General features: G+C 34.5%; 4 protein-coding genes across 9 annotated transcripts; 1 reads left to right on the plus strand and 3 right to left on the minus strand.

Moving 5' to 3' along the window:
- Positions 1 to 4,130: 4,130 nt before the first annotated feature.
- LOC140819687 (MA3 DOMAIN-CONTAINING TRANSLATION REGULATORY FACTOR 1-like) lies at positions 4,131 to 7,742 on the minus strand. The gene is made up of 2 exons (XM_073179863.1): positions 6,195 to 7,742; positions 4,131 to 6,088 (listed from the first exon to the last, which is right to left on the minus strand). The coding sequence occupies exons 1-2, from the start codon at positions 6,327 to 6,329 to the stop codon at positions 4,280 to 4,282; spliced, it is 1,944 nt and encodes a 647-aa protein (XP_073035964.1). The 5' UTR covers positions 6,330 to 7,742; the 3' UTR covers positions 4,131 to 4,279.
- Positions 7,743 to 23,473: 15,731 nt separating this feature from the next.
- Positions 23,474 to 28,858, minus strand: LOC140819306 (MA3 DOMAIN-CONTAINING TRANSLATION REGULATORY FACTOR 1-like). 3 transcript variants are annotated; one of them, XM_073179320.1, is made up of 3 exons: positions 28,391 to 28,858; positions 25,557 to 25,642; positions 23,474 to 25,450 (listed from the first exon to the last, which is right to left on the minus strand). In XM_073179320.1, exons 1-3 carry the CDS (start codon positions 28,605 to 28,607, stop codon positions 23,642 to 23,644), a joined length of 2,112 nt encoding a protein of 703 aa, XP_073035421.1. In that variant the 5' UTR covers positions 28,608 to 28,858; the 3' UTR covers positions 23,474 to 23,641. The 3 variants fall into 3 exon arrangements, with proteins under 3 accessions (XP_073035421.1, XP_073035420.1, XP_073035422.1); XM_073179319.1 differs by having other exon boundaries at positions 25,557 to 25,651; XM_073179321.1 differs by having other exon boundaries at positions 25,557 to 28,137; positions 28,391 to 28,530.
- A 1,674-nt stretch (positions 28,859 to 30,532) lies between these two features.
- Positions 30,533 to 36,990, minus strand: LOC140819393 (probable Ufm1-specific protease). Of its 4 annotated transcripts, none has more exons than XM_073179473.1 (13): positions 36,720 to 36,990; positions 35,841 to 36,212; positions 34,869 to 35,140; positions 34,689 to 34,776; positions 34,365 to 34,537; positions 33,651 to 33,741; positions 32,934 to 33,059; positions 32,803 to 32,850; positions 32,622 to 32,698; positions 31,950 to 32,038; positions 31,281 to 31,392; positions 31,076 to 31,178; positions 30,533 to 30,989 (listed from the first exon to the last, which is right to left on the minus strand). In XM_073179473.1, exons 1-13 carry the CDS (start codon positions 36,913 to 36,915, stop codon positions 30,760 to 30,762), a joined length of 1,977 nt encoding a protein of 658 aa, XP_073035574.1. In that variant the 5' UTR covers positions 36,916 to 36,990; the 3' UTR covers positions 30,533 to 30,759. The 4 variants fall into 4 exon arrangements, with proteins under 4 accessions (XP_073035574.1, XP_073035573.1, XP_073035575.1 ...); XM_073179472.1 differs by having other exon boundaries at positions 34,365 to 34,540; positions 36,720 to 36,989; XM_073179474.1 differs by lacking the exon at positions 31,950 to 32,038 and having other exon boundaries at positions 31,281 to 31,388; positions 34,365 to 34,540.
- An 11,656-nt stretch (positions 36,991 to 48,646) lies between these two features.
- On the plus strand, positions 48,647 to 50,971 carry LOC140819519 (probable pectate lyase 5). The gene is made up of 4 exons (XM_073179644.1): positions 48,647 to 48,840; positions 48,976 to 49,716; positions 49,840 to 49,978; positions 50,408 to 50,971. The coding sequence occupies exons 1-4, from the start codon at positions 48,707 to 48,709 to the stop codon at positions 50,627 to 50,629; spliced, it is 1,236 nt and encodes a 411-aa protein (XP_073035745.1). The 5' UTR covers positions 48,647 to 48,706; the 3' UTR covers positions 50,630 to 50,971.
- The last annotated feature ends 21,118 nt before the right edge of the window (positions 50,972 to 72,089 follow it).

The raw sequence follows: 72,089 nt of genomic DNA on the forward strand, positions 1-72,089 counted from the left end.
GGCTGATGTATGGATGGTGTGAAATCGGGCACCGATTAAAAAGTAAAAATGTATATTTCTTTGTTGAAGGAATTAGGAGAAAATGAAATACAGCCGCTTACATCAGAGAATAAGGTTGATTAACCATAAGAGTAAGTCTCTTGTGAGACGGTCTCACGAATCATTATCTGTAAGACGGGTTAACTTTACCTATATTCACAATAAAAAGTAATACTCTTAACATAAAAAATAATATTTTTTCACGGATAACTCAAATAAGATATCCGTCTCACAAAACACGACCCGTAAAACCATCTCACAGATGTTTTTGCCTAATAATAGAGTGAGGATAGATAGAAATATGGCCTCGTCCGGCTTATTGAAGATTCTTTTAAGAAAAAAACTATTACTCCTCGAATCAGTGGTGTTAGACACTGACTATTGGAACAGGATGAAATGGATATTCATCGGCCATCATGGTTTCTTTCTTCTCAGGGAACTTCAGCACAACCTTGTTGATTCTATCTTGAATAATATCCTTAAATGCTCAACATGAATTTGTAGCATGGTTGTAGGAATTATGGTATCTGCAAAAAATGTGACGAAATTCTCCATTGTCGGAGAAAATAAAAAGTTTCCTATTTCTTGAAGACATCGAACGTGAACTGACTGTGATTTTGGCTTTGAGTTATCGACGAACCGACTTTAACAGTGTCAGCAGTCATGTGCTTCAACAATGGACATAAAAAAGAACCAGATTTACCAACTTCTACTAATGTCACATCCTAATTATAATAGGAACCAACACTAGTCTTTCTCCTTCTTGGTTCTTCTTTCAATGATTCCTCGTACTCGGCCATTCTAAAAAGGGAGAAATTAGCATTGATTTACAGTCGTGAACGGGTCTATTAACTCCACTGACTTTGGGGCTCTCCCCCGCCATGAATCTGATTCTTATCGCACGAACTCAATCTTCTCCAACTCCAAGTCATTTCGGGGCAAGCGAATCATTTATAACGAAGAGGTAGAAACCACTGAACTTGGTTCTGTGGATCTTCTTCCTCGACTCAAAATCCAGTCTCTATGTGCCAACTAAACACATTCAGGTTCCGTAGAAACACCTTACACTTATTTTTAAATTTCTTAAATCTCTCAATGAACAAATAAGTGGTTTTCCCCGAGCCTTTTTTTTTTTTTTTGGGTCAATTCACCTTAGGTAATTCTGGACTAAACAAATCTATATACCTATAAAAGTGTGGATGATGGGCAAAGTTTTTTGATTGTGATTTTACTACATTGCCCAAAAACTATGCATTGTTTGTATTAATTGCATGGGCATTGGTGGAAAAAATATATAAAATTTAGGGACAAATTTGGGATAATGGATTTGTAATGTATTGATTATGTATTTAATTGAGGTATTTATTTTTTTGAACTCATTAAACACATGAGGATCATAGTGTTTTTATTTTTTTAATAGAAAATTGTAAAATAAGAAATTTTGAAAATAATATTACATAAAAATTGAATCGATATTCGATAATAAAAAATATATTAGAAAAATAATATTTTCTTCATACATAATTCTTACAAAAAATATTAAAAAGAATATGTATTTAACTATTATACTTATAAAAGTACAAAAAGAATAACAAAATTTTCCTTGTAAATTTTCTACTATTCTCATAAATTGTGTATTGTGAGATTAATTGCATGAAAATTACACAATCATTAAATACATAAGGATTAAAATAGAGTTTTTTTTTTTAATAAAAAATTGCAACATAAGAATCTTTGAAAATAATGTTACATAAAAATTGAATAAATATTTTATAATAAAAATACATTAGAGAAATAATATTTTCTTGATACATAATTCTTAGAAAAAATATTAAAACAATAGCTTTTTTTAATTTTAAAAAATCATTAAAAATATTAAAAGAATATATATTTAACTATTATACTTATAAAAGTGTAAAAATAATAACAAAGTTTTTCATTGTAAATTTTCTACCATCCCCTTAAATTGTGTGTTGTTAGATTAATTGCATGGAAATTTTCTACATAATTTATGGGAAATTTATGCATTAAAAATGAATATATGTTTGATAATAAAAATATATTTTTTTTTATCTATAAACCTACGTAAGTGTAGATAATTGACAATTTTTTCAATTGTCAAAAGATAAAAATGACATCCTCATCAATACAAATCCAAAAATTCAATAAAGATATATTTGTAAATTTCTAATTGTTGTAAGTGTAAAAGGAAAATATCAATTTTTTTTATTTATTCCACCTAATATATAATTAATTAGTAGCCTAATTATTCCACATCATATATAATTAATAGTCTAACAATTGCTAATGAATTATCACTACAATATACATTGATTGTAATAATTTATATCACTTCAAGAATAAAATGTAATTCCTAAATTAACTTTCTCAAATAATTCATCTTTATACTAAGTTTAAATATTTTATCCTTTTAATTTTCTTTCTACATGTTATTTTATTATTTTAATGCAATTTTGTAATTATATTTTAGTGTAGTTTCTAATTAAGTAATAAATTATAGTATCACATGAAGATATAAGAAAAAAATAATTATATATGCAATAGTACAATAACATGATAAGTATATAATAATATAATAATATGAAATTTAATACTAATATATATTATTATTTTTTAACTAAGAATTGAAAGTAAAGAATTTAATAAATTATTTAGTAGAATTTATATCAATAATTATGAATTTTAATATACTAATAATATCATAAAATACGAATCTGATAGAAAAATTAAAATAGTTAGTTATAATAAGAAGTTTAAATATTTTAGTCGCATTTATAAATATATATACTTATATATATATATATATATATATATATATATATATGACAAAGTCTTTTAGTGAAATCCTTTTTACAGAGGAAGGAGTGACGTGTGAGTGTTTTACATCCATAAAATTCCCGTGTCTTTACTATTCACAAGTTTTTACATTTCAAACTAGGCAAAAACTTGTATGAAACGGTCTCACGGGTCGTATTTGTGAGACGAATCCCTTATTTGGATCATCCATGAAAAAGTATTACTTTTTATGCTAAGAATATTACTTTTTATTTGAATATGGGTAGGGTTGACCCGTCTCACGGATTAAGATCCGTGAGACGGTCTCACATGAGACTAAATCTTCAAACTATATCTTGTTGTTTAGATTGTCAACTGGTTGAAAATATCATTAGAAATATTGAACCGTCTTTCACACTTTTCACGTGGTTAATATTTATAACCGTTTGAGAAAATCTTTCAACCGTGTAAAAATGATTGAAAACAAATTTTAAAAGCAAATTTTGAGTATTATAGGTTATATTTTATTATCAATTATTATTATTTCATTAGTTTTGATAATATTTTGACGAGTTAGTCATAAATATTTTAAATTGACAATTATTTGTCCTTAGTGTGATTCACTTATATAAATTATGATTTATGCATTTATAAAATCCATAATCTGGTTGATTTTTAGGTTATTATACCTTATACGTGGTTCTTAGATATATATATTTTCAAAATTTGTTTCAGTTCAATTCATTCTATATATTATGCTAATTATAATTTATTATATAACATAAAATTAACGACTTGAATTTCAATTTGAGAAACAATTTTGAAAGTAAAGTATATAAGTTCTTAATTAATTTATTCGTCTAATATGACAAAAGACTAAATCAATATAAATAAAAAAATGAATCAAATTATTTTTAAAAAATATCAAATTTTAATTTTTATTAAATAATTAATATTTACGTGCATCGCACGTGCTTCTTGCTAGTAGATACAAAAAATAGTGAAAGTTGGTCAATAGTCCGAATTCATGCGGAAGTTCGTGTTATTTATTCATTTATTTTTGTGGCGATACATCACAATCGCTACCTTTCGATAAACACTAGATAAATCATCAGTCTTAAATGTGCTATCAATTGATATTATATGATTCATGTTTCCAAAAATATATTTCATAACAACTTGTTTCTTTTTTTTTTTTTTCTGAAAAAGAAAAAGAAAAAAAGTATTTACACTAAATTTATTTCAAAATTACATTCAAGAAATGCCATTTGTATGTACTAAATCGTTCATAAATTTGTTTATTATATACCCTTCCTAAAATACCATGTAAAATATAAAATATATGCATCTAAACCATCGTACCAAACAACCAAAACCTATTTTATGCAACACAAGACAACCTCTATACATCATATGACAAGAAACCACAAATACATGTTTCTGATCAAGAAAATGCAACTGCGTCTCCTTCTGCAGCCGCAAACGAAGGCGTGAGCCAACCTCTTTCTGCTGCATACTTTACATAAAAACCAAACTTATCCTTGGCGTTTGGAACATCAAGAGCCAGATCTTCAATCCCATCTCTCATCCTGCTGAAACCTTTCGTCATCTGAGTGATCGTAATCAACCCTTCGTCAGAGCAAACTTGCAGCAAATCCAGAAACCTGTCATTTTGCTTCTCCATCGCCATAACCAGAGCTTTCTTCACCACCTCATGATTGAAAAAAGGCATGCTCAAATCACGGATGCATTGGCAGGCCTCATTTAGCACACCCCCGCTCTCGTATTCCTCGAGAAGTTTTTGAATCTTGTCTTTTGCATCCTCCACAGCCCAGCCTGTACCACCGCCCCAGCACCTCAAGATCCTCTCCCCAGCGTGACGTGCTGCTATGAGTGATCGAGCTGAACACACAGTTTCACTGCCACTACAATTTGGTGGCAGCCTGCTGGCTATCTCTTCCAAGTTTAGTGGGGTGAGGACATCATCTATGACAGCTCTTGCTAGGAAAAAGGCAAGTTCATTTGAAGCGTCTAAAATGTCAATTGCTGTGTCTTCTGCAGATTCCAGTAGCATAATAAAACCATTGATTATGTCTTCTGTTGAAAAGATCTCTATATGAAGCACTGAAAGCAAAACAGAGGCCATTTCTTTCTCTCTGTTTCTCCTGTCCAGTGCTAGAGTCACGAGCTTCTTAAGAAAAATAGGTTTATGCTTTGGCATTCTTAGATCTTCCAGGCTTCGAATCAGTTCAGGGATATCATCTGAGAGGAAGTATTCATGAACTATAGCGATAATTTCTTCCTTGTAGCGCCTCAATTTTTCGTCATTTTTGTTTGTTTTTTTCTCATCCTCAGTCAAAGATTTTAAGTAAGCTGTGTCAAGCCATCCATCAGACATTGCTTGGGAAATAAAGGGGTAGAAGAAATTCTTGGCAGAAGGAATATCAAGGGCAAGATCATCAAGGCTCTCAAATACTCGAGTAAAACCCTTTACCATTTGGTTTGAACTTATTAAACCATCATTTGCAGCTTCCTTTAGCAACTTCAGGATGAGTGGTTCTATTGTTGGTATCTCCATGGCAAAAACCAATGCTCTTTTCACAACTTCGTGATGGAGAAATGGAACACCCAACTGTCTAATACATCGAGAGGCTTCTGAAGCATCTCCACTCTCCACATATGTTCTTAGAAGTTCAGTGATTTTTTTCTCTACCTCAACAACAGTAATATGTGTACTTCCCCCCCACCGTCTTTCTACAAGTTCTGCATAGTGGGGTGCTGAGAGATAGCTTTTCTCAGCAGTTTGCAGCACCTCAACTCCCATGGAGGTTTCTGAAAGCATTTTTCTGGACTTGGTTATGAAAACAAGAGGTAGAATATCATCAACCAAGGCTCGAGCAATAAATAAAGCAAGAATTTCAACAGTATCCAATACATCTATTGCCAAATCATCTGCAGATTCAAGCAGCATGAAGAATCCCTGCCTAATCTGGGCTGCATTTATAACATCAGCATACAGAGCTGACAACAAAACCGAAGCCATCTCCTTCTCTTTGGTATGCCTGTCCATGGCCATGGAAACGAGGTGCTTAATAAAGTAGGGATGGTACTGACTTGATCCTAGTTCTGTGAGATCGGAAGCAGCAACTTCTACATCACCGGTGTTAAAGTAATCATCTATTATCGAGATTACAGCCTTTTTGTATTCATCCAAAGTATGAGAGGCATTTGATCCAACTAACTCACAAGGTTCCTACTCAAGAAAAGAACAAAATCTTCTGTGAAAACAACTCACTGTAGATAGAAAAAGGAGAATGTTGCAGTTCAAAATAGTAAAAGAAATAAAATTATGATAGTACAGGGCCACTGTCGTAGTTTGAATCCTTTTGATCAATACAAGTTTCACCAACAGTATCAAGCAGATTGCTCCAAGTGCCTTTGCCTCCTGTGCCATCTATTATCATAGTTAGCTCATTACAATACGATGAATGCATAGAAATCGAAGAAGTTGCAAAAAAATAAAATCATGACCTCAAGCTAAAAGAGTAATATTTTTTAAATCCGTGTCTCCAACTTCAAATGACACAGTTATCACCACATAAACTGTAACTTATATGAAAATACCAAATAATAAGATGGGTCGCCATTCTTCTTATTAGCCCCACTACGGATTCCAGCTATTTATTCCATACACTGCCACTCTAAAAATTGGGAACCAAAAAGTTTAGGAGATAAGATTGAACCAGTAATTCAATGACATAATCCTAGGTATAAACACTAATTATTCTGACAGTAAATGGTAAAAAAAGAGTTAAAAAAGTTTGCACACAGAATGCCAACTAGGGCTTTGAACAACCAAAGCCGGTTCATGAGCTTTTTGAACTAAGTTGATTAATATTCAATTACTTAAAATTATAGAAGTTGTGGCAAGCTAGAACATGTTAGAATATTTCTTTTGACCTGATTGGAGCTCACATTACTTTGTTTGATAGCTCGCGAGCCGCTTGTGAGCTTTAATATTTTAATTCATATATAATAACATAATAAAAATTACATGACTTCAATAACTTGAGCCTGAGATTGAGCCTCTGTCTAATAAATCTAGAAAATCAAGTTTAAACTAAATGAATGGGGCTCAAATTTGAACTTTAAGTCGAGTAAACCCGAATAGTTTAATTTTTAAGCTCTGGGCCAGGTAAAATTTCGAGCTCGAGCTTGGATGTGAAAAATTAATAGTTTTCGGATCGATTCATTTCATTCTCGCTCCTTATAACATGAACTTATAGTTGATCCACTGTCCACTAAAAAGCATGTTAAATTATCCTCCATCTGCAGGCATTTCAAGATGCTGGCCGAAGATTTACCCGAAGGGTAAATAGTCCTAGTGGCATTCCATATTGAGCTGATCATAAAAGGTCTATTCATTCAATAACTGAAAATTCAATCCAACAAGGGCATAAACAGATTCATGTTTCCTTTTTGCATGTATGAGAAGCAAGTAGCATGACGCACAGACAACTGTTTTTTCCACAGAAAAATAAAATCCATGATATTCAATAGGAAAAACCCAATTCAACAGAAGATTCCAATAATATGCGAGTTTCTGTATCAAACCAACTAGAGTATGTAGAACTTCAATGGGCATAGTCCAATTCAGCCCAAGATTTCAACAAATTTATTAAGCTGAAAAAATGATAACTATGTTATATTACATGCACACAATAAAAAATAAAATTATTCAAGACAACACTTGCCAAAAGAACATCAAGAAATCTTCCAGTGAACCATCTACTGCAAAAACTACTGACTAAAAATATAATCGTAAATGAAAAATGTCACATGCAAAAGTTCGGGAACTCGTCAATCAGACAAAGTAGCATACCACAAACAACAGCTATTCCAAGTCAAAGACATCTCAAGAATGGGGGTGGGCGTGTTGGATCCTGTTTTCTACACGCCCAAACGCAGCGGAAGATTTAAAATTTTTATTTTATTTTGAAAAACAAAATAATATTGCTTTAGGCGCTCGTATGATTTATCTCAAAACATTCATAGGGCGTTAGAATCGTTATACCTTTGGTGAATAAATCACTGGACACCAACCGATCCGGTATAATAGATCTGGCTCTTGATGAATCCCTACGAACTTTCTTCAAGAAATCCTCCTATCAAGTCCACGACTAGATTGCTTGATCCTCTTCTAATTTGCACTAGAAAAGTAGAAGAGATTTTACGTAGGAGAGAAATAATTGAGAGACGGCTCAAACCCTTTTCTTGAAAAGTTGGCAAAAGAATTTTGGAGAATTTTATTGTGATTGTCGAGAATCACAAATAAGAATTGTGGTTGGTGGCTAGGGTTTTTTTTTTTGTTTGAATTTGTTATTTATAATTAAATTAAACCCTAATTACATAATTAACATTAATGGGCTTGATTTAATTAATTGAACTAGTCCAACTAGTTTAATTAATTTAATCAAAGCCTATTAAAACTTTAATTATTTATTATGTTGGACTTGTACTCCTACAAGCCCATTAAACATAATACCCACCATATTTAATTTATTAATTAATCAACTCAACTTTTGAGCTTAATAAATTAAATACATTATGAATTCAACATTTGAATTTATTATTTAAATTATAAATTCAACTACTTGAATTTACATCACCTCCAAAATTTAATATTTAATAAACCCAACATTTGAGTTTAATAAATTAAATTCTCAAATTTTATAAATTCAACTCCTTGAATTTATTCTCTCAAAATTTAATTATCATAAATTCAACTCCTTGAATTTACTATATAATATAAATTCAACTTTTGAATTTATTCTCTCAACGGGAACAAACAATCCAGTACTTGTGTGACCCTCAATGGTTCAGGGATACAGCTAGCCGTGGGTTCACAACTCCTTGTGATTCAGAATAACATTTATTCTTATTCGGGCTTACCCTAGTTAGCCCCATTCTATTCATCATCACCTTGATCAAGAATGTCAGAACTCATTTCTGATTGCACCCATCGGATCATGGTAAGAGCGTCTAGTAGCATCGCCCCATGATCCCCTAGGTATCACTGATAGTGCCTAAAAGAACCAGTCGATTATGATTAACGTACAGTACGGTCCCTTCATCTCATATATCCCGATCGAATCTGCAACCATTGGTTCATCGAGGGTTGCATATTAATTCGATAACTATGTGTTACATATAATAGTGGCATCGCGTGTACTATTGGAGAACTCCTTCTCCAACGTACATCTCATACTCTGGCCAGAGATTCCATGCACTATTATTACATCAGATCACATAGGATATCCACACCCGTAGGTGAGCGGTGAATCCCCGACTACAATGCACTGGCTCCTATATGTGTCGCGACTGTACCCAACCTCGCCACCTGATGACTCTCCTGGAGCCGGTAAACGAGTCAAAGCACAGCCCTAGCATATAGAGCCTCAGAGTTGTCTCGGGTCATAAGGACTAATGGTGTACAATCATAACCACGGACTTATCCTCTCGATGAATGATAACCACTTGGAAAGTCCGAGGGAGGGTTGTTCGGTATAATCATCATATGACTACCCATCTGTATGTTTGGACATCTCTATGCCCTTACCAAGAAACGCAGTACACAACATCACAGACGCTAGTCTCGAGCTCAAGCGACCTTTATCCCTGTTTTAGGCGGCTGAATCGACTAGGAACGAATTTAGAATATGCAGTGTTTACAAATGAGTTTCAATATCGAATTACGATTCATTTGTATTAAAGCATAATCAAGGACTTTATCTATGCTGCTTGCATGGGTATACAGATAAAGTATAACGAACCATGAAATAATGAATTATATTAAAATAAAGATTGTTCTTTACAACCGAGTCAATAAAATCCCTAGTCAACAGTTGACTTGCAGGGCATCTACTCTAACAATCTCCCACTTGCCCTAAAGCCAACTACCCATAAACTTTAATCCCATTGCTTCGCGATGCTTCTCAAACAATGGTCCTGGTAAGGGCTTCGTAAGTGGATCAGCAACGTTATCTGCAGAGGGGACTCTTTCAACTGATATGTCTCCTCTTCCCACAATCTCCCGTATGATGTGGAACTTCCTCAGTACATGTTTGGATCGCTGATGAGACCTTGGTTCCTTTGCTTGCGCAATGGCACCAGTGTTGTCGCAGTACAACGGGACTGGATCAACTCCATTAGGAATAACGCCCAACTCTTAGACAAAATTCCTCATCCAAACTGCCTCTTTGGATGCATCAGATGCAACAATGTATTCAGCTTCAGTGGTGGAATCCGCAACGGTGTCTTGCTTGGAACATTTCCAAGAGACAGCCGCACCATTTAGCATGAATACAAAACCAAAGGTCGATTTCGAATCATCTACGTCACATTGGAAGCTAGATTCAGTGTAGCCTTCCAATTTTAATTCTCCACCCCCATAGACCATGAACAAATTCTTAGTCCTTCTCAAGTACTTAAGAATATCTTTCACGGCTTTCCAACGCATTGGACCAGGGTTTGCCTGATATCTGCTAGTAACACTCAAAGCGTAAGCAACATTAGGACGTGTCGATATCATACCATACATGATACTACCAATAGTTGACGCATATGGAATACGTGTCATCATCTCTATCTCCTCATCAATTTTGGGACACATAGCTTTAGATAGAGTAACACCATGACACATTGGTAAGTATCCTCTCTTGGACTCTTCCATAGAGAATCGTTTCACAAATGGTATCGATATAAGTGACTTGGGTGAGTCCTAGCATCCTCTTTGATCTATCTCTATAGATTTGTATTCTCAATACGTAGGATGCTTCACCCATGTCTTTCATGGGGAATTTACTGGCTAACCATACTTTAGTTGATTGCAGTAATCCTACATCATTCCCAATGAGCAGGATATCATCAACATAAAGTACTAGGAATGTCACTGCACTCCCACTAACTTTCTTGTACACACATGGTTCCTCGGGATTCTTAGCAAAACCAAACTCTTTGATAGTGCTGTCAAATCTGAGGTTCCAACTCCTTGATGCCTGCTTGAGACCATATATTGATCTCTGAAGTTTGCATACCTTATGCTCACTTCCTACTGATGTGTATCCCTCAGGTTGAGACATATAAATTTCTTCTTTGATGTCTCCATTGAGGAATGCAGTCTTTACATCCATTTGCCATATCTCATAGTCATACCATGCTGCTATGGCTAGTAGTATTCTAATGGACTTAAACATAGCTACTGGTGAAAAAGTTTCCTCATAGTCAATTCCTTGCTTTTGAGTATAACCTTTTGCAACCAGTCTTGCTTTGAAGGTCACTACCTTCCCATCCGCCCCAAGCTTTCTTTTGTAGATCCATTTGCATCCTATGGGAACGATTCCCTCAGGTGGATCCACTAATGTCCAGACTTGGTTTGAATACATAGAGTCCATTTCTGACTGCATGGCTTCAAGCCATTTAGTTGAATCAGTATCAGATATTGCTTCTTTGAAATTCATTGGATCGCATCCAACACAAGGCTCATCATGGCCTTGTTCATGAAGAAGTGTATATCTGGCAGGTGGTCTAATAACTCTATCAGACTTTCTAGGAGCTTGTACTTCAACTACTGGTTCTAGGGGATTAGGTTCAACTTCTAAAGTTGAGGGAGTATCTTGAATTTCTTCAAGTTCTATCATCTTGCCTTTTCTATCTAATAGAAACTCCCTTTCCAAAAAGGTGGCATTTCTTGAAACAAACACTTTTGCTTCATTAGGATGATAAAAATAATATCCAATAGAATTCTTTGGATATCCTACAAAGTAGCACAAAGTGGATCTACTATCCAATTTGTCTCCCACTGTCTGCTTCACATAAGCAGGACATCCCCATATTCTCAAGTAAGAATACTTGGGAGGTTTCCCCATCCATATCTCATATGGTGTTTTATCCACTGCTTTAGTATGGACATTATTCAACAACATTGCCGCAGTTTCAAGCGCAAAACCCCAAAACATTGTAGGCAATTCAGTGAATCCCATCATAGATCGAACCATGTCCATCAATGTTCGATTACGACGTTCAGAAACACCATTCAATTGTGGTGTTGCTGGTGGAGTCCACTGTGAGAGAATCCCATTCTCTTTTAGATAACCCAAAAATTCAGCACTCAAGTATTCTCCACCTCGATCAGATCGAAGTGCCTTAATACTTCTTTCTAGCTGATTTTCTACTTCAGATCTGAACTCTTTGAACCTTTCAAATGCTTCAGATTTATGTTTCATCAAATAAACATACCCATACCTCGAATGGTCATCAGTAAAGGTAATGAAGTAGGAATGCCCAAATTTTGTGCTAACACTTAGCGGGCCACAAACGTCTGTATGGATCAAATCCAATAGACCATGTGCACGTTCTACTTTTCCATTGAATGGAGTCTTAGTCATTTTTCCTTTTAGACAGGACTCACAAGTAGGTAGAGAATTTATGTCTGACAAGTCAAACATGCCTTCTCCCACTAGCTTGTGCATCCTTCTTTGAGAAATATGACCTAGTCTAGCGTGCCACATTTGTGCGGGATTTGGATTTTATATTTTTCTTTTGTTTGTTGTTGTTTTCGTATGCGCTTGGACATTGTTTAAAGGAATCTCTTTCAATTTTAAGTTATAGAGATCATTTGTTAATTCTCCAGTTCCAATCAAACATTCATTCTTGTATAAATTGCAAACACCTTTAGCAAAAACACAAGAATAACCATCCCTATCAAGCATAGAAATAGAAATAATGTTTTTAACCAATTCAGGAACAAATAAAACATCTCTCAAAAATAACTTAAAATTATTGTCCAAAATTAAAGTAATGTCTCCAATGGCAGTAGCAGCAACCCTTGCTCCATTTCCTAGTCTTAGAAAGGTCTCACCATCTCTAAGCCTCTTGCTTCTTCCCATCACCTGCAAATCATTGCATAGATGAGAACCACATCCGGTATCCAATACCCAAGAAGAGGAATTAATAGAAACATTAACTTCAATATAAAACATACCATGGCCAGAACGCTTCTGGGCAAGATACTCCGCGCAATTACGCCTCCAGTGTCCAGGCTTGTTGCAGTGGAAACAGATTTGTTCTGACTTGTCAGGCTTTGTGGGCCCCGGATTAGGTTTCTTGTATGGTTTTTTGTTAGGCTTGTTCTTCTTTGGAGGGGCAGAACGCTTCTTGCCTTTGTATGGGGCTCCCTTTTTCGTGCAGGACGAAGAACCCACTAGAAAAACAGGCTTATCCTTTTTGATTGTGGCCTCATAACTAGTAAGCATATTGACCAACTCTTCAAGGGTGGCCTCAAGCTTATTCATATTAAAGTTAACCACAAATCCATCGAACGAAGAGGGCAGAGACAGCAAGAGAATATCAGTCGAGAGCTCACTAGAGATAACCAAGTCGAGTCCCACCAACTTCTCGATGAGCCCAATCATCCTAACACCATGCTCATGGACCGAAGCCCCATCTCGCAAGCGTGTAGTCATGAGTTCTTTAACAACAGCATATCTCTCTGAACGAGTTTGTACAGCATACAATTCTTTCAGATGTAAGTGAATGTCAGCAGCATTCACAGCCTCCTCGAACCGCTTCTGCAGTTCATTCGACATAGAAGCCAACATGTAGCTCTTAGCTTGAATGTCATGGTCCCACCATTTTTCAAGCTCAGCCAATTTAGTCGGAGTGACATTTGAAGGTGCTTCCTTCGGTGGCTTCTTATCAAGCACATACAGAATCTTTTCCGAGTTCAGAACAATCTTTAAATTTCGAAACCAGTCATTATAGTTAGGGCCAGTCAATTTGTTTTGATCGAGAATGATTGAAAGCGGGTTACGAGTAGACATCGTATATATACTGAAAATGAAAACAGATAAATGTTACTGATAATTTTAAAATAATTCTAAGATATAAAATATGGATTTCATTTTATAAATTACCCTCCCACTATTTTGACATTTCCACCACCCTCTGATGAAAAAGGGAAATCGTATTTCCTTAGTAGGCACGTAGAGTCCAATTAGCCAATTATAATCCCGAATAATATCAGCCAATTATAATTTCTAAAAGGTAGAGTCCAATTGCATCCCTATGCAACCTCCGCGTGTTTTGCCTCACGTTTAATAGGACCCAATAATATGACGCCGTTTATTTTCACGTGTCAAACCAACCCATCAATATTGAATTGTAGTGGACGGTCGCCATGAGTTCCCCCAATAATATGAGCCGAAGTCATGGGAGTTCCACTCAATTCACATCATATGTCCGGTGGAAGTCACAGCTTTCCGGCGTACAGGCCTCCCCAATAATATGAGCCAGACACTGTCCGCGGGTAGCGATCAACATGCAACCACGGTTGATGGAAGGCAAGGAAAAATTAAACTCTTTTAATTTTTACTTATTCGGTTTGATATAAATTTTGAATCATATTCAAAATGAGGGATTTTAATTAAAAAAATTTGTCTCATCATTTTATTTGAAAATCGCGTGCCACGAGTTTGTATGTTTGCCGGATTCATGCAACTATATTATATAATAATATACATACATGCATACTACTATATATCACATATATCATAATATGACATTCAACAATAAATAAGGATGATCGATTGCCAACACTAATAGATCCATGTGAGCCATACATGGATCCAGGTCCAAACCTAGGTGAATGCAGGGATGCAAATGCAACTTATTACAAAAGCTTCCAATATTTTACATGTCTTCATCTTGATCATCGGGCCCACCATCTTCCAGTCTTGATCTCCCACTATTTCTAATTATTACATTTGAATAGTCATGGCACATAAGGGATACATCTCATGGGGGTGGGAACGGGCCATAAACCAGGCCCACTTTAATAATATCAAATATTATAAAATTGAATAAAAACAGTAAAATATCCTAACATACACCTAACACATTGGTCAAGGCTCTCGATCATCCTTCATGCATTTAATATCAAATATTAACATCAATTTAATTAAACAATTTAATTAATTGATAAATCATATATCTAATAATTTTATCACTAACCACCACAATTATTAAAGAATTTAATAAATTAAATAAACTCTTTTATTTAATTTCCAATTAAATCAATAATAATTGATTTCTTATAAAACTCATTTTTACCATAAATAATTAAAATCATATTCTAATTATTTATTTTACAAAAAAATTATTAATTTTCCAAAAATTAATTTTCCAAAATAAAAAATTGAATCAATTTCAAAAATATCAATTTTCCCCATAATTTTGAAAAATCAGAAAATTGCACCCCGGGCCCAAACAATTCAAGCCCATCAATTTTGCACGCTTCCCGAGACGATCCCGGGTCGTCGCCCCCGCTGCCCGCCCGCTGCCCGAACGTTTCGGGCAGTGGCAGCAACCTGTGCGCGCAGGCGCGCACAGGTGCGCGCAACGCCGCGCGCAGCGTGCGGACGCTCCGCACGCTGCGCCGCGTTGTGCGCCGCGCGGGGCGGCGCACAGCGTGCGGACGTTCCGCACGCTGCGCCGCTCTGCGCGCGCCCGCTGCGCGTTCCTGCGCGCAGGGCGCTGCGCGCTGCGCGCGCAGCCCTGCGCGGGGTCTGCCCGGAACTGTTCCGGGCAGATCGCGAAATTTTTTTTTTTTGTTTTTCCGAAAAATTTAATTTTATGGTGCATCAATATTTCTGAAAATTTTCTTGTGTGGTTAGAAACAAATTATTCAATATAATTTAAATCATACGATTCAGAAAACCTGGCTCTGATACCACTGTTGGATCCTGTTTTCTACACGCCCAAACGCAGCGGAAGATTTAAAATTTTTATTTTATTTTGAAAAACAAAATAATATTGCTTTAGGCGCTCGTATGATTTATCTCAAAACATTCATAGGGCGTTAGAATCGTTATACCTTTGGTGAATAAATCACTGGACACCAACCGATCCGGTATAATAGATCTGGCTCTTGATGAATCCCTACGAACTTTCTTCAAGAAATCCTCCTATCAAGTCCACGACTAGATTGCTTGATCCTCTTCTAATTTGCACTAGAAAAGTAGAAGAGATTTTACGTAGGAGAGAAATAATTGAGAGACGGCTCAAACCCTTTTCTTGAAAAGTTGGCAAAAGAATTTTGGAGAATTTTATTGTGATTGTCGAGAATCACAAATAAGAATTGTGGTTGGTGGCTAGGGTTTTTTTTTTGTTTGCATTTGTTATTTATAATTAAATTAAACCCTAATTACATAATTAACATTAATGGGCTTGATTTAATTAATTGAACTAGTCCAACTAGTTTAATTAATTTAATCAAAGCCTATTAAAACTTTAATTATTTATTATGTTGGACTTGTACTCCTACAAGCCCATTAAACATAATACCCACCATATTTAATTTATTAATTAATCAACTCAACTTTTGAGCTTAATAAATTAAATACATTATGAATTCAACATTTGAATTTATTATTTAAATTATAAATTCAACTACTTGAATTTACATCACCTCCAAAATTTAATATTTAATAAACCCAACATTTGAGTTTAATAAATTAAATTCTCAAATTTTATAAATTCAACTCCTTGAATTTATTCTCTCAAAATTTAATTATCATAAATTCAACTCCTTGAATTTACTATATAATATAAATTCAACTTTTGAATTTATTCTCTCAACGGGAACAAACAATCCAGTACTTGTGTGACCCTCAATGGTTCAGGGATACAGCTAGCCGTGGGTTCACAACTCCTTGTGATTCAGAATAACATTTATTCTTATTCGGGCTTACCCTAGTTAGCCCCATTCTATTCATCAACACCTTGATCAAGAATGTCAGAACTCATTTCTGATTGCACCCATCGGATCATGGTAAGAGCGTCTAGTAGCATCGCCCCATGATCCCCTAGGTATCACTGATAGTGCCTAAAAGAACCAGTCGATTATGATTAACGTACAGTACGGTCCCTTCATCTCATATATCCCGATCGAATCTGCAACCATTGGTTCATCGAGGGTTGCATATTAATTCGATAACTATGTGTTACATATAATAGTGGCATCGCGTGTACTATTGGAGAACTCCTTCTCCAACGTACATCTCATACTCTGGCCAGAGATTCCATGCACTATTATTACATCAGATCACATAGGATATCCACACCCGTAGGTGAGCGGTGAATCCCCGACTACAATGCACTGGCTCCTATATGTGTCGCGATTGTACCCAACCTCGCCACCTGATGACTCTCCTGGAGCCGGTAAACGAGTCAAAGCACAGCCCTAGCATATAGAGCCTCAGAGTTGTCTCGGGTCATAAGGACTAATGGTGTACAATCATAACCACGGACTTATCCTCTCGATGAATGATAACCACTTGGAAAGTCCGAGGGAGGGTTGTTCGGTATAATCATCATATGACTACCCATCTGTATGTTTGGACATCTCTATGCCCTTACCAAGAAACGCAGTACACAACATCACAGACGCTAGTCTCGAGCTCAAGCGACCTTTATCCCTGTTTTAGGCGGCTGAATCGACTAGGAACGAATTTAGAATATGCAGTGTTTACAAATGAGTTTCAATATCGAATTACGATTCATTTGTATTAAAGCATAATCAAGGACTTTATCTATGCTGCTTGCATGGGTATACAGATAAAGTATAACGAACCATGAAATAATGAATTATATTAAAATAAAGATTGTTCTTTACAACCGAGTCAATAAAATCCCTAGTCAACAGTTGACTTGCAGGGCATCTACTCTAACAGGGCGCGGGTTGAGTACCCGACAAGTCGGGTAGTAAAATTTACCGCCCGACACCAACCTGATCATGTCGGGTACCCGAACAAAAAAAAAACAATTTTTTTAATTATTTTTTTGAAAAATATATGTATTTTTAACATTTCACAAAAAATATGTCATTATATCACTTTATGATTAGTCATTTGTCTATGATTATCCACAAAAAAAGCCATTTATTTTTAATTGAATAGACGGATAAACCCATAAAAAAAGTAAGAAAAAAAAAGCATGTATCGGTAAAATTACCCGAACCCGATAATGTCGGGTACCCGACGAACCCGAGTTCTATAAAAATACCCGACCCGATCGGGAAAATTCGGGTACCCGATACCCGAGAATAAATGCTCACCCCTACCTGCGAGTGACCTGTTCTAAGCATTAGTAAGCCCAGCGTGTTCCAAACATATGGTTGTCTAACATCTGTCTTGACGAACTCCCTCATTTTCGAACAAATTTCGTTGGCCAAACGGGTGGCCTAACATGCATATAACATAATAACCTGAGCTCTGATATCATGTTAAAATTGAGATTTGGACCTAACTCAACTCTAAAAGCTAGCTCATGACGAAAAGATCGTCCAAGTTTATATATGCAACTCTCATATATGCTAACAATATTTTATAAAAGTCGGGGTAGGTTGTTGTTGCACAATATTAATTGCAATGGCTAAAAACAGTTTAAATGACAACTTCTATAAACTTTTCTTGCTTTTATCGTGTCCGAGTATGAGACATTGGCATTTGGCAGGTCCATAACAGAAAAGGAAACTTCACCATTTCAAGGAGGATGACACGCTGGAGAGTTTCCAGTCCTTTCCTTCGCATTAATTCATTTTCAGGTTCAGGTATAAATCATGGTGAAGATGTGAAAACGAAAACTTACAGTTTTAAGACTGCTAAGTTTTTCTTCACGAGAACTGGGTACCCCTAGGCCATTTTGGTCAGCGTCTGTATCAGCTCCATAGCAATCAAGAGGGTACGTACCTCCGCCTTACCAGTTCTGGAACGACATTTCCCAACGTTCTTGGTTTGGGAAACTTCCCCATCCAACGCGTCTACATCTTTATGCATCAATGTGATCTTATCTGAAATCGTTTTGTTGGGATGCAACTAAAGTCCCATATTGGAAGATCTAGAGAAAGATCATGAGTTTATAAAGATGGAATGATATCTCCATTGGTATGAGGTCTTTTGGGTGGTTCCAAAAGCAAAATCATGGTGAGGGCTCCCGATAAAAATCCTTGATTAAATTCTCAGGGTGGTTTATGCTCCCAGTATTCATGTAAGGTGTGCGCTCCAACGCAGTGAAGTGGAGTAACCTCGATTGGAGGACGAATAAGGCTTGAGGGGAGGCTCGGACCATGAGAATAATAGTGGAACTTCGTTTGAGAGGAGGATTGTTGGGATGCAACCAAAGTCTCACACTGAAAGATCTAGAGAAAGATCATGAGTTTATAAAGATGAAATGATATCTCCATTGGTATGAGGCCTTTTGGGTGGTTCCAAAAGCAAAACTATGAAAGTTAAAACCCAAAGTGGACAATATCATACCAGTGTGGAGATATCTGGATTCCATTGGTCCTAACACGTTTCATCGACAACAGTCCTAAAAGTAAAAAATCAATGGATAATATTGACATTGTCAAACAAATGACGAATATCACTCGCTCCTGAAATCAAAAGGTTTTCTACTCTGTAATTCTTCACTCTGATAGGCTGATGTATGGATGGTGTGAAATCGGGCACCGATTAAAAAGTAAAAATGTATATTTCTTTGTTGAAGGAATTAGGAGAAAATGAAATACAGCCGCTTACATCAGAGAATAAGGTTGATTAACCATAAGAGTAAGTCTCTTGTGAGACGGTCTCACGAATCATTATCTGTAAGACGGGTTAACTTTACCTATATTCACAATAAAAAGTAATACTCTTAACATAAAAAATAATATTTTTTCATGGATAACTCAAATAAGATATCCGTCTCACAAAACACGACCCGTAAAACCATCTCACAGATGTTTTTGCCTAATAATAGAGTGAGGATAGATAGAAATATGGCCTCGTCCGGCTTATTGAAGATTCTTTTAAGAAAAAAACTATTACTCCTCGAATCAGTGGTGTTAGACACTGACTATTGGAACAGGATGAAATGGATATTCATCGGCCATCATGGTTTCTTTCTTCTCAGGGAACTTCAGCACAACCTTGTTGATTCTATCTTGAATAATATCCTTAAATGCTCAACATGAATTTGTAGCATGGTTGTAGGAATTATGGTATCTGCAAAAAATGTGACGAAATTCTCCATTGTCGGAGAAAATAAAAAGTTTCCTATTTCTTGAAGACATCGAACGTGAACTGACTGTGATTTTGGCTTTGAGTTATCGACGAACCGACTTTAACAGTGTCAGCAGTCATGTGCTTCAACAATGGACATAAAAAAGAACCAGATTTACCAACTTCTACTAATGTCACATCCTAATTATAATAGGAACCAACACTAGTCTTTCTCCTTCTTGGTTCTTCTTTCAATGATTCCTCGTACTCGGCCATTCTAAAAAGGGAGAAATTAGCATTGATTTACAGTCGTGAACGGGTCTATTAACTCCACTGACTTTGGGGCTCTCCCCCGCCATGAATCTGATTCTTATCGCACGAACTCAATCTTCTCCAACTCCAAGTCATTTCGGGGCAAGCGAATCATTTATAACGAAGAGGTAGAAACCACTGAACTTGGTTCTGTGGATCTTCTTCCTCGACTCAAAATCCAGTCTCTATGTGCCAACTAAACACATTCAGGTTCCGTAGAAACACCTTACACTTATTTTTAAATTTCTTAAATCTCTCAATGAACAAATAAGTGGTTTCCCCCGAGCCTTTTTTTTTTTTTTGGGTCAATTCACCTTAGGTAATTCTGGACTAAACAAATCTATATACCTATAAAAGTGTGGATGATGGGCAAAGTTTTTTGATTGTGATTTTACTACATTGCCCAAAAACTATGCATTGTTTGTATTAATTGCATGGGCATTGGTGGAAAAAATATATAAAATTTAGGGACAAATTTGGGATAATGGATTTGTAATGTATTGATTATGTATTTAATTGAGGTATTTATTTTTTTGAACTCATTAAACACATGAGGATCATAGTGTTTTTATTTTTTTAATAGAAAATTGTAAAATAAGAAATTTTGAAAATAATATTACATAAAAATTGAATCGATATTCGATAATAAAAAATATATTAGAAAAATAATATTTTCTTCATACATAATTCTTACAAAAAATATTAAAAAGAATATGTATTTAACTATTATACTTATAAAAGTACAAAAAGAATAACAAAATTTTCCTTGTAAATTTTCTACTATTCTCATAAATTGTGTATTGTGAGATTAATTGCATGAAAATTACACAATCATTAAATACATAAGGATTAAAATAGTGTTTTTTTTTTTAATAAAAAATTGCAACATAAGAATCTTTGAAAATAATGTTACATAAAAATTGAATAAATATTTTATAATAAAAATACATTAGAGAAATAATATTTTCTTGATACATAATTCTTAGAAAAAATATTAAAACAATAGCTTTTTTTAATTTTAAAAAATCATTAAAAATATTAAAAGAATATATATTTAACTATTATACTTATAAAAGTGTAAAAATAATAACAAAGTTTTTCATTGTAAATTTTCTACCATCCCCTTAAATTGTGTGTTGTTAGATTAATTGCATGGAAATTTTCTACATAATTTATGGGAAATTTATGCATTAAAATGAATATATGTTTGATAATAAAAATATATTTTTTTTTATCTATAAACCTACGTAAGTGTAGATAATTGACAATTTTTTCAATTGTCAAAAGATAAAAATGACATCCTCATCAATACAAATCCAAAAATTCAATAAAGATATATTTGTAAATTTCTAATTGTTATAAGTGTAAAAGGAAAATATCAATTTTTTTTATTTATTCCACCTAATATATAATTAATTAGTAGCCTAATTATTCCACATCATATATAATTAATAGTCTAACAATTGCTAATGAATTATCACTACAATATACATTGATTGTAATAATTTATATCACTTCAAGAATAAAATGTAATTCCTAAATTAACTTTCTCAAATAATTCATCTTTATACTAAGTTTAAATATTTTATCCTTTTAATATTCTTTCTACATGTTATTTTATTATTTTAATGCAATTTTGTAATTATATTTTAGTGTAGTTTCTAATTAAGTAATAAATTATAGTATCACATGAAGATATAAGAAAAAAATAATTATATATGCAATAGTACAATAACATGATAAGTATATAATAATATAATAATATGAAATTTAATACTAATATATATTATTATTTTTTAACTAAGAATTGAAAGTAAAGAATTTAATAAATTATTTAGTAGAATTTATATCAATAATTATGAATTTTAATATACTAATAATATCATAAAATACGAATCTGATAGAAAAATTAAAATAGTTAGTTATAATAAGAAGTTTAAATATTTTAGTCGCATTTATAAATATATATACTTATATATATATATATATATATATATATATGACAAAGTCTTTTAGTGGAATCTTTTTTACAGAGGAAGGAGTGACGTGTGAGTGTTTTACATCCATAAAATTCCCGTGTCTTTACTATTCACAAGTTTTTACATTTCAAACTAGGCAAAAACTTGTATGAAACGGTCTCACGGGTCGTATTTGTGAGACGAATCCCTTATTTGGATCATCCATGAAAAAGTATTACTTTTTATGCTAAGAATATTACTTTTTATTTGAATATGGGTAGGGTTGACCCGTCTCACGGATTAAGATCCGTGAGACGGTCTCACATGAGACTAAATCTTCAAACTATATCTTGTTGTTTAGATTGTCAACTGGTTGAAAATATCATTAGAAATATTGAACCGTCTTTCACACTTTTCACGTGGTTAATATTTATAACCGTTTGAGAAAATCTTTCAACCGTGTAAAAATGATTGAAAACAAATTTTAAAAGCAAATTTTGAGTATTATAGGTTATATTTTATTATCAATTATTATTATTTCATTAGTTTTGATAATATTTTGACGAGTTAGTCATAAATATTTTAAATTGACAATTATTTGTCCTTAGTGTGATTCACTTATATAAATTATGATTTATGCATTTATAAAATCCATAATCTGGTTGATTTTTAGGTTATTATACCTTATACGTGGTTCTTAGATATATATATTTTCAAAATTTGTTTCAGTTCAATTCATTCTATATATTATGCTAATTATAATTTATTATATAACATAAAATTAACGACTTGAATTTCAATTTGAGAAACAATTTTGAAAGTAAAGTATATAAGTTCTTAATTAATTTATTCGTCTAATATGACAAAAGACTAAATCAATATAAATAAAAAAATGAATCAAATTATTTTTAAAAAATATCAAATTTTAATTTTTATTAAATAATTAATATTTACGTGCATCGCACGTGCTTCTTGCTAGTAGATACAAAAAATAGTGAAAGTTGGTCAATAGTCCGAATTCATGCGGAAGTTCGTGTTATTTATTCATTTATTTTTGTGGCGATACATCACAATCGCTACCTTTCGATAAACACTAGATAAATCATCAGTCTTAAATGTGCTATCAATTGATATTATATGATTCATGTTTCCAAAAATATATTTCATAACAACTTGTTTCTTTTTTTTTTTTTCTGAAAAAGAAAAAGAAAAAAAGTATTTACACTAAATTTATTTCAAAATTACATTCAAGAAATGCCATTTGTATGTACTAAATCGTTCATAAATTTGTTTATTATATACCCTTCCTAAAATACCATGTAAAATATAAAATATATGCATCTAAACCATCGTACCAAACAACCAAAACCTATTTTATGCAACACAAGACAACCTCTATACATCATATGACAAGAAACCACAAATACATGTTTCTGATCAAGAAAATGCAACTGCGTCTCCTTCTGCAGCCGCAAACGAAGGCGTGAGCCAACCTCTTTCTGCTGCATACTTTACATAAAAACCAAACTTATCCTTGGCGTTTGGAACATCAAGAGCCAGATCTTCAAGCCCATCTCTCATCCTGCTGAAACCTTTCGTCATCTGAGTGATCGTAATCAACCCTTCGTCAGAGCAAACTTGCAGCAAATCCAGAAACCTGTCATTTTGCTTCTCCATCGCCATAACCAGAGCTTTCTTCACCACCTCATGATTGAAAAAAGGCATGCTCAAATCACGGATGCATTGGCAGGCCTCATTTAGCACACCCCCGCTCTCGTATTCCTCGAGAAGTTTTTGAATCTTGTCTTTTGCATCCTCCACAGCCCAGCCTGTACCACCGCCCCAGCACCTCAAGATCCTCTCCCCAGCGTGACGTGCTGCTATGAGTGATTGAGCTGAACACACAGTTTCACTGCCACTACAATTTGGTGGCAGCCTGCTGGCTATCTCTTCCAAGTTTAGTGGGGTGAGGACATCATCTATGACAGCTCTTGCTAGGAAAAAGGCAAGTTCATTTGAAGCGTCTAAAATGTCAATTGCTGTGTCTTCTGCAGATTCCAGTAGCATAATAAAACCATTGATTATGTCTTCTGTTGAAAAGATCTCTATATGAAGCACTGAAAGCAAAACAGAGGCCATTTCTTTCTCTCTGTTTCTCCTGTCCAGTGCTAGAGTCACGAGCTTCTTAAGAAAAATAGGTTTATGCTTTGGCATTCTTAGATCTTCCAGGCTTCGAATCAGTTCAGGGATATCATCTGAGAGGAAGTATTCATGAACTATAGCGATAATTTCTTCCTTGTAGCGCCTCAATTTTTCGTCATTTTTGTTTGTTTTTTTCTCATCCTCAGTCAAAGATTTTAAGTAAGCTGTGTCAAGCCATCCATCAGACATTGCTTGGGAAATAAAGGGGTAGAAGAAATTCTTGGCAGAAGGAATATCAAGGGCAAGATCATCAAGGCTCTCAAATACTCGAGTAAAACCCTTTACCATTTGGTTTGAACTTATTAAACCATCATTTGCAGCTTCCTTTAGCAACTTCAGGATGAGTGGTTCTATTGTTGGTATCTCCATGGCAAAAACCAATGCTCTTTTCACAACTTCGTGATGGAGAAATGGAACACCCAACTGTCTAATACATCGAGAGGCTTCTGAAGCATCTCCACTCTCCACATATGTTCTTAGAAGTTCAGTGATTTTTTTCTCTACCTCAACAACAGTAATATGTGTACTTCCCCCCCACCGTCTTTCTACAAGTTCTGCATAGTGGGGTGCTGAGAGATAGCTTTTCTCAGCAGTTTGCAGCACCTCAACTCCCATGGAGGTTTCTGAAAGCATTTTTCTGGACTTGGTTATGAAAACAAGAGGTAGAATATCATCAACCAAGGCTCGAGCAATAAATAAAGCAAGAATTTCAACAGTATCCAATACATCTATTGCCAAATCATCTGCAGATTCAAGCAGCATGAAGAATCCCTGCCTAATCTGGGCTGCATTTATAACATCAGCATACAGAGCTGACAACAAAACCGAAGCCATCTCCTTCTCTTTGGTATGCCTGTCCATGGCCATGGAAACGAGGTGCTTAATAAAGTAGGGATGGTACTGACTTGATCCTAGTTCTGTGAGATCGGAAGCAGCAACTTCTACATCACCGGTGTTAAAGTAATCATCTATTATCGAGATTACAGCCTTTTTGTATTCATCCAAAGTATGAGAGGCATTTGATCCAACTAACTCACAAGGTTCCTACTCAAGAAAAGAACAAAATCTTCTGTGAAAACAACTCACTGTAGATAGAAAAAGGAGAATGTTGCAGTTCAAAATAGTAAAAGAAATAAAATTATGATAGTACAGGGCCACTGTCGTAGTTTGAATCCTTTTGATCAATACAAGTTTCACCAACAGTATCAAGCAGATTGCTCCAAGTGCCTTTGCCTCCTGTGCCATCTATTATCATAGTTAGCTCATTACAATACGATGAATGCATAGAAATCGAAGAAGTTGCAAAAAAATAAAATCATGACCTCAAGCTAAAAGAGTAATATTTTTTAAATCCGTGTCTCCAACTTCAAATGACACAGTTATCACCACATAAACTGTAACTTATATGAAAATACCAAATAATAAGATGGGTCGCCATTCTTCTTATTAGCCCCACTACGGATTCCAGCTATTTATTCCATACACTGCCACTCTAAAAATTGGGAACCAAAAAGTTTAGGAGATAAGATTGAACCAGTAATTCAATGACATAATCCTAGGTATAAACACTAATTATTCTGACAGTAAATGGTAAAAAAAGAGTTAAAAAAGTTTGCACACAGAATGCCAACTAGGGCTTTGAACAACCAAAGCCGGTTCATGAGCTTTTTGAACTAAGTTGATTAATATTCAATTACTTAAAATTATAGAAGTTGTGGCAAGCTAGAACATGTTAGAATATTTCTTTTGACCTGATTGGAGCTCACATTACTTTGTTTGATAGCTCGCGAGCCGCTTGTGAGCTTTAATATTTTAATTCATATATAATAACATAATAAAAATTACATGACTTCAATAACTTGAGCCTGAGATTGAGCCTCTGTCTAATAAATCTAGAAAATCAAGTTTAAACTAAATGAATGGGGCTCAAATTTGAACTTTAAGTCGAGTAAACCCGAATAGTTTAATTTTTAAGCTCTGGGCCAGGTAAAATTTCGACCTCGAGCTTGGATGTGAAAAATTAATAGTTTTCGGATCGATTCATTTCATTCTCGCTCCTTATAACATGAACTTATAGTTGATCCACTGTCCACTAAAAAGCATGTTAAATTATCCTCCATCTGCAGGCATTTCAAGATGCTGGCCGAAGATTTACCCGAAGGGTAAATAGTCCTAGTGGCATTCCATATTGAGCTGATCATAAAAGGTCTATTCATTCAATAACTGAAAATTCAATCCAACAAGGGCATAAACAGATTCATGTTTCCTTTTTGCATGTATGAGAAGCAAGTAGCATGACGCACAGACAACTGTTTTTTCCACAGAAAAATAAAATCCATGATATTCAATAGGAAAAACCCAATTCAACAGAAGATTCCAATAATATGCGAGTTTCTGTATCAAACCAACTAGAGTATGTAGAACTTCAATGGGCATAGTCCAATTCAGCCCAAGATTTCAACAAATTTATTAAGCTGAAAAAATGACAACTATGTTATATTACATGCACACAATAAAAAATAAAATTATTCAAGACAACACTTGCCAAAAGAACATCAAGAAATCTTCCAGTGAACCATCTACTGCAAAAACTACTGACTAAAAATATAATCGTAAATGAAAAATGTCACAAGCAAAAGTTCGGGAACTCGTCAATCAGACAAAGTAGCATACCACAAACAACAGCTATTCCAAGTCAAAGACATCTCAAGAATGGGACAAAGCTTTTGATTTGGGATAAACAGACCTTTTCTGCTGTTTGAAATTGTCTCACACAATACTTACCACCTCTGGTTTTCAATGACCCAAATTCACATATCTGTATATAAGACAAGGGGAAGTTGCTAATACATAGACAGGAAATATATGATGCCCTTGCTATGAATATAAATTAGATACAACCTAAAAGCTTTTTCTTGTTAGGATGCTATTATTCAATATGGATATTAAGATTATGTGCCCATAATTGCATTAAGATAGCAAGCAGCCCAAGATCACGAGGCATTAGGGCTTAGAGACTCTTTGTCTCCAATAATAATAACCAACTTTGTATTCAAGAGATACTTGTATGAAGTAAATTAATTTTTGAATGGAGAAATGAATCATATTTAAATGTACAAGAAAGACGTAAATGAAAGGTACAAAAAGCCAAAAAACATCATTCCTTAATTTATGCTTCATATGATAAACGCTTTGCCACGACATGCAGTCAAGAGATTCAACAGTTAATCCAACGCTTGCTTATTAACAAACTAATCTACAGCTGCGAGCAACTTCTAGCAATGTATATAGCCACCAGGCATCATAACAGAAGCTGAAGTCACAAACGCAATATTCAGACATCTCATCTCGGAACATCACATTTACTTTTGCATTCTCAGCATTCAATTCCTCCCACTGAAAATAACAAATTTAAAAAAAAAAGCCTTGAAATATACTGAAAGCACATAAGAACCCCACACAACTCCTGCAAAATCTCTTAAACAATACGCCTTAAAACACTAAGCATCGATCATGTACTAGCTATAGCAGTCAATCCATCTCGTAAATTCCAATGTCAAATGGCTCATACATATTCAATAATCCGAAAAAATAATCAAAACCAATATCTGAACCGGAAAAAAAAAACATGGACTTAAATTTTAGTATGTGCACGCGTAATAAATCTCGTACCACCACTATAATCAGTGCTCAACAATCTTTATTTATGCAGCTGGAATGCATTCTTCCACCTCAAAAAACCAACAAGTAAATGGGCATTAACTTTCGAAACTGAAATGAATCCCACAATACAAAATCCATAACAACCACCAAATAAAGAACAACCGAAAATAGAAGCATCTAATCCCTGTAAGCATCATCAATCAGTCTTAGCTATTGAACTCCAGAACCAGACAACAAACGCAGAGACCGAAAAAGAAAAACCATTTTCGAAATAATTAAAGTGTCATGCCATGTCATCAATTTGTTTTCCCATAATTTTACCTTTCTCAACTCTGATAACTTTCCCAGACTGCAAAGCAGAAAGATGCCTGCTGCCCGAAACCTGGAGAAAACGATGCTCTCCGAGCACGGAAGATTTCTGACCCGCAGACTTCAGTGAAGACGACAACGACAGTGATGCCATCACCTCCGCATTTCGAGACTCCATTTTCCGCACCTCCCTCCGCTCCTCCATCAGAAACCCCTCGCCGCTAGCCATTCTCTCTTCTTTCCAATGACAAAAACCTATAAAAACGAAACCAAACAACACCTCAACTCAAAACCGAATTCACAACAACAGAATCCACAAAGCTCAATTCAACCCCAAACTTTGCCTTCGCGGATTGCAGGAAGACAGAGAAGCAACCAGAAACACGAAGAAACGCACTCGATCAGTGTGTGTGTGTGTGTGTATAGAATCACAGTTGTGTATGTATAGGTTTTGTCTTTTTGAGCAAAAAATCGTCTGGGAACGAAGACATAAAAATACAGAGGCTCCAGTTACTTGTACACGTCATCGCTTCCTCAAGTGCCGACGTGGCACAAGTGGCCCCCTCCTGTACTTTTCCCTACAGTTCTCCGGTTTCAATTCAGCTCCGGTCTACGGACGCGACCCATACCAAAATATCATTTTTCCCCCACTTATTTTACATCTATTTTCTTTGATAAAAACTTATGTGAGACAGTCTCACGGATCATATTTGTGAGACGAATCTCTTATTTGGATCATCCATGGAAAAGTATTACTTTTTATGTTAAAAATATTAACCGATATTCACCCGTTTTACATATTAAAATCCGTGAAGTGGTCTCACATAAACCCACTCATTTTCTTTTTTGTTCAAGTGATTTATACATTATAAATTTTTATACACATTTTTTTGGATTATTAAATTAACTATTTTTTAAATATACATTTTGTAAGACCAAGCCAAAATTATAGTCGTTAGCAATTATGTAATTCAAATCTTTTACACGAGACCGTACCTCACTCATCACGTTTCGAATACTCTCGCAATATTGCTAAGACAAAATCTGTGTGAGACGGTCTAACAAGTCGTATTTTGTGAGACAAATCTTTTATTTGGATCATCTATGAAAAAGTATTACTTTTTATGCTAAGAGTATTATTTTTTATTGTGAATAATTGATAGGGTGACCCGTCTCACAGATAAAGATTCGTGAGATCGTCTCACAAAAGACCTACTCTATGGCTAATTATTGTGCTTCAACATAAACATGAAGATTATTTTTAAATTCAAATACATATATCTTTTATTTGTTTAGAGAAAAAGAGAAATTATTTATGATCCCCGTAATAAGAAGAAATTCGTATCAAAAAATTGAAATGTTGGGCGTTTTTAAAAGAATTTGTGTGACAAATGAAAAAACATCCCAAAGTTGGCGTAATTGAATTGTCTGACGAAGGTGATCGTTCTTGTACGCAAAGAAAGTTGAATTCAAACTTTATGTTTTGCTGTTTCAAACTTCTACTACACATGCACTATTTTCCCACATTAAACATCACAAAATCCTTGACTCGTTTTTTTTTCCTTCTATTTATTTTTTGTGAAAGTATTGTCATTATTATTACAATAAATTATTATTATAAAACACGATGTTATTTACATTTCATTTTGTTGAATGGACTCCATAATTTTATACATGACTCAAATTCGGACATTATTTCCACCTTCCAATACGTGTTTTTTTTTTTTTGGTACTTGTTCTTAACAATCAATATATTTTATTTTATAAATCAGATATCGTTTGATTTGCTATATTATTTATCTATATTTTTATCAAATTTAATATCTTGTTTATGCACCATATTATTTATTCGTATCAATCATTTATCTTATATGAATCATTTATCTCACATCAATCAAATTATTGAATTGAAAATTACAATATTATTCTTAATAAATAATATTATAAATGTTTTATTAATATTTTTTTTAAAACAAAACGATAATATCACATTATCTCAAATTTAATCAAATTAATCAATCTAATCAAATATTATATTAAATATCATAAAAAATATTACTTATCTCCGTACTATTTGTATGATACCTCGAATCAAATTGTATCTAACAATACATATAATCCATCTACCACCAAAGGCTCCAATAAGATTACATGAAATTGTAACAATTCCCTCGTCCAAAATAAAAAAAAAAAGTTTAAATATCATTACAAAAGTCTCAATGATTAAGGATTTAAGCCAAAAACCAAACTAAATACCATTACAACGTTGAACTTTCATTTTCAAATAAAAAAAATATCGTTTAGCTTTCCCTTTCAAAAATAAATAAATAAAGAGAAAAAGTTTAGCTTTCATTTCAACTAAACTACTAAAAAACTATCAATCAAACCATGTTAGGCCTCAGAGGAAGCAAAAGATTGTAAAATTTATCGTGCAAGAAGAAATGCTTCCCTTTGCCATCAACAGCCTTTTTCCAACCACACCATCCCCCATTCACTATTTTCTTGAGCTCATCGTTTCCGGTATAGTGAGGATCGAGTATAAGAAATGCACAGTCGCCACTCACATCATCGTAATCGACTCCCAACAGAGTATATGCAAGAACACCCCCACCTGTAATAAAAGTAAAAAATAGCAGATCATTAACGACAGGAAGATGTCGCGCAAAAAACATGAGGTAGAAATGATGGAGTTCTAACCTATCATGATAGGAGTTCCTTGAGTCTCGAAATGCAATGCAAGCTCTCGACATTTTTCTGGAAGCTCGGCTCCAGACCTCACATTAATGACTTTACAGCTAACCTGTTTGGGAATATATTTTAATTCATCTGTGAAGTTCTTGATACGGTATACTCAAAGCTACAAGATCAAGCGAAACAAAGAGATAGAAGAATGAATACTTACACCGAGTAGTTTGTCCAAAACAAAACTCAACTCAATGGCTCCAATCCATTCTTGTGACCCAATAAATGAAGGGTCTTTATCCCCAATCTCTACCAGTGATTGCTGTATCTGTCTGAAAGAATAGTACTGACTGTGAGGCCAAATATTACTAGAACAAGGCAAAGGTGAAAGACAAAATATAAAAAATTCACAACAGACGATGTTTTCATGTGTAAAAGTTTTTTATGATTAAAGATTGAGAAATATAGATAATTTGATATCAAATGAAATAATGAATACATAAATCCAGAGACAGACTTCAGAATCCTGAATAAAATAATGTTAATAGAGAGGTATCGCTCCATGCAAAAGATTCCTACAGTATGAACTTTGCAAGTCCCAAGTGTTTCATATAGTGAAGAAAATAACTTTTTCTCCCATAAATACTCCTTCTTAGAGATGAACAAACTATAGAACCAACTATCAAATTCCATCATCATAATTAATCGTTGATAAATTCATCTATCATCCAAAATATTTCCTTTTAAAAAATAAATGGAAATGGCCTACTCATGGTTATGGAAGAAGAAAATAAACTTTTGTGCAAGCCAAATACACGATTAAACGCAGTGGTGGAAATGGAGTGCAGGTCATCGGAAAAAAGCAGAACAAATAAAGAAAAAAAAAAACCTGTGTGAAGGGACATCAATGGATGTGTAGTGTTGTTGCCTGAACCATGATATGATAGTTTGCAATGATCGATAAGCGCAGCCCCAACCCTGGCATATAAAACTATTGTTTAACTCATTGCTCAAAACTGAAAAAGCAACAATCAAATATGACCACAGGCATCTGTTAAGAAAAAGACATAATTCCACACTGCACTGTGACAATTCACTGGAAACAACACTATGGCCTTAAGTATAGATCGGATAAAAGTCATGGTTCTCTCTCAATAAAAAAGCACAACTATCCCATCCCCAGAATTTTCCAACCTCTACTTTTTCTTAGTGCACAATAGTGCCAGGGGTTTCATTTTCTTATTTGAATCAATAACCTAAGTTTTCAGCATCTAATTATCTAACAACCTGTTTCCGATAATTTTTCATTTCTCTTTATTCAGTGAACAATAAAAACTTGAGCACCACATTCTCATGAAACAAATCAGATATCCAGTAAAAAACATAAAGAATAGACTCAGCATCAATATATGTCTTCACAAGACTTGAAGCAGAATCAGTATATTTGTTCAGTACATATGGAATCAGCACACAAAAATCAATATAAAATTTAGAATAGCAGACTCTGTTAGATCAGTAAAAAATTAGCGAAAATCAGTAACTTGCACGAGTGAGGTGTTACCGAGTCGTCAAATCCATCTTGGAGGTAATGATAATACTCATAAGAACCTTGAATTAGAGAGGCAATGCCACCAGATACTACACATTTATATTATATAAGTGTATTCAGGGCCAAGCCATGGGAATCAAAAAACATCGTAGGAAATGCAATAATCCATGTAAAGGGTCAAAACGACAATTACCCCCACTGCTTGGAATATCGCGATGAACATTCTTGAGCAAAGAGGAGCCTATCATAATGAATGAAATAGTCAAAATATACACCAATTCAAATAAACACAGACATAGTAAAATTTAGAAGCTGAACAACTACCTTTTGGATATGATTTGTCTTTCATATCGTCCTTTGTCGAAAAAAAGTTAATAGCGTTAGCAATTCTCAAGAGAGGACGATCAAAGGGCAACCCTAGTCTCAGGTGAAGTGATCTTCGAACTTCAACTGCAAAATTTAGGTCTTGGAATTTGCATAAACTAATGAAACGAAAGCTTACTTTATTTCTATGTACTCTTTGCAGCACATGAAACTTCGAAAAAATGAAAGCAATGCTGGCAAGTGAAGACTGTACTCCCATATATTCGTTTGCCATGACAGTAAAAATCACTATGAACATGGAATCAATGGATCAAGTAGAATTTAAAACTCAAGTTTATAAAGATTCCAGCTGACTGGAGGTTGCTCGTTGTCAAACGGCTGAATTCACGCTTCGTATGCCTATAAGTCTGCATCATTCATTATTCCTGGTTTTACAGCTCAATTAGAATGTTTTATGATGGCACACAATCTTTTTGGGAGCGTAACATAGTTCTAAAGTTATCCACTCTTTCTTGTGCTACCATAGTTCTAAATCTATCCAACCTTTTCTTCGTCCTTATTTGTGATGGAATGGGAACTTAAACCTCGACTTCAATTGAAGTAAACACGGGATTGTGACCACAATGAATATCTATCTAACCTTGGAAACCACAAGATCAGAGATACATCCTTCTAGCCACATAGTTATTTGATGAACTTTATATTTAGTTACAGTACCTTGCTTCATTTCCATCTCCCCATAACTAAGTTCATATATTGCTGTAACAGGATGTAGAAAGCCTGAAGGAAGGAAGTGGTATGGACGTAGCTGAAGAAGAGGAGGAAATTTGTCAGTATACTTGGTGAATGAAAACAGGAAAAATAAATTTTTCTAGGAAAAAAATTCTTTGAAACATTGGAAAGAACCACTATACTAACAAGAAGTACATATAACATTTCTCTCAAAAACATAGAACATGTAGGTTCAAGCATATTCTTGATCTTCATGAACTCTAATTACAAAATAACAGAGACAAATAATTCTTGTGTAAGGATTAATCTTCTTCTAAAATCGAATTCATATAAGTTAGATTTCAGTCACTGAATTCCTAAAATAATAAATAAATATCAAACATTAATTCTAAGAGGCATCATTTATGTTGATTTGGAAACAATAAACAAGAAAGCCTGTATATAACTATTTTGTGCTTAGCTCTGTAGAAGAGTTTCCCAGAGCCTATATTATCGATTATGTTTCTCTTGCAGATGATAAGGGCCAGAACAATTGCAGATTGAGAAATTAGACAACAATGAGTTTCATAAACCAGACAATCAAACTAGAAAACATGGATTGAAAAATTTATCGAGTTCAAGCTAGTCCATGAATTTTCTCCCCATTAATTATTCTTTTAGCGTTATGATAAAAAAGAATAATGGAGCTGATCTTCTAACCAGTGATTGCTGTATTAAGAGGTCAGGTAGGATCTTGTTCTTGAACGAGTGCAACTGGTCAACTAGACCAGGGATAGTAAGCTTCAAAACCATGTCTGCTAACGGTAAGTCCTTTGGCACATAGAACAAAACTTCTAATTTATGACTTATGAGCAAAAGTTTAGCATTTCCTGCTGCTGGAAAAAATGTAAAGAAACAATAAGTTGGATTCTCAAAACTAACTTCATATATCCAGCTAAAAAAGAAAACCAGACTGGTCAAAATCCCTAATTTTGTGAACTATGAAATGACACTCGGTTTTCTTTTGCTGTGCAGTAATTATACCTGGATAATATTCGGCAATAGGTGCCACTGGTTTCTGTGAACTCCTTGACCTATTAAACATGACACTGACTAAAATTTTATCTGCATCCTGAGGGTAAAAAACATCAATTGCTACAGAAAAAGAACCAAACTTTCAAGATAACTAGTGAATTTAATATATTGACACATGGCACTATTTACCTTCTCTACAGAGCTAGATGATGTGAAGTTCTTGGTTTCCGAGAGAAAGTATTTACACGAAAGAGACTTTGTATAAGACTCTTCAGCACTTTCAATTACATAAGCATTTCTTGGAAGCTCTACAGGCAAATCCAGATCCGAACCATGAAGAACGATAGGCTCAGATCCACCAGACGAAGTTTTGTTACCAGCTTCTATGATGTATGTAACTTGTGGGTCTCTAAGTTTGCATTCAACGTCTTCAGTAGCTCGTGCGTAAGCACCCTCCACATCTACAGGATGTGCAAAACAATTAGCAACAGGGAAAGGATAAAATACAAGCGACATGCTTCATTGGTGGCAATGTCATCATGAGAATAGAACAGAAAGATAAAGTAGTTCATCAAGTCCCAACGCAAAAATAAGAAAAACGTAATAACAAAGGATTCACTAGTTCTTTTCAGAATTGTTTCTGTAAGCAATCCTAAAACATGTATTTTCATTAGATTCATTTTCTCTCTACAAGTTGCATGCCATCAGAAAAAATGTCTTGATGTACATGGTCTACAAGTTTAAAGTTTATCATTTATACAAATACAAGTCGTTCAGTCATAAGCAGTTTTAGTGGTGCCTAGTGAAAGGCTAGTTATATTCTGAACTAGATTACATTCAGATATTTAGATTGCAAATAAACAAAAAAGAAATTGAAATGGCAAGACTTACCTGTTCAAAGTCATCCTAAATTAAAATTACACACGAAGTCTCACTCTATCATGAAAGCAATAAAGTACTAAAAAATCATCATCACCAACAAATTATTTAAAAGAAGCTGGTTTCTTAACAATCCCTAAGTTTAGGATTATATTCTCCCAACAGATTATTCCCTAAGAGCAACGCAAATAGCTAAAATACATCATGATTCTCAAAAAAATTCATGTTAAATTTAATGTCTCGTGAAAACACAAATCAATATATACTTGAAAAATAATTCACCTTTTGGATTGCTCACAGGAAAATACAGAGGCAATTTTAGTGAGAGTTCACACCGAACTAAACAACCTCTCTCCCAAATATATTTCTCAGGCTGATCCTCATACACAACATGGCTTACTTGCTCCACGCTCTTTGAATTCCCTTTCTTGGATATGAAAAACTGTATATCACGCTCACTGTTCTCATGATTCCAATCCAGCACAGCTCCAATCAACACCTGTTCTCCACTGTCACCACCATAGAGCGTCTTCCTCAAATTTCTAACTGCTGAAACAGCATCAGCCGCAACCTTTTCGACCTTCCTGTCCTTCTTTTCTTGAACAATCAGTCCGATTATTTCGAAACCCCTTGGAATCAGACCCCTTATATCATCTGTCAGTGAAGTAGCACAGTACGTCAGTACGTAAACCAGAAATTAGCCATTGCTTTGTACTCTATTATACTTCATGTAAAGCTACAATTCCCAACCCGTACCCCACAACCATCAATTCTACAGTTTCATTTTATCCAAATTGTCTCCACCAAGAGGCCTCAAGTGTGCGTAGTTTAAAGTTGGACATGTTTACCTAATGCCCATAACCAATGTGTTCGCTCTAGTATTCCAAATTACCAACAAAGAGAGAATTTTTTCAAAAGCAACTATGGAGAAACTCACACTTGAGCAAAATCAAGCTACCTACTAATTCCGCAAGGCGCGGCTTTTTCCGCATAACCAACAAAACAATTTTGATTGCACAAGAACCCAATCCAAACTCAAGATACAATAGCCGAATCTCCCATCAGCAATTCAATTCACGGTATAAACAAATAATAATAATATCCTACTGCATCAAAGTTGTTACCTCATAAATATATACCATTATAGGTCCCTTTATTTACCTGATTCTTTAGCAACGTCGGGGGAAAGTGAATCAGATGGGAGAGTGTGAATGCAACGGACTGTTGACGCGACGTTCACTGAAGGCAAGAATGGAGATCCGATCAGCCACTGGAGCCCCGATTCCGTCTTCAATATCACCAGTTTCCGACATAATATTCGAATTCCGACGTCGTCTCCGGTGATCTGCGGGGCCATGGATGCGATTTCGGGTCAACAAATCCCAGAACCCGGGCCTTGCTCCGGCAGCTGGTATATTGCTGAAGACTTTGAGGGGAAGTGGATCCGATTACATGATACCATTATCATTTTGGGCCGATTCGGATATGGACTAGAATTTGCTAACCAGTCCAAAGATGTCAATTGGACTACATAATGGGCTTAACATTTTGGCTTGTTTTGGATATGGGCTAGAATTTGCTGATAACCAATTCAAGAAGCCAAGAATAAACCCCTTGGATAAAATATTCCATAATGGGTTAAACATTTAGGTTTTATTTGGATTGATAGATTTGATGTCTAAAAATTTCAAATCTATGTAAATTCACTTGAAAATAGATTTTAATTCATAACTAGTTCTTTTTTTTAAGTCATTGTGGTGGAATTTAAACTCATCCCAACATAGAATCATTTATGTTTGGATCAAGCGCTTTCCATTAGGTCAAATATAATAGTTGTTATCCAATACATAACTTTAATTTTTTTATACTCGTGATAGTGCAGAATGCTCTTACTTGGGTGTTAATGAGTATTGACTATTAGGCACATGGTTCCGGAGAGGCACATGTCTATATGCTGGTGTTGTCTCATATCTTGTAGAAATTAGTAACATTTTCTTACCGTCAGTCATGTCTCTAGCAGATACAATATTACTCGTTAAGATATGACGTCGCTCTTTTATGACCCACTAGCCAACTATATCAAGCTGTGAACATCAGCAGCTTGACGTAGAGAACTTATCAGGAGATCATCCATCTCAGTACTACTCTCACTCATACGCGTTTAGCCCAACATTCCCCCAAGAAGTATATAAATATGCTTCTTGGAAAATTTAAACTCATGACCTTACCTCATATCAATTGTTAAGATCGAGAAATTGGTTTAGTAGATGTGAATAAACAATCTTAACAAATTCACAAATTAAGTACACAAACAATTGTTTCTAGATATTCGAATATTTCAACAACTCTTATGTTATTACTTCTTCAACTTATGAAGGATTCACAAGAAGAGTTTGGTAATTATAAGAAATTTGCAACAAGCCACTTCAGCAGTGATTATCTTTAGCCTACTGAAACTCCTAGATATCTAAACTTAAATAAAATGGTTAATAAGACTCTTACTATCAATTACAAGTATTTCTCGAGGAAATATATTAGCACAATTGATCTTAAATTATCAAATAAAATAATTTAAGTGCATGCTGAAAAATAATTTGATCAGTTGGGCTCTCAAGAACTCAATATTCATAATAATGCTCGTGATTCAGAATCGTGCACGCGGGGTGGGGTGGGGGGATTGGTTTAAATGCCAAACAACTTAACTATTATAAGTATGGATTCCAACGGTCGATATTTTCAATCTGATAATCGTTTCTAAATAGAGATATTGTTGTCCATGTCATCGTCCTTTCAGTCTTATAGTACATTCTGGTAGTGACTGAAAAGTTGTTATGAATATATTATCTAATGTGTCAGCCAGGCTTTGATCTTTAAAAGAATGTTCTGGAAATATTCAGAGAATGTTTACTTAAATTCTTGACTTATTCACTAAGATAAGATGATCAACACACCTTGAATCAGTAACCTTCAATATTCAATTTTCTTTGATAATCATTTACGCTTGAGTTGAGTTACCTTAATGTTTAGTTTGACTTGGGAAAACATTAATATATGAATCATCATTTTCCTATATGAATTCAGTTCGACTAGACTCTTATTAAAAACTCATTTTAAATCAATAGTCTTTTGTTAAATCACATCCAACAATTTTAAATTCTTCCTCAAATACAAATCCCTTAATTTAAACGTAACTTGATGGATCGGTTCGGACACCTTTGAAGGTGCTTCAAACACAATATCTCAATTAGCTACAATAGTTCGTATTCTAAGAATGTAAACACCGATGAATTAGATCGAGTTTCGTGTTAAACCAAGCGAAAAATACTTGAAATAATTTTTCGTAAAGAAAGCTAATCAGTTTAAAGCTTTTAACTTGTTTAAACTGAATAACTGAAACAAGGGGGATCAGGTTCTTCAATATATCAGTTCAGTTATGGTGAGAACTGAACTGAAAGTAGCTCGAACTGATCAAATCGGTTTTAAAATGAAAGTTAAGCAGTTATATTATATATTTATGTATGTTCGGAAGCTTCAACAGCTCCTACGTCACCCATTCTATCACCTCAAGTAGGTTCTATTAGAAGACTTTGATTTATACAACATCTTGTATAAACTCACTCAGCTTAGGACTTACCCTACTGTCTAACTGAACTCCTAGCCTAGACTGAAGGTAGTACCTTTCAGCTAACAATTGTTTAACGTCTATGTGTTAAAGACTATAAACACAAGTTTTACGTCTTTGTGCAAGACTCACTCAGCTAGTCATGAAGCTAAACTCTCTGTAAATGTGAGTGATGGTGTGTTTGCATCTGTGAGAACTGAACTATGAATTCAACACGAATGTGTTCTCTCACACTGAGAATTTGCTTCCATACTAAGCAGTTGGCATGCCTTGTTTCTCTTTTTGAACTCCACACACTTTTTTTTTTATTGATCTTCATTTTCTATTTATAGGAGCGAAACTTGATCATACAGTGAGACTTAATTATTGTATATGTTGCATTTTGAATTCGTTCCTCGAAATATGCTTGTACTTTCCGACAGCCAATCTGGAACGCTTTGGTTTGAAACACTACTGCAATGTCTATTATTGTCCTTTGACTGGACATAAGCTTTTCCTCTGTGCGCACAACTGGATTCCATTGAATAATCTTGTCGTGTTCTGCAAACGGATTGATTTCTAACTGATGTTTTGAACTAGTTAGTTGAACTGATCTTGAATTAGTTCTGTGAAATCAGTTGGCTCGTCAGATGCACTGATTTTGTTGCTTCAGTGAACTGGTCAGTGGAATCTTCATCCGTTGAGCTCTTCATCAGCTGACCGAGCTTCTGAAAGTTTTCTGTTGAACATCCTATCATCTGGACAATCAGTTGAACTGGTATTTTGATATTTCAGTTGAACTGATTTAGTTTGGGCGATCAGTTGACGCTTTCAGTTTGCGTCTCGATAGCTTCGGTTTTGGCTTGATAACTGATCAGTTCGAATCCTGATCAGTTCCAGTTTCCGCTCACTTAGGTAAAATCATTAGAAACAGAATAACAATTTTTGTTAACATCAAAATCAAGATTGAGAAGATGAAATGTTCCGACACAAATTAAATGTATTTTTTGTAAAATTGGAAAAAAAATCGACTCATTTTTAAATAGGTGGGATAATTTTCATGCTAACCCGACTAGTTTGCGAACCAGACTAGGTTATTTACTCAACTTCAATAAATTATCCTGGAAAACTAAAATCAGATTTGAAACACAATATATTTATGTCCCTATCCGAAAAAAATACATGCAGCGATTTATAAAATAGTATATATCATTACATTTTTTTCATGCAAAAATTTCAAACATAAATTGTCCCAAATGTGATAGCAACCAAACCGTGACGGCTAGATCGTCATACAATTTAAAATATCTGAGTCGTATTATTATCATTAATTATAATTTTTGGTAGAATGACACACGTCTGATCCTATCCATATATTATATAGTATCTATGCATGTGTTGTGTACTTATTTTAAAAATATAGTGGCTAGTAATGGTTTTTTTTAAAAAAAATATTATGTTGCTTTAAATGGCAAGGATTTATATGTCAAACTAATTCGTCAGAAGAATCAAGTGTGGCACATTATTTATACCCTAATTATTGTGTGGCACATGCGATGCAACCTTTTTTATATATATAATTTCAAAAGATTTAGATATCTTTCATCTTACTTTGGAAAACAGAACAAAGTAAAAAAAATCAAACTTTTACTACTACGTGAAATTATTAATCTGGTAATGGACCTAACATGCGCATGTGGAAAAGTGCAATCAATCACACTCTAATTGGTCACCTCGAACTTATTAGTCAAGCATTTAAATAAATAGCATAATTAAATTCTACTTTTTTCAGAAAATTATATATATATAGTATTTAAATAAATAGCATAATTAAATTCTACTTTTTTCAGAAAATTATATATATATAGTATTTAAATAAATAGCATAATTAAATTCTACTTTTTTCAGAAAATTTAAATATATATATATGTGTGTGTGTGTGTGGAATGAATTTGAAATCCACTACGGTCTTCATGTCGAGTTAGGTAAAAACTCGTGTGAGACGGTCTCACAGGTCGTATTTTATGAGACGGATCTTTTATTTGGTTCATCCATGAAAAAACATTACTTTTTATTGTGAATATTTGTAAGGTTGACCCGTCTCACAAATAAAGATTCGTGAGACCATCTCACAAGAAACCTACTCGTCAAGTTATACAATTTTAGTAGTAATTATTGGTGAATATCAAATACATCCGAGATGTATATTATTAAGGGAAGCTTGTATTTTTTGGTATATTTTGTTTGTTTCTTTGTGATTTGGTTTTTATGTTATTAAAATTCAGTATTAGTCATGTACCTTTTGATTTTTGGAAAATTTAATTATTTTTCATCGACGGTATTGATATAGCACTTACATATCAACGCTCCATTGGATTCATATCAAGGTCTGTCAATAAAAATTAATAAAATTAACAAAATAAATAAAGATAGCAGATTAAAATTGAATTTGATAACATAAAATATGAAGGAAGACTCGGAAGTTACAAAAATAGACATCCACAAATATTATTTTTTTTTCCCTATTATTAAATTAATTTTCTCCCGACAACTGCTCATTTAATTGGTTAAGGAGTTGGCCACGACAGTAAAAAACATGAGACAACGAATTAATGCGAAAGAAAATGACATTAGAGCCAGTAAATTAAGCAGAAAAACTGGAGATTTCCTTTTGCTGAAAATTCAAGTAATTCAAAATTTAGTTCAATGAAATTGTTTGAACTTTGAACGCATAAGATTTGCATGTGGTAAAATTGTTTTATTTTAATAAAATAAGTTTACCCTATAAACTATTTTTTTAGTATAAGATCTCGAATGATTTCATATTTGATATAATAATGAAAAATATATATTTTTCTAAAACAAATGAAACAGAAGTCTAGACTCGTGACATGGTTTCCCAAGAAACATATTCTTATATCAAATGTATTACTTTTCTAGATATGTATCAAATCGACTCTTCTCAATAGATATAGATTTATTAGACCTTCTAATAAAATATCAACTCTTGTAATCAACAATTCCGTTTTAACGTAAACTTTGAGCCAAAATTATGTAATTTTTGTTTTTAAAAAATATATAAATAATTTAATTTCTGCCGTAATTATTATCCCCGAGAATGATGTTTGGTTGTACGGTTGTACCATTTCGAGCACAATGTAGTGCTAGGAAATATGCAATATTCCGTCTTTTGTATTATCACATTTTTTCGATATGACACTGATGTAGTATCAATGAAGCATCTACGTAACTTTGATATGATGATGGTGTATGTAATATAATATCAGTACTTCCGATAAAAAAAAATACTAAAATTCTCACAAATTGAATATACAAAGTGATCATCAATGTGGACAAGCCATATGTGAAGCCTTTAATGTAAAACTATGGGAAACCTTTTCTATTTCAAGCTATATATTTTTTAATCTTCATATGTATTTTTAAAATATAAATATACATAATTTTGTATAGTTGAGAAGGGACGTCTTGTTATAATTGGATTTCAAACTCCGAAACGTGACCTTAAATTTGAGACTTTGTTGTCAGATTCAGTATAAATAATCGGCGTGTTAAAAAATTGTCATCTGTCATATTTGTGAATGGCAAAAACTTGTGTGAGACGGTCTCACGGGTCAAATTTTGTGAGACGAATCTTTATATAGGTAATCCATGAAATAGTATTGCTTTTTATGCTAAGAGTACTACTTTTTATGGTGAATATGAGTAGGGTTGACCCGTCTCACAGATTGAGATCCGTGAGACGGTCTCACATGAAACCTACTCTTTGTGAATTGGACATGTTGGGCATTCTCCAATTGTAAGTGCTCCATTAATTGAAGAATGAAATGCATTTCAACTACCAATCCTCATGGCTATGCCTCTGCCTACTTATAATCTAACCTCCTTAACAAGGACGTTCACGTTAGCTTTGTCCCCATGAAATTGTGGAAAGTTGATCAAGAATCTCTTTAAAAAAGAGATTATTTGTTTCTTAGATTAAAAAAAAAAAAGAAGTTTTATTAACTCGGATTTGCGAATATCACGAAAAAGAAAATACCAGAGTTGTTGTTTTAGCTAATGAAACCTTTGAATATAAATACGATGGTTCAATTATGAATACACTAATTCGATCCATATCTTTAGTAAAAATATTATCGTAATGTGATCTCTATGTATATCTAGAGGACTAGACTAAGGGTGTTCATCGGTCGGTTCGGTTTTCGATTTTTTATTTCGATTTTCGGTTTTAGAAATATATAATCCGATATCCGAACTATTTTTCTTCGGTTCGGTTCGGTTCGGTTCGGTTTTTTACCAAAACAGATCGGTTATTTCGATCGGTTAATTCGGTTTTGGTAAAACTATTTAAATTAGTAATATAAATATATGGTAAACTATATTATATTAACTTTCTACATGTTTTCTGAGTAAAATATTTAAATATAAAGTCTAAATTAATTAAACAAACAACAACCAACAAAAAATTGTTCAAAATGGGTTTTTATTCACCAAATATCATATCAAAATATATATTATAAATAAAAATATAAAAAATTATTAGTTTTTTCGGTTTGTTCGGTTTTGACATATATAAACCGAAATCGAACCAAATAAACTTCGGTTTTAACATTTATATCCGAATTATAAAATTCGGCTTTCGGTTCGGTTCGGTTTTTTCTGTTTGGATTTTCGATTTTTTCGATTTTATCCGAAATTTGAACTCCCCTAGACTAGACGTTAAGATAAAAATGGATAACTTAAGTAATGGTATTATAAAAAGGAATAACGTAGTGTCCGATTTGGCAGAGTCGTGGATCGAGTCGGGATTCAAACAAACGACGTGTCACGAAATAGGGCCGGGACAGACGAATGTTCGCCCGATCAGACCCGAACTGGTTCGAAAAGAAAAGTGAGGGCGATCTCTCCATGTGAGGATGCAGCTTTCAGGAGGAGGGTAAGCAGTCACTTTAGTCAGTTTGTTGGTGCGGACTGCGACCTTATTTTTAGGGCCATGTTGTGGATTAAATGTCGTCGGGTTGTGGGGCAATTGCGCCGAGGTTTGCGGTCTACGAATTGTTCTGATCTATTAAAGTTTGGCTCGGAAATCGAAGAAAATTTTGTCTTGGGAGGTTGGGGGTAGTTTGAACCATATAAATTAGTTTGAATTTTAATGCAAGAGCATGTGCAATGTCTTGCCAAATTCTGGGTATGCTGGCATGTCACAATCGTTTTATTTGATTTAGATAAATTTTATTTTTATGTCAAAGAAAGAATTATACTCGCACATGGCTTTATAATATAAACAATTAGTCTTAAATTTGTTTAATTCATAATGGGACTTTGGAATTCTTAATGGTTCCTATAAATTATAGACAAAAAATTGTGTGCGACGGTCTCACGAGTCGTATCTTGTGAGACAGATCTTTTATTTTGGTCATCCATTAAAAGTATTACTTTTTATTGTGAATATCGGTAGGGCTGACATGTCTCACAGATAAAGATTCGTGAGACCGTCTCACAAGAGACCTACTCTAATATATATATATATATATATATATATATATATATATATATATATATATATATATATATATATATATATATATATATATGTTTGTGTGTGTTTGTGTGTGCACTTTTAAAATGAAAGGAACATGTAATGTATATGGATAATAATATAATAAGGCTATGGATTATGCAGAACTTAATTCTTGTCGTTTTATGTAAACTTATATTTGATGGTATTTGTGTAACTCGAATTTTTTAAATCGTGGAGTAGTTCAAGCTTCGTGTTACGGTTGGATTATGAAATAAAGACAATTATTACGTCCAATAGATGAGTTGATATATTTTCAAGAAAAACTAAAATTTCAAAATATGTACACGCATGTACGACAATTTATATTTTCTTTTGCTCTCTAATTTACACGTATTTAATTTATAATCCACTAATTTGCAATTTTTTTAGTATTGGTCATTTTTTTCTGGATGGTGATGTCGCATTGGAATATAATGACATGACAATGAAAATACTTACGTACGCTACTAGATAGTGTGGATTTGTCTGATATCACGTCAACATTATGGTGAAAAAGACTATATTAATGGATCAGAATCATAAATTGCTCGATAAATGATTTTACAAAATAAAAAATTTGCCAGTTCCTTCACAACAAATGTAATTTGTGGTGTTAATTATTAAATATAACTAAGTTAAAAATAGTGCAAAACGACCTCAACCGATTAACGAAATCTCGAAGGCAGATGAAGGCAATATTTTGGGTCCCATGAAATCCAAACTTTTATTTTGCAGATCACAAGTGTCCAGTCAACTAATACAAGACGAGTCATCTTGTGATACAGATCTTTTATTTGGGTCATCTATGAAAAAATATTACTTTTTATGATAAGAATATTATTTTTTATTCTGAATGTCGGTAAGGTTGATCCGTCTCACAGATAAAGATTCGTGAGACCGTCTCACAAGAGTCCTACTCTAGGTCGAAAATTTGTTTCATAAAATCGAAACATGAGATTGTTTCCCAAAAAAATTTATTTTAATACAATATACTAGGTAGGTTTTCGAAAATTTTAACGATCTCACAAAATTTTTCGTGTTAATACAATGTACTTGGTGGGTTTTTAAATATTTTAATCAATAATAATTAATTAATTCACTGTTTTCAAATTGATGTTGATGCATGAACGCTTGAGGCTTCCCCCCAGGATTTGAGAATACAAGACAAATATCATAGGTGAATAAAAATTTTAAAATAAATTACAAACTGGTTGTTTTAACTTAACTTGGAGAGACGATTTTGATCATATATATTCGTGGCTTTGAGATTTTGGTAATTTATGTTGTTAAATTTCAATTTTAGTTATTATCTTTCAATTTTTTTCGTAATTTAGTCATTTTTCATAAGAAGTGCTGATGCAACAATTATACAACATAATATCGAAGCCACGTAAACATATTTCACATAAAAACCAGTTAATTGAAACTGAAATTTGATAACATAAAATACCCAAATCGCAGAATGAAAAATATGTACAATTAATATTGCAGTTTTCCCTAATTTTTTACATTGCAATTAATTAGTTCTTTCTGATCAATTTTTTTTAATTATTTTTTATCTTTGGTTGAATATTAATGCTAGTGATCCTTATAAATATATATTTAATAAATGAGATGAAGAAAGTCTAAAATACAAACAAATTACACGGATCAATGCTCAGTTTGAATTTTGAATTAGTAAAATAAAAGAAAAAGAATTCTTTTTTTTCCCAGGGGAAAAAAAGATGTACGGCCAGAATTAAAGAGATATATTTATTTCTGTCGGTGGGAAATAAATGAAATTAACATTATTTTCTTATATTTATTATGAAAAAATTAATATCACTAGCCGTGGTAGCTGAAGTTTAATGATTTAATCAATTGCATGCAGTATATTTCAATTATTGCTACCATACTTTTGTGCATGTCAAGAAAATTTGTCATAATAATTATAATTTATTTCTTTAATAATAATAATTTTTTATTATAATAATTAATAATAATAATCATCGTCATCGTCGTCGTCATCATCATCTCTTGCTAGCCGACTGGCATCCATAATTATTATTTTTAAACATATCAATTTCATATTGTAGATCTAATTAAACTTAGATAATTAGTAATATAAGTAGCTTAAATTAATGCATGATATAATAGTGATATAAATTTTATGAAGGTATGGATAATTTTGAATAAAGGGGTGGTTAAAGAGAAAATTTAATAATAGATTATGTAAAATTTATCTGATAAATGAATATATATATAAGCAAATTTTAATCTTATTGTTACAATCGTGTCTCGAACACAAGGTTTCATTTCAGATTTGGGAACTTTGTGCTAGATTTTAGGTTTTTGTTGTGATTTTGAGTAGGTCTCTTGTTAGACGATCGGTCAACATGATCATTTTTTACTATAAAAAATAATATTTTTTAATGAGTGACTCAAATATAATATCTGTCAAAAATTGATATGTGAGATCGTCTTACATAAGTTTTTGTATCAAAGTTATTACGAGTGACCTATTTTAGAACTTTTATTATTGTTTTATCCATACTCTAAATTATATTTGAATTGTAAAATGTTGATGATTTTAATTTGAAATTCCATTGCCACAAGTCCGATATGAAAAAGATGTCCATAATTTTCCTACCTTTATTATTATTATTATTATTATTATTATTATTATTATTATTATTATTTAGCATGTAAAATTAAGCAGATGATCGAGTCTTAATGTCCTATTCTAAATATTCTCGTGTAAATCATGATTACAAATGAAAAAGACATAATGTTTAAAATATATATGTAGATGGCTCGAAGTTAAACCTTTATTATTTAATTTTTATGAGTTTGTTTTTATCATGCACGTTATATTAATGTTATTTACTTATTTACCATAGTATAGGATTCTTATGTTTTGTTTTTTTAAAGTAATAATAATAATAATAATAATAATAATAATAATAATAAGGCAAAAATTTCTTTGAGACAGTCTCACAGGTCGTATTTTGTGAAGCAAATCTCTTATTTGGATCATCATTGAAAAATATTACTTTTTATACTAAGAGTATTAATTTTTATTGTAAATATCGGCAGGATTGGCACGTCTCATAGATAAAGATTCGTGAGACCATCTCACAAGAGACCAACTCTAATATTAATAACATAGGTAGGAAAAATATGAACACCTTTCTCATATCCGACTTGTGGCAATGGAATTTCAAATTAAAAAATCATCAACATTTTACAATCCAATTAGAATTTATAGTATGGATATAACAAGAAGGAAAATTCTAAAATAGGTTGATTGTAATTACTTTGACACAGAAGTTTCGGTGAGTCGATATCACGAATCAATTTTATAAGGCATATATAATTTTTTATTTCAAAATTATTATTTTTCATTGTAAATATGAATATGATTTACTAGTTTAAAAATAAAGATCCGTGAAATTTTCTCACTGAAAACTTACGATTAGTTTAGTCTGACATGACTCTGTTACCACACCAAGTATCGGCACTTTGAACTGATTTGTCACACACACACACCAACAAATTTTGATTAATCGGAAGAGCATAATCCAACTTGGACTAAAACTTTTCTCGCATTATCAAAAATTCCGATCAATTCGAGTTCAATATCTGTTTCACCAACGCTCCTCGAGTGCTTTATCTGCACGCCGCAAGGCACATGTGCGTGTAGACAGTTGGCGTATTTCTTGGAGAACGTGCTTACCGTAATTGCATTCCAAAAGAACAGAAGTTGGGAGAAAAATTAACAAAAATATTTACGAATTCCAGTAATATTCGGACAAGATTAACGGCCAAAACGGTCACATGAGGGAATCTCCGTAATCCCAGTAAATCAGCAGAGTGTAGAGGGCCTACTCGTTTAGTTAATTCACGTTATCTTGTCTGCCGTTTTATCCCTTTATATGTCCTACGTTTCCTCTGGTTTCTCCTCACAGAACTAGCTCTGAAATCCCAGAAATGGCGTCGGTTTTCTCTTCAGTCACATTCCCATTTCTCCTCCTCTTCTTCTGTGGACTTCTCCCGTGTCTCATTGCCAATGCATCCTCCCCGGCTGTGCAAGACCCTGAGTTGGTAGTCCAGGAAGTGCACAGGTATATATGCACCGATTTAGCCGTCAAATTTTTTTATATTTGTTCGCAAAATGTTGTCTTGTGTGGTTTGTTTGCTACTTGGTGGTGGTTTTCTTTTTTCTTTTTAGTCTCATTCTTGCATTTCGTACAATGTAGGAGTTTGAATGAATCGAGAAGGAAACTGGGGTTCTTGTCGTGCAACACGGGTAACCCGATCGACGACTGCTGGCGTTGCGACTCGAATTGGGAGAAGAACCGTCAGAAGCTGGCAGACTGTAGTATCGGGTTCGGCAAAAACGCCATCGGCGGAAGAGATGGGGAGATTTACGTCGTGACGGATCCGAGCGACGACGACGCGGTCAATCCGAAACCCGGGACGCTCCGCTACGCCGTCATTCAAGAAGAGCCGTTGTGGATCATATTTGCCCGGGACATGGTCATCAAATTGAAGGAGGAGCTGATAATGAACTCGTTCAAGACCATCGATGGCAGGGGAGCTAGCGTGCACATTGCTAACGGCCCTTGCATCACTATACAATACGTGACGAATATCATCATTCATGGGATCAATATACATGACTGCAAGCAAGGGGGGAATGCTAATGTGAGGGACTCCACCAAGCACTACGGGTGGAGGACCATATCGGACGGTGACGGCGTGTCCATTTTCGGCGGCAGCCACGTTTGGGTCGACCATTGCTCGTTGTCGAATTGTAACGACGGGCTCATCGACGCCATACACGGGTCGACCGCGATTACCATCTCGAACAACTACTTGACTCATCACAACAAGGTCATGCTTATGGGGCATAGTGATTCCAACACACAAGATAAGAATATGCAAGTTACTATTGCCTTTAATCACTTTGGGGAAGGACTTGTTCAAAGAATGCCAAGGTAAAAAGTTGTAAAAGTAGCTTAATTTATTCAAGATTTTGTAGCAAAATTATGTTCAAATATTATAATATATAGTTTTAAAAAAAATTAATTTGTATATATATATATATATGTTATATGCAGATGTAGACTTGGATATTTCCATGTGGTGAACAATGACTACACCCATTGGGAGATGTATGCAATTGGAGGGAGTGCAGCCCCTACCATAAATAGCCAGGGCAATAGATTTCTAGCCCCTAATGACAGATTCAACAAGGAGGTAAGAATTATGTTGCCCGTGCCTTAATTTCTAGACAAAATGTTAGTACCAAGATCGAGCTTCAACCCGAACTCGAACCTGAAAAAGTTACACAAAAACCAATTGTTTAATCAAACTAAAGAAAACCCAAAATTTAGATTCGTATCACTTGATGTAAAAATATAAGGTTTTTTCCTTAAAAAAAGTTTTAAAATAATATGAATTTTAGAAATGGAGTTTCGTGCTCTTTTAATATTTTTTTTCTCAATTTTCCCACATCTCCAACTAGATTCGCCAGTATCGTCAATTTTGGTCGTACCTCAACATCCACAAGATAATAAATAATTTGACCCTTATTCCCAAAATTTTCAACCAAGCATTTAATTAAATTGTTTGTTTAAAAAAAATGGTTGCATTTATTAAAATAACATTTTGATTAAATTGTTATAGGTGACCAAGCATGAGGATGCACCGGAGAGCGAATGGAAGAATTGGAATTGGAGGACCGAAGGAGACTTAATGTTGAACGGCGCGTTCTTTACGACTTCCGGTGCCGGAGCATCCTCGAGCTATGCCAAGGCCTCGAGTTTAGGCGCTAGGCCTTCTTCCTTGATAAGCTCCATCACTTCCAGTGCCGGCGCCATGAGCTGTAAAAAGGGATCGCGGTGTTAGTTAAATTACTATTATAGCCTCGCGAGACCGTCTCAAGTTATTTCGTTTGGTCTTGTCGTGGGTCATGAAAATCTTGGTGTTAGGCCTAAGGATATAATTGTCCATGGAGCACTTGAGATTTGTTCCCTTTTCTTTTTTTCTTTTTTTTTTTTTACCAATTTTTGTTTTTTGGGAAGTTTGGTCGAGTTTTTGACCTGACGGGATGAAGACAACATCGGCCTGCTGATCTGAATCGTTGGTCTGTCGGACTTGGAATTGGTTGAAAAGAAGAGCAAGTGCTGAAGTGTCGGTTGGTACACGCTATAATATAATATATTTATGTGAATTTATAGTTTTAATCAACGGTTGTCATTTTCCCATCCAATATTTGCTAGTGCTACACACATATATATATATTATATTATTAAGTTTAAGATATATAAAATAACAAACTTTGATGTCGTGGTTTGATTTTTCGATATACCAAAAATACATTTTTCTCAAATTACAAAACATTATATTTTTTAAAATAAAAATTTTATTAAACTCATTTTGGTAAATTTTGCATCTTATCTATCTATCATATGACATATCATAATAAAATATTTTTTTTTATTTTTATCTATATTTTAAATTAAATAATCATATCAATTATAATATAAAATATTATGATGAAAACGTTTTTAAAATTTTAAATATAATATCTCGAATTTAAAAAAATTATTTAACAATAAATTTTTTAATGTGATGCGTGCAAAGTGACACTAGTATATATTATATATGAATAAATCTTTTGCGAGATGGTAACACTAATCTATAATTGTGAAAGAGGTTGACTGATTCATATAGTTAAAATTAATATTTTTTTAACATAAAAAATAATATTTTATGACGTAGAATTGAGATGAGATTTGATGATTTGTGTGAAGCCCCAACTTTTTCTGGAGATAAGAATTTTTATGATAAACCTAATTTTAGGATAAATAAACCAAGATCTAAGATTTGATAATATATTGATACCAGATAAAAATATAAGATTTGATATGATATCGATTCTAGATAAAGATTTGATTTAGAATTCAAACGCGCGATATCACTCGATCACGATAGCAGCCAACCCCTATAAATAAGAGAAGCTCTCATTCAGAATCTGCACATCATTTACACAACAAATTTTCGAGTTTTCTCTCCATTATTTTCGAAATTCCTCTACAAAAATTCTGCACGAGTCATCAAAATTTTGTCCATGTTCAGAAATTCGTTTCTCTCGCTCGGGTATTTGGAATCCGATCTCCACCGTTCCGAATGTGCTTCCGTATGTTTCGAATAACATATCCAAATTTCAGCCAAATCCAACGGTTAGTTTTTCTGTTCAAATTTTCCACTAAGATCATATCGGCAACTTTAATTGTGATATAAAATCACCATTTTTAGCCCATATTTATCGCATGAACATAAAACTTTGTCCTATAATAAAATCACACAAAAATGTGTCAATTAAGCACGTTGAAAGTGGTAACAATGAGAGATATGACAACAAAAATTGCCAACTATTATGAGCCTATCAAATCTCCCACACCTAAACCATGCTTGTCCTCAAGCATAAAATAGATCAACTCATTATCTCAATTTTTCGTCCTCCTTCCGCTTCCTCTACTTATCCAAAACATTTAATGCAACAAGACATTTAATTTCAGGGCATCTCACAAAATAACATCATGAACAATCACTGCAATCAAAATGTGTATGTAATGCTTGAAATAAATATCACATTTTGTTGATTTAGTAATGTGAGATTACTAAATAATTAATGATTTTTAAAGAATAAATTATGATATAATTTGGTCATATGAAGTCCAAATGAGTTGAAACTTAGATATACCATAGAAAACTCAAAGATATAGAAGTATCATGTTTTGAGTTTTGAAAAATTTGATTGTTTGACTGATCCAAAAAGATATACCGGTATTAAAATGTTAAATATTATATATTATATTATATTATTAATATAATATTTAAAAAAACAAAAAGTTATAAATTTGAAACTCACGAACGTGAGTTTCATTCGTTTGAACAGAAGACATTTGACAGAGAGAAAATCGAGAGAAGAGGGAGGAAATAACATTTTGATTTTATTTTCGATCATGCGACTTATCGGTTTATTCAATCGACAGATCGACTTCAGTTCTGGGATTGTTGACACGAGGTCTTCGATTTTGTAGTTTTGGTGATGTTTGAAATTCGTCGATTTCTGGAATAAATCCGATAAATTGTTAAATCATACTGAAATTGAAGATTGTTGAATAGTGTATGATCTTAACGAAGTAGAGAAGATTATTGTGTTTTTGTTTTGAATTATTCCTAAATTATTATAATTAAGGATTTTTAATCGTTGGATTGAAATTAGAGAGTTGTTTGTCAGCTGTTATTAATTCTGATTATATATATTCGGAGTCTACGAAGTATAGGCTACACGTTGATATAAAGTTTTCGTAATTTAAGGGATGTTATAAAATAGCCTATTATTTGAAGTTAATTTATGATGGTGTATTTGATGTTAGTATTGTGAATTAAATACACCAGAATATTAAATTAATGAACGATAAGAATTTATAATCGAGTTTCATATTTTGTTGAATTAATTGTTGTTGGGCTATTTGATGTTATATATTGAGGCTGTTATGATTGTGTTGAAACGGTGATAATGATCTGATAATTGTTGTTGAATTATTTAGATACATCACACGCCTCAGGATCAAAGAAATAGCCATATTGTATATATATATACTCGATTATCAGGTACGTGTTGACGTACGAACATATGTTGTTATTGTTTAGTATTGATGAATACTATTGCGTTGAACGATGATAAATCACCGGAATTGGGTGATTTGATATTATATTTGTTGTCGTTTATTATTGTTGATATTGTTGACTATCGTTGTTGGGAGGCGTCTCGTTGATGTTGTCACGTTGATGTTGTTCGTTCAACGATATTACTGTCGCCGGAGTGGGGGTGCGACATATCGTTGATGTTGTTATTCGTTCGACGATATTGCTGTCGCCGGTGTTGGGGTGCGACGTATCGTCGATGTTGTTGCATTGTGATGTTGTTGTTGAATGATTGTCCAGAAACGACAAATGGGGTATTTCTGTTATGATTTCAGTTATATTTTATGTCGTTAATATAACTGTTATGTATTACGATGATGATTGTTGATGATTGTTGTATATGCTCACTCTTTGGGGGCTGTTTCTGTTGGACATGTACAGGACTTTGCTGTGAGACAGGATAGTGGTGAAGGACTAGGTGTGTCTAGTCAAACAGTCCTGTTGTTGATAGTAGATAGAGACATTATAGCTTATGGTCTTACTTGAGTTGTATGTGTGTATTTATTATACTGTTTCTGCTGCATTGACGTAGATAGTGTGGTGATTGCACTATTTTTTCGTATATGCATTATATTATTACGTTGTTGAAAAGAAAATTTTTATGCATATGACGTCACATGTTGTATGATTACGTGGCGAGGTTTGGGCGCCACATTGGTGGTATTAGAGCAAATATTAGATGTCTGGGATGGTTAGGAGTTGGGTTTGAGATGAGGGAGTTGGATGACGATATTATCTGTGTGTCTGTGCATTTGACTTGTTATTGATGATTTCTCGATATGATTGATTGTTCTTTAGTTGCATATGCTTTCGTGCGAAAGGTGTGAGGATGAATACTGGATTGTAATTGTTAAATGTTATGATTAACAATTTGATTTCCAGTGATGGAAGCTAGAGTACAGGTACATCCACACGAGGAAACAGAAGAGGTTGACAGTGGGTTTGGACAGATGAATCCATTGCCACCTCCTCCTATGGGACAGACACCTGCAGATCAGCCTTTATTGCCTGGTGAGTTGACTTTGGCACAGTTTAGTAGTTATCTTCCGCCGAGATTTGATGCTTTGAGACTGGTGAGCGAGCAGAGGAGTGGATTGAGAGGATATAGTAGATATTTATGACCGATCCGTGTGCTAGGTCTGCTTGGTTACGATTGGCTACATTTCAGCTTTCGAGGAATGTACTATTGTGGTGGCAGACGACTGAGGCCGGATTGAGAGCACAGGGCCGTACTATTGATTGAGATATGTTTCGCTCTTGATAAGTATTTTTCTATAGCAGCGAGACAAAGAAAGAGAAAGAATTCGAGGATTTGAGGTCAGGATATCATCAGATACGAGTTAGAGAGAAGGATATGCAGAAGACAACATTCACGACCAGATATGGGCATTATGAGTTTTTAGTTATGCCGTTTGGGATAACGAATGCTCCAATTGTATTTATGAGTTTGATGAATAGAGAATTTCAGCCTTATCTCGATCGTTTTGTTATTGTGTTTATTGATGCTATATTGATATATTCCAGGAGTGAGGCTGAGCATGTTGGGCATTTGCGTTCAGTGTTACAGGTGCTGCGAGATAGAAAGTTGTACACCAAACTCAGTAAGTGTGAGTTTTGGTTGGATCGAGTGGTCTTCTTGGGTCATGTTATATCCAGAGATGGGATTTATGTTGATCCAACGAAAGTTGAAGCCGTGTTACAGTGGTCAGCACCTACATCTGTACCAGAGATCCGTAGTTTCTTGGGTTTAGCAGGTTATTATCGTCGATTTATGGAGTGATTTTCAAAGATTGCTAGAACTTTGACACAGTTGACTCAGAAAGGTGTGCGATTTCAGTGGCATGAAGCATGTGAGAGGAGTTTTCAGGAGTTGAAGCACCGACTGACGACTGCACCGGTGTTATCAATCCCTACAGAAAACGAGAGGTTTGTTGTTTATACTGATGCATCATTACATGGTTTGGGATGTGTTTTGATGCAAGATCGACATGTTGTGACATATGCCTCGAGACAGCTGAAACCACATGAAACAAGGTACCCTGTGCATGATTTGGAGTTGGCAGCCATTATCTTTGCCTTGAAGATATGGCGACACTATTTATATGGTACCTCGTTTACGATTTATACGGATCATAAGAGTTTGAGATTTTTTTTTTACTCAGACAGAGTTGAATATGAGACAGAGACGATGGCTAGATTTGCTGAAGGATTATGATTGTGAGATTGAATATCATCCTGGTCGAGCCAATCTTACAACTGATGCATTGAGCCGTAAAGTGAGTTGTACAGCAGAGGATGTGAGTCGTTTATCAGCTATGATGATGTCTTGTTGTTCCTTGGGATATGATTTTGATATCTCGACGACTCCTATCCAGATATCTACCTTATTAGCTGAACCTGATATATATGGTTGTATTCGTGATGCACAGATGAGAGATGAGAGAGTTCAGCGATGGAAGGAGTTGATTTCTCGGAAACAAGATACTTGTTTTAGAGTGGCTGATGATGTCAGTTTGAGGATGAATGATAGATGGGTAGTTCTTCATGCATTTGAGTTGCGCCAGTGTCTGTTGCGGCATGCACATTGTAGTCGATATTCTATCCACCCTGGTGGCAAAAAGATGTATAAGGATCTACGTTCTCAGTTTTGGCGGAAGGGAATGAAACGTGATGTGATTGATTTTGTACGTCGATGTCTTAATTGTCAACAGATCAAAGCTGAGAGGAGAAGGCCAGGAGGTCAATTGAGGAGTTTAGAAGTACCAAAATGGAAATGGGAGCACATATCGATGGATTTGTGACTCATTTGCCAAGAAGCACTGGAACTATTGATGCTATTTGAGTGATTGTTGATCGATTGACAAAAGTTGCACATTTTATACCCTATAACATGAGTAGTACGTACTTGACGATGGCACAGTTGTATATACGAGAGATCGTACGGTTGCATGGGATTCCAGTGTCTATTATATCTGATAGAGATCCTCGATTTACTTCTCATTTTTGGGAAGGATTGCAGACTGCGATGCGGACATAGTTGAGATTGAGTACATCTTATCATCCTCAGACAGATGGTCAGACTGAGCGTACTATTCAGACGCTTGAGGATATGTTGCGTGCTTATGTTATGGATTTTAAATCTGCTTGGCAGTCATCTATCCCATTGGTAGAGTTTGCGTATAACAATAGTTATCAGAGTAGTATTCAGATTGCTCCATTTGAGGCATTTTATGGGAGACGTTGTAGATCTCAGTTATACTGGGATGATGTTGATCGAGCTGTAGTCATAGGTCCCGATATGATTCTTGAGATGGAACAGAAAGTAAAGTTGATACAGTAGCGATTGAAAGCAGCTCAAGATAGACATGCCGCCTATGCAAATAAAAGACGAAGACCCTTAGAGTTTCAGCAGGGCGATTGAGTATTTTTGAAAGTTTCTCCTTTTCGTGGCACAGTGAGATTCGGTATGAAAGGAAAGTTGGCACCGAGGTACTTTGGCCCATATGAGATATTGCAGCGGATAAGTACTTTGGCTTATCGATTGGCTCTACCTCCATCTTTATCTAGTATTCATGATGTGTTTCATGTGTCGATGTTGCGGAAGTATGAACCGGACTTTCTGATATTCAGTTAGATCCTGACGTGTCTTATGTTGAGAGATCAGTTTATATTTTGGATCGATCTAAACAGAAGCTTCGTAGTAAGATTATACCGATGGTGAAGGTTCAGTGGGAGCATAGAGGTGTCGAAGAGGCCACTTGGGAGACAGAGAGACATATGAGAGAGCTCTACCCCTACTTATTTTGATGGTATGACGTATCTTTATTTATGCATGTTATTACTGTTGTTGATTAATTTCGGGGTTGAAATTCATTTAAGGGGGTAGAAATGTAATGCTTGAAATAAATATTACATTTTGTTGATTTAGTAATGTGAGATTACTAAATAATTAATGATTTTTAAAGAATAAATTATGACATAATTTTGTCATATGAAGTCCAAATGAGTTGAAACTTGGATATACTGTAGAAAACTCAAAGATATAGAAGTTTCATGTTTTGAGTTTGAAACTTTTGATTGTTTGACTGGTCCAAAAGGATATACCGGTATTAAAATGTTAAATATATTATATTATATTATTTTATTAATATAATATTTTTTTTAAAAAACAAAAAGTTGATAAATTTGAAACTCACGGACGTGAGTTTAATTCATTTGAACATAAGACATTTGACAGAGAGAAAATCGAGAGAAGAGGGAGGAAATAACATTTTGATTTTATTTTCGATCGTGCGACTTATCGGTTTATTCAATCGACGAACCGAATTCAGTTCTGGGATCGTTGACACGAGGTCTTTGATTTGAGGTATAAATTTTGTAGTTTTGGCGATGTTTGAAATTCGTCGATTTCTGGAATAAATCCGATAAATTGTTAAATCATATTGAAATTGAAGATTGTTGAATAGTGTATGATCTTAATGAAGTAGAGAAGAGTATTGTGTTTTTGTTTTGAATTATTCCTAAATTATTATAATTAGGGATTTTTAATCATTGGATTGAAATTGATGAGTTGTTTGTCGGCTGTTATTAATTCTGATTATATATATTCGGAGTCTACGAAATATATGCTACACGTTGATATAAAGTTTTCGTAATTTAAGGGATGTTGTAAAATAGCCTATTATTTGAAGTTAATTTATTATGGTGTATTTGATGTTAGTATTGTGAATTAAATACACCAGAATATTAAATTGATGAACGATAAGAATTTATAATCGAGTTTCATATTTTGTTGAATTAATTTTTGTTGGGCTATTTGATGTTATATATTGAGGCTGTTATGATTGTGTTGAAACGGTGATAATGATCTGATAATTGTTGTTGAATTATTTAGATACATCACACGCCTCAGGATCAAAGAAATTGCCATATTGTATATATATACTCGATTATCTGGTACGTGTTGACGTACAAATATATGTTGTTATTGTTTAGTATTGATGAATACTATTGCGTTGAACGATGATAAATCACCGGAATTGGGTGATTTGATATTATATTTGTTGTCGTTTATTATTGTTGATATTGTTGACTATCGTTGTTGGGAGATGTCTCGTTGATGTTGTCACGTTGATGTTGTTCGTTTAACGATATTACTGTCGCCGGAGTGGGGGTGCGACATATCGTTGATGTTGTTATTCGTTCGACGATATTGCTGTCGCCGGTGTTGGGGTGCGACGTATCGTCGATGTTGTTGCATTGTGATGTTGTTGTTGAATGATTGTCCAGAAACGACAAAGGGGGTATTTCTGTTATGATTTCAGTTATATTTTATGTCGTTAATATAACTGTTATGTATTACGATGATGATTGTTGTATATGCTCACCCTTTGGGGGCTGTAGTCCTGTTGTTGATAGTAGATAGAGACTGTATAGCTTATGGTCTTATATGCATTATATTATTACGTCGTTGAAAAGAAAATTTTTATGCATATGACGTCACATGTTGTATGATTACGTGGCGATGTTTGAGCGCCACAGTGTAGAAATTAAAATGCATGGGATTTAACAACTCCTCACAAGATTCGCTCATTCCGCTCATTAGTGTCTAGGATATATATCAACAAACTCTCATGTCAAATGCATTGAAATTTTTGTTACCATAGGCTTGCAAATATATCACATCCTTCCACTTAATGAATGAATTAAAATAAACAAACAAAAGGGGCTATAAATGGGTTGTAACGTGGCTAGGGGTAAGGTATAATAAAAGAAAACAATGAGCTATGGAATTAGAGAAATCATATCAAACTTTTCTCACAAAAATAAAAATGTATCCAAAACTCTTATATCTCATTATAACCATCAAGAACAATTTTTTTTTTCTCAATTCGTCTAATTCTCTTCTCTTTTTTCATTTTTTTCCTTTTTTTTTTTTTGTAGACGATGACTATAAGGATTCGAGATTGACTAAATCCCAACAATTCACACTATTTTGGATTGAGTGATGCTATTTATGAAAAGTTTACATGATTCTCCAATTCAAGGTTAAAAAAGAGGATAACCAACAAAAAATATTTATCACGGCTTGTAATGTGGTTATTTTTATTCAAAGAAAAAGGCTGATGCTCAAACTTGGTTCACTAAGGGTCTATGAATCAGGGTAGGCTCAAAGAACGGCTCAGATGATGCGAAAAAAAATGGTTTGAACCCTAATGCCCTTATCATTTTGTCTATGCACCACCTAATCCACCACAAAGTGTTGACAAAGACATGTATAACAATGCAAGTTCTAGAAAAATTAACAATGCAATGACAACATACAATCAAAGAAAATGGAGTATGATATAATGATTGATCATAGGCTCAAAGCACACCAAAGAAAAAATATAGCAATTGTGTTAAATCCCACAAACTTGTCCTCTCTAACTATCATCAAGAGCAACTTATTCATAATGCAAACGTTAGAATGCAAAAAAAATTTGCACGCAAAGAAAACATCATTTTTTTTTATCCGCATCGGAGGCAATCAGGATTCAGAAGAAACAGATAACAAATGAACTAAGTGCTTGGAATTAACAAGGTCAATTTTTTTTTTTAAACCCAAAATGCAGAAAAATTAAATGAAAATACTAAAAGTCAAATAAAAAAAATTCAAAAATCCTACAGTCAAGTCAAACTTCTCACAATCAAATCAAACTCCCACACCTAAACTTAACATTGTTCTCAATAACAAAAAATAGATGCTCAACTAAAACGATAAAAATGTAGGAAAAGTTAGAGAACTCCCCTGAAAAATGTTGAGCATCGTAAAGAAACATCATCTACTGCCGCGGTGGGGGAAACGGTGGTTCGAGACGGCGCTGGGGTTGCAGACGGAGGAGAAGGTAAAGTGAAGCTGGTGGACGCTGCTTTGAGAGAGAAAAAAAAAGTAAGTTAAATTTTTTATTTTTATTTTTTTTAAATTTAAAAAAAAGAGAAAAAAAAAGGATATTTTCCCAGCAGTAGAGGTTTTTCAACAAGGCGTGGTCACGCCTTGTGAGAAAACCTCTACTGGAACGAATTTTTTTTGTTTTTTATATATCAGTAGAGGTGTTTCAACAAGGCGTGGCCACGCCTTGTGCAAAACCTCTACTGGGACAAAATAAAAAAAATAACAAGAACTAAAATTTTGGTTGCCTCCCAAAAGCGCTTGATTTTTAGTCGTCGGCTTGACCCTCAAAAGCACTCATTCAAAGAGCGCTGACGCCCAAAGTATGTGTCATATGACACCATATATGGGTCTTGGTTCCATGTGCCCTCAAGTTTGGCTTGATGTATACAATGTAAGCTCGTCTCCTCAAAAAACCTGACTTTAAATAATAGGCATGAGATGAGAGTATTATCGTTGACTCTTGAAGAACAAAATCTGTTGAAATCGACAATGCAGAAAGACAAGGATCTCCTAGATGTATGTATGATAATATTATCAACGAGCTCAAATCGATAGTCTCAGGAGCTTGTTCATCTCTCAGCTTCATTGGTGTCTCACATTCGTTTGATATTTCTTCCAAAACTTCTTCTGACTGAAGCTCAACAGTTTCCTCATTCAATGTCACGCGCTTGTTTACCATATCATTCAATCGACTTATGATTATTTCAAGACTATATCCCTGATATTCTTGATGCTCGAAAGGTTGGTCTGTAAAATCAGATTGACTAATTTCTGGAATGTATTGGTGGCTCCAACTCTGCAGCGAAGGATCCCAATACTGATTCTAGTCAAAGTCGGCCATATCATTTAGCAAATATATCACACTGTCTTCAGGTCGACTAATTAGTGGACTACCAGTTGTTAGTGCTCCATTAAATACCCATCTTCGTGTAATTGCATCCAAACCTTTAAGGAAAATTCAAATAAGAACATAGTTAGAAAAATCATGATTCCTGAATGTTATTGCAAAATTATTGAATCTCTCCCATGCTGCATAGAATGGCTTTTCGGTTTGTTGGGCAAAACTTATGAATACTTGTCTATGAAACATCTCGAAGTATTTCAGAACAAAAAAATTCTCAAATTCTTCTTTTCTTGATGAATCACCCGTACAAGAAGAATGAGACATAAAAAAAATAAAAAATAATAATAACAAAACTCGAAAAAAACTAACCTTGCACCGTTCCCCGGCAACGATGCCAAAATTTGGTGTGCTGTCGTTGTGCCACCAAACTTAAATTCCTACTCTTTAAATAAAATTAGTGTAATGGTGAGCAGGGTCGAATCCACAGGGAACAAGGGATGATTTCTTTCGAGCAAAATGCAATAAAAAAGGGGGGTTTTGTATATGAATTACATAAAATACTAACTAAATTTAACATGCAAGAAGAAATAACTAATCAAGATAAATAACTAATGAAATGTAAATTAATATTACCAAGCTCGATTCAAAGGATTTCTATTATTCAATTTTATCACTGTTCATCGACTAACATATTATTTATTCATGTAGTTACAAGTAATTAACCTTAGAATTATAGGGATAGCCGCTAAAATTTTTGTGTTTTCCTAATTTAATTGACCAAACCCAGCATCCAGTCAAAACTTACCAATAATCAACTGGGTACGATAGCGTTCCATATTAATTAAAGATAGCATTTTAGTTTCGTGAAAACAGTTAATCCTAAAATCTAACAACCGAGATAGCTGCAATTGGAAGATCTAGTTCCGTCGATTTATTTAGCTTACACCTGTTATGATAGCACAACACACCTAATCTATCGCTACTCATGTACCAATCATTCATGAAAACTATGGATCACTGAATTCATGGATAGCAGTAGAAAATTATATATCGAATTAAATTGTCAGATTAACCAACATACAACTTTCATATAAATAAATCATAAATCAACAAACACTTGAAAAAAACACGAATATTAAATTAAAGTGCAAAAACCCTCACAGTGATAAATCGAAATAGTAAAAATATCCATTGAATCAAAAATAAAACTTAGCCTAAAGTTGTGGAGAGAATTGGAAGAAAATCCTTGAGCCCCTTTTTTCTTGTGCTTCACGTGAGTTGTGGAGGAAGAATTCTTTTCCCTTCTTTTTTTCTTCTTGCCTTGCATGATATCTCCTTTTTGTGGGAGGAATTCTTCTATTTTATTGTGAAATCTTTTGCTGCTCCTCTCCCTTCCACGTGGGTCCCTCTTTTGATTTTGAAGATTGTGTTTGTTAGAAAAATCTTCTCTTGTCGCCTCCCTCACGTGAGTTTTGTGTAGGCAACAAATAAAGGAAAATTGGGTCCAATAATATAAAAGCTCAATAATCTAAAATAAAATCTAATCACTAAAATCTAAAAGATACTTAAAAATATCCTCCAAGAATATAGAGTTTTTCCCATAAAAAACTCTATCTTAAATTTATCCCTTGATAAGAAAATTCCTCAATTCTCACCAAGTAGCAGAGGAGCTGTTACCACGCATTATCCAAAAACCACTTCTGAATTTTTCTGTTCAAGTCTTCCACTAAGATCATATCGGCAATTTTAATTGTGATATAAAATCACCATTTTTAGCCCATATTTATCGCATGAACAGAAAACTTTGTCCGACAATAAAATCACACAAAAATATGTCAATTAAGCACGTTGAAAGTGGTAACAATGAGAGATATGACAACAAAAATTGACAACTATTATGAGCCTATCAGTGGCCCCGATGATTGATTGAGATTTGGGATTTGATGGCGCTTTGTCGACGCTATCATACGAGTACCCTGATTGAGGTCAGTGTGCCAGCTCGAGCATTGATTCGATAGCGATTCGATCGATTATGACATGTGCTCAGTGGATGAGCATTTAACCTGATACCTCCATGACATACATGCATTGCATATCATATATCATTGTTTAGATATCTGTGGTATATATTGTGGTTGCTTCAGACTGAGCTTTGCTTACCCCAGAGGGGGCTGTTGTTGTCTTTGTATGTTGAGAATGACAGGTACTTCAGGTTATCAGGAGACCGGAGATGGTATTTCTGGAGAGAGTCATGGTTGATTTGAGGTTTCGTGGTCTATCCCAGTATATATGTATATGTATCTATATATCGGGACATGTCCCAATGATATGATTGTTTGTCTGTATTTTGGTTTGATTATGTGTGGGCATATTTTATGATGTGAGATGAAATACTATTTTTAGTATTCAAATAAGATGTTTTGGGCTAATTGTAAAGAAAATTTAAACATATTTTCCGCTGAAATTAATTAACCTAATCAGATAACGATTAGGAGTTAAGGGCCCACACTTCAATTAATATGTATGTTTATAAAACCGAGTTTAGCTAAATCTTCTCGATAGAGGAAATTAAGAATTATAAATACTTTTCATAGATAAAATAAAATTTTTATTTATTTATTATATTTTTAAAAAAAATACTTCGTTATTCAAGATCTATTATCAACATATGTAAGTAGAAAAGGTAAATAATTGCCAAGAGGCAGATAAGTTGAGTGATATCATACTCTAAAAAATGAGAGTGAAATCTAAAAAAGAAAGAAAAGTTAAAAAACTTGATTTTAGCTGCTCGGAATCAAAAGGTTCGTGGAAAATCACCATATTTTGGCTTACTGTCAAGAAAGTAGGGGAAACTGGAACTATTAAATTCATCAGCTGGATTAAACTGCATCTTGACATGAAGTCATTTGAGGAGTTCACGATTATCAAATGGAAAATTTGGAAAGGTCGATAGGCGAGAGCATATGGAACATGTACCCAACTACGACAGTAGAATACAACATGTGCAACAAAGTGGCTATGGGATTTACACCGAGCAAAATAAGCGCTAGACTATTCGTTTTTCAGCAGCAAGCTACGGTCTAACGACCCCCTAACCTAGGTTGGATCGAAAACTAGGGTTCCATATTTATATGAGCTTATATGTGAATAATTATGCATTGTGAGTTGTCTATTAAGTTAAGCCCAAAATAAAGTGATCAACTAAAGTTTCGGGTTATTGGGCTTTAATGTATCTATTATGTTGTGAGCCTTTAATATGTTGAGACATAAACATAATTTCTATTTTTATGATGGGCTAAAACAAAAATATCAGAAAATAATGATAGATCCCAGAAAGTAAGTCAAAAACACGAGAGGATCAACCAAGTTGCCTCAGGATCTTTGTTGGCGGTGCAAGCAGTCACCTGTTCAACTGAAGAGCTAGGATATTCTGGCCGAAAATGAGGGAAATCTAGAGTTTAATGGAAATGATTGATGGAGTGAAAGTTCATACATGCATGAGGAACATCAAATCAAGTAGCTCAAACACTCGCAGCTTTTGCTTCTTCTTTCCCGGCACCCTTTTTTGGGGTGCCTATGGATATTCTTTTTTAGATGGATAAACTTGTAATAGACATTTCCCACGATCTTAATAAAGTTCAAGCGTTTGTTCAAAAATAATAACATCGATTTTATTTTGAGTTTGAGGATATGTTTGTTATAATCGAGTCTCAAATATGATACATTGTCCCAAATTTGAAACGATGTCGGATGGACTATAATCATAGGTAGAACCGTCAAAACGGGCCGATCGAGCTGAAATCTTGGTGGGTTGAGGAACCCCGAACTCAATTCGCATCGGGTTGCGGGCTAGTCTAACCATCAGGTCGCAGGTTAGATGAATTGAATATTTTCTCATTTTTTAAAAATTAATATTTGTTTGCATAACCCCGAACTCAATTCGCATCGGGTTGCGGGCTAGTCTTACAAATTTCACACAACTATAGATTGTTTGATAAATAATAGAAATTTTAAATTTTTTAAACAATGGCGAGCCAACATGCCCCAACCTGCCTCAACCCAAAACCCAAACATTAGATATTTTTTTACTCACCTTCAAATGAGTTGCTAAAATCATAATCCAACGGAACGTCCCGAAATTGACAGCTCTATCCAAGACATATAAACATCGATTTTTAGGGGTAATAATAACAGATAGAAAACTAAAAATAACAGAGCACGATTGAAGAATTTTGAGTATTTTTCTATATACAGTAATGGGTAATTACATGGGTTTAAATACAAGAGTAGAAGAGATAAACTAGTTTAATAAAATAACAAATGAAAGAATAAATTCTGTTAGTTTGTTGGCTCTTCTACATGCTTCTAGAGACACCCAAACATGTGACCTCAAGCATGTGAGTAAGATTGTGATGATGGGCTTTTGTATCTGGACGTATTACTTAACTTGCCCCCGCAAGCTCAGCGAGAGATTTAGCACAATGCTAAGCTTGGATCTAAATTTGGTGAAGTAGGCAGCAAATAAGGGCTTTGTAAGAACATCTGCAATCTGATCACCAGACGGAAGATGACGAACAAATAGAGCATTAGATTGAACCTTTTCACAAACAAAATACAAGTCGAGTTCAAAATGTTTGGTCTTGGAATGCTGGACAGGATTGTCACTAAGAGCAATAGTGCTCAAATTGTCACACCATAGGGCTGGAGTATCATCCAGAGGAATATGTAGTTCTGTTAGAAGAGATCGAAGCCACGACAACTCAGCTGTAGCATGATACAAACTCCGATATTCAGCTCCGTACTAGAGCTCCAAGCAATGGGAGAAGTTCCAAGAAACCAGCTGTGAGGCCTGGGGCCGAAGAGGGCGGGGGGTGATCGCCGGTGCCATGAGCTTGCACGGACAATGAGCGCGGCTCTTGACAGGATTCTAGGTGGAGGGAAGATGAATGAATCGATCCCACATCGGAATGAGAGGGATTCCGAGACTGTTCAATGTAATGGACTGTACTGTTGAAGATGGCTTAAAAGATTTGATATGTACTACTCATATCACGAAGGTGCATCTTTTTTTCGGTAGTTCAACACATAAGAATTCCAAAGTTAAGTGTGCTTGATTGGGGCAATTTTTAGATGGGTGACCCCCTGGGAAGTTTCCTAGGGTGCCTGTGAGTGAGAACATAAGCACGCTGGAAAGACTCGTCTTGGTACAGTGAAGACAGTCGTCGAATCCGGGGTATTACAGTTGGTATCAGAGCCGACCTCTCTTAGGACGGTGTGGTTCGGGGACGAACCAAGTGGAAGCTGGTGGGCATATGAGGCCCGGGGCCGAAGAGGGCGGGGGGTGATCGCCGGTGCCATGAAGTTGCACGGACAATGAGCGGCTCCTGGCAGGCTTCTAGGTGGAGGGAACATGAATGAACCGATCCCACACTGGAATGAGAGGGATTCCGAGACAGTTCAATGTAATGAACTGTACAGTTGAAGATGTCTTAAAAGATTTTATATGTACTACTCATATCACGAAGGTGAATCTTCTTTTCGGTAGCTCATCACATAAGAACTCCAAAGTTAAGCGTGCTTGACTTGGGGCAATTCTGGGATGTGTGACCCCCTGAGAAGTTTCCTAGGGTGCGTGTGAGTGAGGACATAAGCACGTTGGAAAGACTCGTCTTGGTACAATGAGGACAGTCGTCGAATCCGGGGCATTACACCAGCAGAAACTAGAGGTGGAGCGTCGATCATCCGGATCATTTCCCCAATCTGCATCACAAAAGCCCCTGAGAGATAAGCGAGCACATGCAATAAGATGGATCCATAATGCATAGAACCACTGAGATATCGAAGAATTCTTTTGACAGCTTTCCAGTGTAGTTGAAGAGGATTTTGCATGAATTGGCAAACCTTGTTGATGCTGAAAGCAATATCCGACCTAGTGATGGTAAGATATTGTAATACACCAACCGTACTTCGATATAATTTGACATCATCAAACAGATAACATTCCTTGGCTGTTAGTTTACGATTGGTGATCATGGGAGTTGGCAGAGATTTGGCATTTTTCATTTCTGTCTTGAGAAGAAGATATTGAACATATTTTGTTTGACAAAGAAAAAGTGAGCTATCGGGAGCTTAGAGACTTCAATGCCCAAGAAGTAGGATAAGTAGGCCAAATTTTTCAATGAGAACTGACTGTTCAGCTTTGTGATGAGAGCAGCAATTGAATGAGAATCACTTCCTGTTACAATAATGTCACCCACATAGACAAGAACATAGATAATGGAGACAGAACAATAACAAACAAATAACGAGGGTTCGGCTTTGGAGGCAGAGAATCCCATCTGTTGTAAGGCTGATTTTAGTTTATCAAACCAAGAACGAGGTGCTTGCTTAAGACCATAAATAGCCTTGTGTAATCGGCAGACCAATGTAGTATCACCCTTCTTTTGTTCAAACCCCGAAGGTTGTTGCATATAAATTGTCTCAGAAAGAGAACCATTAAGAAATGCGTTGTTAACATCTAGCTGTTGAATGAACCATTGCTCGGTCAAGGCAATGGTGAGAACAAGACGAATTGTAGTAGGCTTAAAGACCGGACTAAACGTTTCAGAGAAGTCAAAACCAGCAACTTGGGAGTAACCCTTAGCACAAGTCGAGCCTCATGGCGAGCAATGGAACCATCAGAGTTAGTCTTAAGTTTTAAAACTCATTTGCAACCATTAATAGATGCATTAGACGGAGGTGAAACCAAGGACCATGTGTGATTACGCAAGAGAGCAGAATACTCCTTTCGCATAACATTGCACCATTCTGCATTAGATAACGCATCACGAAGATGGACAGGTTCACTGGTAGTGGGTTGATGTAACATAAGGACTTTTGGTTTGAAAATCCCAGCTTTGGATCGAGTAACCATATGATGAGTACTAGCTGGTAATGGATCAGAGCACCTAAGGTTAGTTGGAACAGGAGCATAACAGCTGTCAATGGACAGAGAAGGATCAGAAGATGTGTGAACTGATCCAGGTTGATCACATGGGTCATTAGGTGTATTGGAGGTATATGAAGAAGAAGAAGAAGGTGAAGGAATACAGGAAGGTGGAGTGGAAAAAAGAAGGGGAGTAGAGGAACAGTTAGGAGAAGAGTTGGACAGTGAGAGTTGATTGTGAGAAAAGGAAAGACAACTTCATCAAACTTAACATTTCGAGTAACATAAATCTTCCCATCAGTACCGAGACATTTATAGCCATTGTGTTTGCTGCTATAACCATTAAAAGTACATGGTTTAGAACGAAAAGCAAACTTGTGGGAACTATAGACTCGAAGATATGGAAAACATAGGCAACCAAAAACTCGAAGGAAAGTGTAATCTGGACAGATTTTGAACAACCCAGTAAGAGGAACATGACCATGAGTAGCTGAGGTAGGCAAATGATTAATAAGGAAAACCGAAGTGGAAAAGACATCATCCCAGTATTCAAGTGGCATTTGAGCATGAGCAAGAAGATATAGACCCATATCAACAATATGACGATGTATTCAGTATTAAGTGGGAGGAATATCATGAACTAATGCTGCCAGTAGAAAATACAATGGAAAAGGATCCAAAACAATAAAAGCAATCAGGCTCTCAACCAGTTGAAGAAAAAAGTTCAGCTTCCCTCCTCATTACCTGCCACCTATCATGCTATCAAAATCATCGGTATCTCCACCGTTAAGGGAGATTTCCTTGAGCAATGAAGTCAATTGCAAAACAACAGGAGGACGCTGCCGGTGATGATAATGATGTGCCCTTATGCAATCTTTTATCTTTCTCTACTATTGTCCTCAAATTGGATGAACCAAAAATTGTTAAGGACATTGTGTTTTCAGTAGAAGAAGTCATTCCATCTAAGGATGTATTGATGAGATAATCAGTTGTTGAGAATGTTTGATGAAGCAATTTTTGTTAAAGCTATTGAATAAAAAGTTGTCGAGATCCTATAACGCCCTGAGACCAGGGTTAGTCGACACCGGCGTTGTATCACAATCACATAATTGCAAAACAACAAGCCTCGTAGTAAATCGCAATAACCAGTCTTTTTCATAACAAGTAATCGTTTTTACAATGCGATGTAAATAAAATGCGGAAGTGAAAAAAATGATGATAAAATTAAAAGACCGAATAAATTCGACTGGTCTCGAATTGGATTTGCTTCATCACCATCCCCAAAAGTAATCTTGCTCTTCATCCTCGATTTGTTCCCCGTTCTTAACTGGGTGGGAATGTAAGAGGTGAGTGTTTTGGGAAATACTCAGTAAATGAGGGCTGATCGTGCATAACAAATATCCAGGATATACATACGAATAAATTATCGTAATTTCAATATTAAGTATGTTGAATCAAATACTAACACAAATACGAATATAGCACTGAAAATAATCTCATTTTCTATGGTTTTACTGATCAGTCCCCTATATGTTACTCCAATAAGGGGCGAGGCCAAAGGAACGATTATTATAACCCACCGCATCAGGGCCTAAACAAAGCATATCAAAGTTCGGAATTTCCTTTACCATTTCTAAATCGAATCATTACAGTGCCTTTCAAATAATTCAAACATTCTTTCAATATTATAACTGATATCGAACAACGAATAGTTTAGGGGATTTCATACCAAATGAAAACGAATATATCATGCCGATCGAATTTTCAAAGTCATATTTAATTTATTTTCTAAATATGTCATGATCACTTAAAAAGAAAATAAGTGTGCCATTTTATATAATAATATCAAAAACCTACTTACATGATTTCGTTTGGATTAAAACGCTAGAATGACGTGCTAAAAGAACTCCGTTCGACCAAGATTGCGGCAAAGCTTCGAACTCGGCTGCTGTAATGCTTCGACTTTGGCCTGTTTTCCAGCAGCTATATTTCGAATTCCTATAGCTATGGGGAGGGAGTTTGCAGTATGTGAGGTGGGATTACTACCACTTCGGTTCTTCTTATAAAGGCTTGGATAATCAGCCACAAATGTAAGCTTTTATCACTCCATTAATGTTGTTGATTGCTTAGTCAAATGGATGATTACACTTTTCTCTCCCAAATGAATGTGGCTTCTTCTTGATTCGAGATACACATCTGAGATTCATGCTATAATGGAGAGTGATTTTTGTTTCTTTAAGTTGCAAATGGAGAGTTATTTTGGTTGCATGAATTTCCTCCAAGATTGGTGCACTTCATTTCTTCCTTCCATATTGCACGGCCTTCACAATAGCACTTGTTGATCAAGATAGTTTTGAGTCATTGCGCAAGTCTGCGGAGGCAATACCAAAAGATGTTGTGAATGTATCAGTAGTACCTCAGGGAGCAACTCGTGATGTTTAAGAAGTGTTTGTGGCAGAGCAGCAGCCACAATAACGAGATGTTTATCAGATCATTCAGGCTACGCCTAAAGTTTCAATGGAAGAGCCAATGAGTCAAGCTAACCCATGGATATATGATTGAGCAGGCTGGTCCTTCAAATAGTCAGGCTCCCAATCTGACTTTTGTTGTCGCTAAGGAACTACCCAAGATCGAGATTTCATCTTCTGATCTTGATCTAACTGATGAAAATATGTTGCACAAAATTGACTCTCGTTTGACCTACATTTCTTCAACTCTTACTATTTTGATGAGAGAACATATGAATACTGAAGAAGACTTGATTAACTTTGAGGATAAAATGCTCAAGAAGGTATTTGACATACCCAAAAAATGTTCGAAATCTTTATGAAGATAGACTCGATCAAGAAGGATCATACGACTAATACAACTCATCTTTGTGGACAGATTCAAAAAAATAACTTCCAAATTTGCACCAGGATTGAGAAAGTTCAATCAAACTTTAATGAAAAGATTGATGGAGTTAGCAGACAGTTAGATACATTATTGTCCTTCTTAAAAGCACTTTATGATGTTGATAAAAAAAATGAATGAAAGCCATAGGAAAACTAAATCCTCCAAAGCCAACTGATTCTAGTAGCAAGCATTCACACTCTAGACCTAAAGATCATCAGAAGAGATAGAGATAGTGTAGTGCCTAGAACAGTTTTGTGCCTTCGACTTATTCAGATTAACAACTGTTTTTTGAAGAATGTGTAAATTATTTCAATCTATTAAATGAATTCAGTGTTTCTACCACAAGTGCTTAAATTTTGTGAAACACCAAAACGGAGGAAATTGTTATAACATTTACGTTTTGGTGATTTAATAATCCTGCTGATCCAATGGATAATTACAGAGCCTTGCCGAACTAAATTCAAGAAGAAAATTGATTATTCATACGTATATTCTTCATAAGCTAAACTATTAATCAGAGTCTTACTGATTGCCTAAGTAAAACTGTTAGTTTAACTATTTGAAGGCAAAAGGTTATTGATATTAGGCAAGATGATACAAAAATGTCGCCGAAACGAAGCCAAGCTAATCAAAGAACAATTGATGGATTTGTTTGACGCAGTGGATCAGTTAGTCTAAATAAAACATTGTCTGAAAATCTGCTAATCATTCCTGAAGAATAAAGCCCAGCTAATTATTGGAGAAGATATAATGTAATAGCCTTTTTAGTCATTTGAATTTCAGAGTCCATTCACACTACTCAAAGTGTACTATCTGTTAGAAAAGACGATGACATGGCACAACGACGTTTCTATTTGTGACGGATTGATAGATTCAAAAAGTTAATCGTTGCAAGCATTGCCTATAAATGGATCAATTAGAGTTTACTCAAGAACTCTCGATTATTCACTTGCTTATTTCTATCTATCTGAAAAAGATCTTCGAAGTCAAA

Source organism: Primulina eburnea, chromosome 18, assembly GCF_022965805.1.
Source record: "Primulina eburnea isolate SZY01 chromosome 18, ASM2296580v1, whole genome shotgun sequence".
Taxonomy (NCBI): Eukaryota; Viridiplantae; Streptophyta; class Magnoliopsida; order Lamiales; family Gesneriaceae; genus Primulina; species Primulina eburnea.

Bases quoted from the DNA above. Each gene is read 5' to 3' on its own strand.
- LOC140819393 (XM_073179472.1), bottom strand. From the start codon at position 36,915: ATGGCCCCGCAGATCACCGGAGACGACGTCGGAATTCGAATATTATGT. The intron at 33,742-34,364 runs GTTAGAAGATCA...CCTCTTCTTCAG, and splicing joins TCTTAATACAGCAATCACTG to CTACGTCCATACCACTTCCT. The intron at 30,990-31,075 runs GTTAGAACTCCA...CTTTTATTACAG, and splicing joins AGGAACTCCTATCATGATAG to GTGGGGGTGTTCTTGCATAT.
- LOC140819519 (XM_073179644.1), top strand. From the start codon at position 48,707: ATGGCGTCGGTTTTCTCTTCAGTCACATTCCCATTTCTCCTCCTCTTC. The intron at 48,841-48,975 runs GTATATATGCAC...CGTACAATGTAG, and splicing joins GTAGTCCAGGAAGTGCACAG to GAGTTTGAATGAATCGAGAA. The intron at 49,979-50,407 runs GTAAGAATTATG...AAATTGTTATAG, and splicing joins ATGACAGATTCAACAAGGAG to GTGACCAAGCATGAGGATGC.
- LOC140819687 (XM_073179863.1), bottom strand. From the start codon at position 6,329: ATGCATTCATCGTATTGTAATGAGCTAACTATGATAATAGATGGCACA. The intron at 6,089-6,194 runs GTACTATCATAA...TTTCTTGAGTAG, and splicing joins CAAACTACGACAGTGGCCCT to GAACCTTGTGAGTTAGTTGG.
- LOC140819306 (XM_073179319.1), bottom strand. From the start codon at position 28,607: ATGGCTAGCGGCGAGGGGTTTCTGATGGAGGAGCGGAGGGAGGTGCGG. The intron at 25,652-28,390 runs GTAAAATTATGG...CTATGATAATAG, and splicing joins AGTTATCAGAGTTGAGAAAG to ATGGCACAGGAGGCAAAGGC. The intron at 25,451-25,556 runs GTACTATCATAA...TTTCTTGAGTAG, and splicing joins CAAACTACGACAGTGGCCCT to GAACCTTGTGAGTTAGTTGG.